Source organism: Anarhichas minor, unplaced genomic scaffold, assembly GCF_050575085.1.
Source record: "Anarhichas minor isolate MPS153535 unplaced genomic scaffold, ASM5057508v1 ptg000051l, whole genome shotgun sequence".
Lineage (NCBI taxonomy): Eukaryota > Metazoa > Chordata > Actinopteri > Perciformes > Anarhichadidae > Anarhichas > Anarhichas minor.
In genome coordinates, this window is record NW_027466497.1 from 2,509,274 (window position 1) to 2,581,362 (window position 72,089).

Genomic DNA, 72,089 nt, shown 5'->3' on the forward strand with positions numbered 1-72,089 from the left:
TAATGATAACCGTGTACACATAAATTCATACATCATACTTTCTTCAGCAGTGAGTGTTTTGGGCCACAATCCAGCAACCAGCTACACTGTTACCATCAATTTCTGAGGATATGATTCCTTTAAATAGCACTATTAAGTGTCCCAAATGAGCTCATCACTCATGCTCATTCAAGTGTATCCTCGGTAAAACAAGAATAAGGAAAGCGTACACAGGTGTTGCTCTCAGCTACATTCTGGCAACTACATCCAGGGGGTAATTTTGGAAGTTCCAAACCTGCTGCTCAGTTGTCCTTTGAGGCTCAATGTTTCTGTATGTGCATGCGTGTCTCCACATTGCTAACGAGGGATAATCTCAGGTGGTTTCCCGTTGTACTTTTTTTTTTTCACGTGCAACTTCAGCCTAGAGGCCCAGGTAACACACCAGCCTCTTGGTAAGTGACGATGCCCCTGATGATGACCCTGGGGACAGATTTTCTATGAGAACCCAACTCATCTCTCATTTATAAATTCACCATTCAGGTCTGTAACATGATTAAATCCATGAAGCACCAGTCGAGGCCTCCCCCACACAACAGAATCTGTTTTTAATAAGGCTTTTTATAGTGTCCCCAGGGACATTTTAAGCAGTGCTGTCTCTCCATATGGATGTTGTTTTGCAAGGATGCCTCTACCTTTACGACATTGGACTCCAAGCGGAGTGTGACAGATGTCCAATTGATTCTCAGTTTTTTGCCAGTTCTCAAAAGCTCAACACCATCACCCAAAAGAGAGGGCAGTGAAAGGTGTCAGGATGAAGATTTATTGATGTCAGCTTAAAATATGCTGCAGGATACAGCTTCGATGGCTTGTTATAGATCCATGACCACAAATACTTTCACAGGATTAGTTATATGTCAGAGCATTATTTATATTCTTATTATAATACATACAATTATTTATAATAAATCTAAGGAGACTGAAGATGGCAATACACATTGTTGCTTTGTTGAAGATAGTCACATCGCACTTATTCTATTATAATCCATGTTATTTTTCCAGTCACTTGATGCATAGTCTCCTCAGATTAAAACAAGCCTGCATATAGGTGATATGTTGTTCTACTGTGACAGGTATCGCCCAACACCTTGCAGTTTGTTCTCCAGAACAAAGTCTATTACTTTAATAACAGCCTTTAGTTAGAATGTTTGTTTTTTTTTCACCCAAAAAATTACAAAACCTATCCAAAACCACTTCTAATCTACATATTAATTCATTCCAGTGGGCTCAGAATCAACGCTGGCTCGTCTTCCTGTTAATATCACCTTTACAAGTTAGAAGAAGCAATTTGGTCCTTGACAGCTGTCTTTGTCTAATTTAGAAGGTTACAGGTCTCGCCGTTTTCCTCTCTGACATCGAGACAAATTAAACAAAATTCATAAAATTACAAGCTCATTTAGAATCTTAACTGTATCAGAGTAGAGTCAATTTTGTCTTTGGGCGAGGAAGATATAAACAACATATGGCCATAGGCTCACTATGAGACTGAAAGCAGAGTGATTGATGAGTCCGTATTGGAGAAGTTTAATGAGACTGCATGGAGTGACTGGATTTGCAGACTGCTGGGCGAGATGGAAACAGGAGATGTATGTTTCTTTTTCTTATAACCCTTTGCTTTTATTTTGTCTGGTTAATCGATTGATCACATCTCCAGGTCAGATACGAAGGAATTGAGTGATTCATTCAACTTCCAAACACAAGTATCCATCACAAGCAGCGTTTTTGCCACCACAACCTTCAGGTTCACGCTCATAAATGAGGTAGACTAGCAAAATCAATGGGTTCCCCAGAGAGTTGCCTATTGCACCACATGCACATGCATTTCATCTATCCAGTCAGCATCAGCAGCTGAACATGGAGGCCACAAGAAACCGAGACAAAAGATCACCATCAAAGGGCAATTACCAACTGTGCAACCACAAGCAGTTGGTTATGATCAACAAGTCCTACCTAAAGCCGACAAAATAGTCAGTTTGCTATTGCCTTCCAAAACAACCGACATGACTATTTCAGAAACGATTCACGTCTATTTCCCTCCTCTTTGCTTAACATTCTGTAACTAAAACCACTTGGGTGCAGATAGGGAATGATTGGTGCTAGTGTGGCTACCATGTTTTTGCATTATTGTGTTTATTTGCACCAAACAGCCCAAGTACAGACTGTTCAGATGTATTAAAATAAGCACCAACATTGTGTCCGTGAGTGACAGTGAACGTGTCAATGTGTCAACTCTCTATAGTTCTCTTTGTTACATTTTTCTAGTTGTAGATATTCTCAACTAAGTATAGACTTGAGTCTGTTGTCAGGAGCACTGATGCATTTACAGCATCAGTGACAACGAATCTTTGAACCGAAATCAACGAAATGTTCAAATGAGCAAAGTGATTTGTTATTCCTGCCTCTAATATGTACACTGCAGACCTTTTCACTGATACAGAATACATTTGGCTTTGTATGACATGCCCGGCATTTTTTCCTCTCATCATTTATCAAAGTGGTGCAAAAATGTGTCTCTTTAACCTTTGGAATTTTTGTTAGGCCATTTGCTGAGTGATGACAAACACATTCAGTATTCACTAAAGTGCATATTGTAACATATTACTCTTTTCACTGACACATACAGCCTAGCTTACACTATCCATCATGGCTTTCAAGACCGTTGGAAGTAACCTTTTGTTCTTCGGAGGCTCATAAAAATGAGTTTTTCATGCTCTTCGTCAGTAATTGCTTGTTAAATGTACCAAACACAGTTAAAATGTCGTTTAGGTTACCATCAATCAACTAAAAATTCAATTCAATACAGTAGCACCCCACGTCATGTGGGACACATGGAGAGAGGACAAAGTCTTGGGAATTTGCTGATCTTTGTGAAATGCACTTTGTGTATATCCATCATTCATCGGGTCAACAGGGGTCCGATTTAACCGGTTGATTGCACAAATCATTTTGCAGCCCATTAGGCTCACAGTATGACCACTGCTGCAAGCAAAGGGTCTTTCGAGAGGGTCAAGCGGTCACTTTATATGTTACCAGTTCATAAGTAGTATGTCGACTGAGCTAGAGCTGAGAAGCCAATGCAGAAGTGCCTTCAAACTGCATTCTTTCTAATGGCCAGCAGGGTGTGACTCCTCTGGTTGCAAATAACTCTGATTATATAGTAGTCTGAGAAAATGACCCTACTTCTCACCTAATGTATTACCTCAGTAAATATTACAAACATGAGTTTATGGTCTCAATCACTTGTTTCAAGTCTTCTTCAATACATCTTGATGTTGAATTAGTAAATGATGGTCCCGTTTAGGATAAAATCGACAGTAAAACAGTGTATGCTTTACGGTGTGGCCTCCTTGTGATTGACAGGCTGCTACCACTGCGTTGTCTGTTGTTGTCTTTGTTTTTGTCTTAAAACAGCTTGTTAGCTCCACTCTGTGACTTCTGGTGGCATAAAAACAAGATGGCGACAGCCAAAATACCGAACTCACGGCTTCAAAACCGTAGTCCACGAACCGATGGGTGTGACTCTGACTAAGTCCGCTACTTACATACAGTCGATGGTTAGGTGTGAATATTGATATTACATTTAGCCTAGAGTAGCATAATGGCTGTGTCTGAAATCAATTACTCATCCCTGCATGCACTACTCCCTATATAACACACTTTATCACTGCCGGGATGTCAGGCACAGCAGGGGTCTACAGGAAGTCGCATCTTTATATTATCCAGAAATGTTGAACCATTCATTTAATACTGGGAGTCTTTGTTGAGCAGGAGATGAGACATATTTTAATTGTGAGTCACAAACATTACGATGAAAGTGTTTCTGGTTTGAAGGTGAAACTAACTATTTAGTGGTGTTGTACAGTTCACAAGACCTTGGTTTATCATTGCTTGCTCACTTTATACCCGCATCATGGATTTGTGAATCATAAAATGACAAACATTATGCCCTCGCACAAACTTAAGGGCTTCCTGGCTGCCAACAATTCATCATCATCATCCCTGTTAAAAAACGACATCCAGGGCACTTTAGGACAAGAATGATGGCAGCTAAGGAATGACTTAGGTTATTGTATTATCTCATCCTCTCATCCTCCTCAGAAGAAAGTCTCGACTCTGCATGGCCAAATTAGTTTTTCCATCTTTAGAAAAACTATTTAGAGAGAAGAATGTTAAAGATTCAAGTCTGCCTTCACTGGTCAGAGATGCGTGATAGGAAAGGAAACTAATAACCAAACCAATTTGTGTAGCAGTTTCTTATACCACGAAAATGAGGGTTGTCTCATTAGTTGGGAGTGTATGAGCGACTGTCGACCCAAAAGTTGCTGTGCTCCGGCCCGAAGGGCTGTACAATCAAAGATAGTCGTACTCTCATTACAGGGAGGTCTCACAGACTGTAAGACTCCCTAAAGCCTTGCAAGCACAACTGGGAAATTGAGCAGTCACCATGAGGCTCACAAAAACCAATGAAACCTGGTGCAAGTACTCAATATCAAAATATTAAGTTTGCCCTGAGGGGAAACGTTAAGATGACATATGACTGTAAAGTATGCACAGACAGCAGTATCTGCAGACTGCATGCATTCAATATTCAAAGACAATCAAATTTTAAAAGCAACCTCAATTTGATTAGTGTTAGGACTAATGGAAAAATGTAATAATAATGCTGTGAATATTGCAGGAGACAAGCCATAACACAAGTTTATGAGCACAAGTAGGAGTAAGGGCAAAGAGTCAAAGCAAAGAGAGCTAAAGGAACAACTTTCTTCTCATTTACAGATCATCTAGAGCCATGCTAGCGCCTCTGTGAGGCTGTTTTCAGGCCGTTCAGATGGACTTTTGCTCTGCGTGAAAAAACACGTTATTCATTTGATAGAATAAAGGGTCGAAGGACAGAGGCTGTCATATGCTCTAAGGATTGTAAAGCCCCTTGAGGCAAATTTGTGACATTGGGTGATAGCAATAAAATTTACTTTAGATAATAATCAAAGAAATCCAGTTGTCCGACATTCAGATCATTGATTGTTCGGGCAGTTTATCAGGCATATCGATCCCCCTCCAAATTAACTTTAAATTACATTCTTTCTGAGATGAACGACAGGTTGTGCAAGTCAAAACAGACTTTTATTTAAAATTCAGCGAAGAAGCTTTATCGAAGGGGGACTTGAGAGTTAATAAATGAGTATTACTAAACCAACAGAAGCCCCTTGTGTATAATCCCTTCAGACTGTTCAGATAAGGTGTAAATTGAGGAAAAAGTATGGACCATGACAATTATGGAAAATGTTTTCATTTGAGCGTGATGAACTTTAATTATGTCTTTGATTCATTTGTGTTGTTAAGGGCCTGGGTGGGAATCAGGAGACCAATTACGTTGTCTTCACCAGATCCAGACAGTTTAATTATAAAATAAAGTCTGACAAGAGAATGCAGTGAAATAAGTCGTTCTCTTTCCCTACAGAGTTGTGCTCGTATTGCAGATGAAATACTTCAATAATCTCACAGGCATTACGCTGCATTACAAGTTTTTATCAGTCCATCACAGAGTGTTTCATCAGTAAAAGTGAGGGGAGCCTGCTGACAAAGTTTTTGAATGTGGTGCAGCAGTCTTTGATTCATATACTTTGGTGAATAATAGATTATGAAACTGCCTTTGGCTTCTAACCCTTGTTCAGCTTCTTTTCCCCTTCAGAGAGGCTCTGGATCGGGCAGCCAAGAGGCAAACAATGGTCGAGACAGATTCCAGCCAGACAGGCAAGATTTGCCTTAGGTTATCGCTGCCACCTGCAGCGCTTGAAGTATGTTCCAAGAAGGTCTACATTTCTTCTGCTGTCCCACATGCGGGGGCTGAAACAGATTGCATCCAGGCATGCCAAGTAAGTGGCCAGAGGGCTGGACCCACTGCCAAAGCTTAGAAAACGCTCTGTCCACTCACATTTAAACATGGTAGCTCCAGTAAGGAATGGAGCAGAAATTTACATTTTGGGATGAACTAAAATTAAGAAAGAAGAGAAGGAAAAGAAAACTCTCATATAGCCAGCGTTTGCAAGCAAAGCCAAGTATTTTTCCATCTAGCCTCATTGTCTGGTCAAAATGTTTATTTGCCCATTACTTTGGTTCATGACCAAATACCTACAGGACTAAAGATATTCCCATCAGGAGTTTTTGTCCCTGTTGTCGTCTTACAACTTATGAGAATTAAAAATCTTTTGTTCGGTTGTACCTACCTCGACCCTGTCGTGTCACTTTTGGTTATAAAAAGCCAAGATGGCAGTCCACAAACCAATGGGTGACGTCACAAACCAATGGGTGATGTCAGGGTGACTGCGTCCACTTGTTACTGTCTATCGCTGTACTTTGTGTTTAGTGCTAACAAGCAGAGGTCAGCACACCTGCGAACACTAAACTAAGATGGTCAACAGAGTTTAATTGTTAAACGTCAGCAAGTTAGCATTGTCATAATAAGCATGTTGCTATGAAGATAAAAGCATTACGTTCAAATGCACTGCTGTGCCTTAGCACGGCCTCACAGAGATGCTAGAGGTGAATTCAAGGGTTATGGCATAGCTGGTGTAGAGACAGCAAGAAAAGGCTGCTTGTGTTACTCTTACAAATTAGGAGATTTACAATATTGATGTTGAGGACGAGACAGCTCTCTGTCATATTGAATTATTTAACGTAACCACAGCAATTGCACAGCAGTAATCTCCTAATCAGTAATGTGAAAAGGTGAGCTAGAAGTTACGTGGATATGAATCAAACTATGAATCAAAAGCTACACCACAGGTGGCTGTTTGCTGTTTACCCCTTGAATCAAGTATAAAGCAAGTCCTGGGCTCAGTCTAGTTATTTAAAAGCAAAAGGAACAGCTGGTTTCCAGAGGCTGGAAGATGGTGCTTTTGGGACAATTTTAAAATGCACATTTCCCCATCTAGCATCTGTGTTTTCAATCAGATTTCCTCCAGGGTTAAAGCACTGAGTAGATGACTATTGATGCGACCACAGTGGTCTTCTTTTTCTTCCTCTCAATCGCCTCTCCCTCTTTCTTTCCCCCCTCCCTCAGTTAAGTCTCTAAAACAAGGCAAATGCAGAACCAAACATAATTTACAGAAGATAATTGCTCTTGAGCACTTTGAAAGAACTTTTTAAGAAAAGCGATTAGGGTTGATAGTGTTCGATCTCATAGTCCAAACCAAGCAAGACATCTGCATAATTGTCTCTATTAGTGATTAAAGAGCAACCTGCTTATCAATGATGTTTATTTGGCCAAATCAATCTCACCCACACACAGCCTTCTCTCTCTGGGCTTTTGTATTCCTCCCTACCACCAACTGGCTAAGTAATATAATGCCACACATCAATCGAAGCTTGATGTTGCCTTCAGGTGTACCAGCAATAGAAATGTGATCTTTTGTTTTTCTCTTGTATTCGAAACAGCAAACACACCATCAAAGCACTCCCGTTACCTACAATCGCTATCAGGAGTACAAATACTGAAGTGTTGCTGCTGACTGATGATTGTATTTGTAAGTCGACACTCTGCAATACAACAGAATGGAATCATCAAATCACGCTGTTTCGAACCAAAGATCACTCTCTCTTTGAAACGGTTCCCAACTTCCCAATCCTTCAACGCATCTTCTTTACCTCATGATGAGAAGTGTACTCAGCTAAAAACTGTTTATTGGAATGGAATGACAGAGAGATAGAAAAGAGTTAAAGTGTTTCTATGCAGCGGCACTGGAGCTGTGAATACATAGCATGTCTGTGTATATTGCAGCCACTCTAGACCGGCCACACCATCAATCACGCCTAGTATTGCAGTCAAAAGGTTGGTAGAAAGAAAACATAAACAGGGGCACGACATGTACTCCAGTGTTTCTTATTTATATTCCATTTCGTCTGCCATAGCCTCCCACTTATTTCTTTTACAGATAGTTGCAAACTTCAGCAGTGGATTTGCTGCGTGAAAAAGAACAATATCGTTGTTTTTCTCTCCAGCTTCGCCTCAATTCTGTTTGCAACCTGCTCCATCATCTCCCTTTTTCTGCGTAGACACACAAGCATACGTACTACACAGTAAGGTTGTATTGCTAAGCTACTATCCGTTTGTGTCTACGTCACACAACGAATCTGTCGTCATATCTGTATTTGGACGTACCAGAAGTGGGCGGGGCATTTACCAGAAGTAAAAAAAAAAAAACATGTAGATTGCTTAATTTCGTTTTATTGTTTTTACTGCCTGTATACTTCTTATATGTAAATACTAAAGAATAAAATAAAGTAAGTCCAAGCTGTGTGACTGTCAATGGTGTGGGAACTAATTTCAACTGTGGAAAAATATAATGCATTGAGCTATATTACATGATTTTTCTTTAATCTTACAATAACTACAAACATATTAACACCTTTTAAGATGCAGGCAAACATAGAAAACAGTTGTCGAAACACATCCAGCAGAGATGGAGCAGCATTCATTTGCTGAATGTCCACCATTACTCTCCTTTTAACCCTGTTTTGGTCTCCACCAACTCCCCTCTTTCACTGCTGATTGCTCCATTATGTTCACTAGGTAGTTGCTAACTTTGTCTTTTTGGTGTTTGACACGCACCGGGTAGTGTACATCGGGTTTATCAGAACTTTTTCACTAAAATCAGCCGCCTGTTGTTCCTAAAAACAATGCTAATGAGACCGGTAAGACTGGACCAAAACAGTAAATTTGCTGGGTGGAAAATCACCCGTACACACAAATCTGGTGAAGAATAGTGAAAATGTATACAGCATGACATCAGCGAGTATCAGAATATCCATCTACCAAACTGCATATAGCCCAGTGGTTCACATTTTGATTAATCTGCATAATGGAAAGTCCTGCTGCGGTGGCTAGAAGTTCACACTGTACAGATAACAACCACTTATATTAATATATAACTAATCCGAGATCTGAAAATTATAAGAAGCACCGTTTCCATAAACGACAGGCAAAGGCGGCCCACTTCACCACTCCTGTGACCGTTATTTAAAGCGATGGTCACTGCGGCGCACAATCTGAAAATAAGTCCCCATTTAATGGTTTTCCTGCATCATTTTCTATGCCAAAGAATTTTGAGAGCAGATGTGGGCTTGGCAGGGCAATCATCAATAAAGTGGCGATGCCAAAAGGCTGTGTGCCGGTCTAACCAAGAGGGCAAAACCAGAGCAATGCTTTGACATTAGAACTGGGAACAGCAGGGCAGGCTTTGTGTGTCAGCTGCATCCCACTGGTAAATGCTGCTTAATGATCTTGCAAAGAGAAGGTTATGATTTCCTCTGCCACTCATAACACTCTCTGTGGTAAGCTAATGGACATCAATTCTTTGATTAGCCATTTTACATTAAGTAAGACGTGAAAGAGTGACAGAGAAATATTACAGAGCAACAAATTGAGGGAAATGTGGTTGCCAAAGAAGACACTGCTGCAAAAATGTCTCTGAGCCCAGATCGAAGCCAAGCAACAACAAAAAAAAAACATTTAGACGTATTGAACCCTGCAGCAGAACATGTCCAACGCTTCACAGGGACTTCTAGCCTGACAGCTTGATGTCATGTCATACTTGAAATTATTTAGCATTAATTCTGCAAATTTGCAGAAAAACCCAGATAAAATGGTTGCTAAGTTGTAATATGACTTACATTGCAGGATTAGTTTAGGCACAATTTCTCAACTGGGAAGTCCTGGCGTCAATTGCAGCTATGACCATATGTCACGGTAAACACCTAGCCCCATAACAGATCCAGCTCCGCTAATGTTGAGTGTGAAGGGAAACAAGGCTGCAGTTAATGTGTCTGGACATATCCCTCCTCACCCCTCCATCTGCTTCAGAAAGCTTACAATTTTCGGTTAAAAGGCCTTGGAGAGGACACGAAAAACTACATCCCCTTTTTCAACATCGGCCCGAGTCAAATGGGAGGAATGGGATCAAAGTTCATCGTTTATTTCATACATCATAAATGTAGAAATAACACAAATCCACCCAGAGAAGATGTATTCAGAAACATAGACACAATATCGCATAAAGAACCTCCTCCCTATCGAACACATGCAGTACACCCAGGATGTATTTAAAAAAGATTGAATACAGTCAGAGGCTCCAGAAAGTTAATTGCCTGTGCTCCAAATCTCCCGTCCTGTGGATGGTGGAGCTGCCTGCTCTTTGTTCCCCGCACTCTAAATCAACATGATCTATACAGTAAATACACATCAGCAATTACAGAAAACCCCTCAACCTTATTGCAGCGAAACTGAAATATGACAACAATGTAAACAACATCACAAAACACTGAAATAAAAGCTTTTCATCAAGTAAATGATGCCTGACTGTGAGTTTTTAATGCGTTCCTGTTGTCTAAACAGCTGACCTAAACCCTGAAGTTGAAACTGCATTAGAGGCACTTTTGAACTTTGGGGGATTGGTGGAAACGTGGTAAAAATGCCAACACCACTCGGCTATATGACAAGAGAACCCGGACTGAAGACAGCACATTAGTATCAAGGTATAAAATCACACAACTAAATTGAGAATTACAAATTCCAACCTGAACAGAAAAAGACCTCACACACTCCATGAATTAATATTGGCCTGGCAGTGGCACGAGATGAAAGGTTGTAGGGTCACTAAAATCATTAGAATCAGAATGATTGAGCAAATCTCACAGCATTCTGTATGAGATATGATCTGACAGTCAGATAGACTAACGGACCATCTAACTGATATTACCTTGTGCAAGGTGCTAATATCTTTTTTTTCTTTTTACTTGCAGCATTGACCAACCATCTTTGGTTTGCTCTGGATGGAGTACTCCCTGGGAGTACTCCATCCATTACTTCATGCATTACTTCATGGGAGTTTGCTTTTTTATGCACGTTGTGTTTTACTGCCAATGACCAAATCTGACACAGTGGAATTAAATTACATCTTAAAAAAACAGGGATCAGATGCATTTGTTTTTCTTTTGCAGCCAACCTTGTGCATCTTCAAACTTGACACTTTTAGTACTTGTAGGAATACTGACTTAGGTTTATTTACAACATGGTTTAGAAGTTAAATGACTTATTTATGAGCCTCAGGTTTGCAGGCATATATCACTCTGACAAATTCATGACCTTTTGACCACTTTTCAGTTGCTTCAACGATTTGGGATTCAACTAAACAGGCCAAGGATTCGTGGCTGAGGAATAACTGAATGCCACAAGGGACATTAACTGCCATGACTTACATGTGTGGAAATATATTGTATACTGCCTGTTGCTGTAGGGCACATGGCCCTGTGAAACAGAGGGGGCAACAGAGAAACTGGTACACTGAACTCTAACATTAGGTGTAATGGGAGTGCATTCATTTTTAATATTTGATTTATTTATGCTTCATGCTGCATATATTGATGCAGAAATTCCCAAGTAGCCCAGTGAAACACAGCCTCCTGATCTAAGCCAGGTACAAGTTGAACATTTTATTGTTGCTACAAGCTTTCCATTCTTGCACATGAGCTGTGCAACGTTAGACTAAACTCCGATATCCTGCAGGAACGACTTCCACACATTAAATAAACACTCTGGACCAGCACAGAGAATAAAGCAAATAAAAAGTGTACAACAGAGAGAAAAACTCAACACTGGTTAAATGTCGCAGAGGCTTGCTGGAGAAACAGCTAGTTCAATTACGCTGTGATGGCAGGAAAGGAGTCGGGAGAGGAGTAAGTGATGCACATTACAGAACACAGGCACATGCGCTGGAGAAGCAGTGAAGGTGTGTTGTGGTCAAGAGGGAGGTCGAATGGGAGGATGACCAAAAGGGACGGTGTGGGGGCAGACACTTGATGGGTTGAAGTGAGCGATGGATCTTGAAGCGCCTAATGACCAATCTGAATTCCAGCACAGGTAGTATCCGCTAAGTATATCATTTCCCAGGGGGCCCATCAGAGCCATTACATAAGCACTGATGAGCAAGTGAAAAGGGTCAAGGATCGACCTGCCTTTAATTAACTCCCATGAGAAAACCCTGCCATTGCTGTTTGCCTGAACTTCTGATTCACCTTGATCAATCCCACACACAGACAGGGTAAAGTATAGGATGAGTTAAGACACTCTGGATGTCATGATGTACAGTAATGCACAGATAGGCCTGCAAAGGCTCTTTTCATTGGCGGAGAGAAGAGAAGAAGAGAGTAAAATGTGTAAATATAAGTTGAACACGCCATGACCATGCCAAATAGGAAACAGGAAGTGGATACCATTATGAACGATTGGCTTTGTTATAGAGTATCTTTGGTGATATCGATGTTTTGCTCACAAAAACAAAAGCTGTATGTGTTTGGTCAGAAATGTGTCCTCTTGCTCTTGTAAACCCAGAAGTGATCTCACCGTATCCTGGAGTAACCTGAGCTACACCTGTAAGTCACTGCATCATTTTGAGAAGTTAAACCACTGGAGGTCAACAAAAATAACATTTTAAGTTGGTGTTTATTTATTATTTAACATCCTCAGAAATCAATGAAAGTCTATAATTCAATGGAACATCTGCCGATTAGGTTCATACGAAAGAAAGCTAGAGTTAGATTGTTTTCTCATTTGTAATAACATAATTCATCATCGTCTAATTTATTTGCAGTGACATTGTTAAAGTAAATACTTTTTCAGATTGGTTTTGTACAGTATAAGGAGGGACTACTGATTTTGACTTTCCTCTCCTGGAAGTAAGAACATTGTAAAACCTTTTTATTTTCTTCTGTCAGGTACATTCTTAAACTACTTCAGTGGGAGCATTATTGATTTTGGACTTACTTGTTTGTTGGCAGCTGGGTTGATTATTTTCACAGCTTGTAAGCAGACAAAGCAATTTAATGCACAGTCCTTGCATCTGGTATCAGCTGCCTTAACATGTTCACTACTTGGTTTCATAAACCTGGAGAGCAAATGATTTACAAAATATTCAGTGTGAGGCATTACTGTTTTTTCCTTCCACAAGATTGGGTATTTGTTCCAAAGGTGAGGTTATTTATTTTTACTTAGCGCTCAGTTGTAGAGCCCACCAGATCAATTCAAGACTGGGTATGGCACCCATCACGTTCCCGTTTTACGCCCATGATCATATAATGCGCAGCCTTGACGTCGACACACGAGTGTATAAGAGAGCGCGCGGGCTGTGAGGTGGGGATCTCGGAGAGTATAAGAGGTGTGAGCACACAGACACAGCTGACCGCTGCTGAGGGGCCACTTTGTCCTCGTCTTTTTGGATAGAAAACAGAAGACCAGCCTAAATTCTTTCACGCAGAGCCTCTCTGCTGCTATACTTTTTTTTTTGGGGGGGGGGGACGGGGGACGGGGGGGGACTTCCACTCTTTCTCTCCACTTCTTGCCTTCAGTCGGACAAGATTTCCCCTTCCAGATAACAGTACGAGCAAGTTTTCAGCACCTCGGGTCGAGTGCACAGCGCAGCAGCGGCAGCAGCATGGAGCCGTACACGGTCTCAGGAGCGCAGCTCTCCCTGTCCGACCTCTACTCCGTCATCCCATACAATGTCACCTTCCCGGACGGGGAGATGGGTGACAGGCTGCAGAACTACACCGAGCAGCAGGGTCCGGTGAGGAGCACCGGGGGTATGATCATAGCTATATGCATCACGGCTCTCTACTCCGTCATTTGCGTGGTGGGACTTCTGGGCAACGTCCTCGTCATGTACGGGGTGGTCAGGTAAATACTTGTTTTTCATTACAGTCATTTTACTGGTGAGTGTCTCAACTGTTTTAAAGCACTTGATAAGAGCAATAAAGCCCAAATTGGATGTGAAATTCACCCACAAGCACTCATTATAGTGTCCTTCTCATGAGACCTTTTAATGCCCCCGAATTTGCGATATTTGACATCGACTATTGAGTGAGTTCTAGTAATGGTATCACACAATTGAATACATTAATTCTAAATCTTAATTTTGTTTTAAGCTTGCTTTTGGTTTATACTCTGCCCGCCCTCCCCCTCCCTTTCATGAAAATGCTAAATCCACACTCACAACGATGATTTCCATTGAATGGAAATGTTTGATGCCATGAAAAAAAAATAAGATTTTCTGCATCCCTTGACTAAAAAATGCATGCATTCCTCATTGCATTTGTGTGTGAACTACATGCGTCCCAAACAGGTGGTCCCCTGCATAAAGCATGAGGTTGTTCTTTCATTATTTCTACATGGAGAAACAACATGCGAAAGTTAAGAGGGTTGGTTGCAATCCACTCTCTCATCTCAGTCGCATTCTCTTAATTCAGTCAGACTCAGCTGTGCCTCGGTTGTTCAAACAGAGTCTCCATTAGTTTACACAGATCTGTGGACCATCAGCTGCACACCAGGATTGTTAGAGAGGGGAAATCGTGCAGTTAGAGGCAAGGTTTTTATGTGGTGTCTGAATGAAAATGTGTGTTCTGTGTTTGCCTCTTGACATGCAAAGAAGAGTGCTAAACCCATTATATATTTAAGCTTTTTAAGTGATGGAAACTAAGGTATTTTCAGGCTTAACGACTTTGTAGAGAGGAACCAGATTTTGTTCATTAGTGAATGTTTGCAGTATAATCATCAGTCGGAGGTCACAGTTTCCCCCTCAGCTCTAAAAGTAATTATAATAAAGCCTACTTTGTCACTAGACACGCAACCTGTCATTTCCTGAGAAGCCACCCAGCGCTAACCTGTATGCTTGTCAGGAATAAACAGCTTTTGCAGCAGCGCTGCGTGTCCTCACTCATTATGCTAATTATAGTAATCTCAAACATTCGCTGTACGTGTTCCCCCAATATCACCCAAAGCATTAATTACTGCTAGTAAAGGTAATTAATTACTGCCGGTGAATTTAACAAGCAGGTAGAATTAATTTAAGTTGCCTCAGCAGAGAAGAATAATACAGCCGAGTGGAAGCGAAGCAGTCAAGGCCAGTGGTTGTTATCTGCCCACAAGCATGACATTTAGATATGAACATGGTCTAAATGGTTGTTGGTATTACTTTAATGTATACAATGAAAGAGAGAAGCAGAGGAAGTGCTTAAAACAGATAGAGTAGAATATAGAAAAAGTCACAAGCTAGGCATTTTCTGCAATTGGCAATCTTTGGATATTGAACCATAAAAAACTCATACATATTTACAACTCTGCCCATTATTTCCATCCAGGGGTTGGTGTGAAAATAATGGAAAAAAACAAGGCACAAGACGGGAAAAAAAAGAGTGAGCAAGGGAGATAAGAAGGAGACAAAAAGGAGATGGATGAGACCTCAGAAAAGGCAGTAATTCGTCTGGCATTCGTGTTCCTGTGAGCGAGAGGATTCATCACTGATGCAAAAACCCCATAGAGGCAAAAAGAAACTGAGCGCATGAACCATCCCAGCAGAATATTCTCTCCTGTGGAAGATCTGTAAACTCTAAAGGGAGCAAACGTTTACTATTTTCTGACATTCCAAAGACAAAATCTAGTTTCATATAATGAAAATCATAAAGAATACAATTAGAAATGCAACTATGTTTGCAATCAATCATCTCCAAAATATCAGAAATAATGGAAAAGGTCCCTCAAAATCCAAAGATATTAAACAGAGTAAAGTAGCAAATCTTCCCATTTGAGAAGCTGGAACCAGCAAATGTTTGATATTTAGTGGGTTGCCAACATTTTTGTTTTATTAATCTTCTGTAATTTCACCAATCTTTTCAGCAGTAATCATAACAAAAGCCCAATTGAAAGCCTCCTTGTTTTGCCTGCTACTTCAGGCAGCTTATAAATAAAGCAAAACCCATGAATTTGAGACATTTCCATCCACTCAGATTCATGGCTAGAAGCACTCAAATGCAGACAAACTCCATTTAGAGTAGATACTGCATGAATGCTCAGGTCTGTGTGAATTAGGCTGCAGTGGCGTTGAAAGCCTTCCCGTCTGATTGCTGATGGAGAGGCCGGCACCTCTGGAGATGGTCCACGCAGGGTAGGAAAGCAGCACATGGCTTCTGTTATCTTCCAGCTATCCTCCCCTCTATCTGGACCCTTATCCTGCTGCCACACCTGTTAGATAAGACCTGGCTCAGTGGTCAAGCAATTTATCATCAAGTGGCCTCAATTTGAAATCGGTTCGGTGTGCAAATAGTGGCAGGCTGGATTAGTTTGTGTGTAAGTGGAACTGAGCTGCTTGAGGATTATTGTTCCATTTCTGCCAACAAAGCAGATAATGGACGGCATTCTCACACCCGAGGTTTTCTGGTATGGTAATATTTTGGTAAAGATAAAAGAACTACAGTATGAGTCAACATGGTCAAAAACAGTTCCTTGGGGACTGGGAGTGGAGATTTGTCTGAAAATATCATGACCGCATTACTCTGTTGTCTCAAACCAGGAAATAAACAGACTGATACTCACTCACACACACACTAACACACACACTGTCTCATTGCTTGTCCTCCATGTCACCCAGTAGCATATCAGTGTGTGTGTGTGTGTGTGGTGTGAGTATTGGCCTTCAGCCCTGGAAACACAGGCGAGGAAGAATTGATGTAGTCACAACAGGCAGTGTTAATCCAACTCGCGCAGAGATAAAGGATCAACACTGATTTCAATCTAAATGCTGATTCTCTATACCTGAATGTGGATTTGGATGGAGCTCCAAAACAGCCGTGACAGCGTGTGACTGGTATTGCTTTCACCTTGTTAGTCTGTGTGTAATCTTGTCCTGGAGAGACCTTCTGTAGTGGGAACCAGCCTGCCATAGAAGTGTCTTTGAGTTCTTTGAGTTGTTTGCCAGGTCTCTCGTTCTGTTCGTCTATTGACTGATATGGTCAACTCAATACGTCACAACCATGCAAGATGCAGTCATGGAACTTTACGGGTGGGAATAGGTGAGATCAAAATGAAGGACAAGAAGACAGGTGTGGTCAGAGGAAGGGCACCAGAAGTAGGGTGCTAGGAAGTGGGCAAGGGGCCATTGTCATTAATGTATTTTTTCATGTGTTTCTATCAGAAGCCATTCATTCTGTTTGCTAGGCGTAAGGGCTCAGGGTTTGCTATTACAACAATCATTACCATCCCATAAGATTCTGATGCAATGGAAACGTTTTTCACTTCTCCACTAAATAGGACAGACTTTAGATACAACTTGGCAACAGGAGATATTTTTAGTCCACTCAGCTCTTTGAGCTCTTTGGTTACATCAATGCAATCATTGGGTTTTGTGTTTACTGGTGTTATCATACAGTTTTCAAACAGAATTGGTGAAGCATAGATTGCTTTTCAAACCTTGGCAGATTAGATAGAATTTACATAGTGCATAGTTGGCGGCATTTGATTAATGGCAGGCTGAATAATAAACCAGTGATCGATGGCACTCTATCTTGGCAGAGATCGTTCACATGCCTACAGACCCCAGAGGTCAGGATGGTCAATAATTGCTACTGAACTCCTACAACCCTGATGGTTTCAGTGTGCTGCTTTTGAGACATGTTTCATTCTTCTGGCAGCAGAACACATGTGTGAAGAGGAAGGCATTGGTCAGCCATGACAGCCGCATACATATAACACAGAGTCAATGCTGTAAGGAAAGAAAAACAAAAGGAGGAAGCGGGCGATTAAACCATCACAGAGTGTGACAAACGTGCTTCACTGTAACATGAAAAAGGGCGTTACAATGAGATTTCTTAAAACTTAATTGCCTCTCCAAGCCTAGAAAAAGGAAGATACAAGCATTCCCCTCGATCTGAATTATACACTGAGCAATTAACCATAACATAACCTCAGGACAAGCTATTCCATTGCAATGGCACAACTTGGAAATGGGAAAGTTTCTCGTCACAATTCCTGTGTTTTATACATAACCTCTTGTCACTGCTTGGTGTGAAATTAAAGTCTTGTCATGTGTTTGTCACCTGCTGGGAGGAGGCACATTATAAAGCATAAAAGAGCATCCCGCTGCAGCCACTTCTGTCTATTTTAAATGCCACAACGGCTCTTTGGTATCCTCATAATCCAACCAAGATCCTGAGTGCCACCATGGATGTAACATACTATCTCGGGGCGAAAGAACGACACACTCCTTTTTAAATTACTTTTACCTCTGATATACAGTACCTGTGTGTACAGACACTACAGTCTACCTTTTTAATTTCTAATCTCCACATGGTCATAACATTGGGTGGTGTAACATCTAGGTCCAGTCATCCCAGTGTTCGTTTACTGAAGCACTGACGAACAGGATACAGTGTGTGTGTCAGTTTGGATTAGGGAGTAGGGAAAGAGATTTCTTTGCAATCACAGTTCAATTATCAAAGTGACACATAATCCTCTCCACATGTCAAAAGCCAGGCTTTAGGTGCTTAATCAAAGGCTTCAGACAGATTGAGATGCAAAAGTAAACAGAGAGCAGGTAACTGTTTGTTAACTATATGTCACTATGACAGAGTTTTAATTGTGTTGTTAGACTGATGCTATTTTACATAAATGCACTCATTTGTACGAGCAAGACATAAGCTGAGAGTCTGTTTTCCAGAAAGACAACAACATGGTACAGGTTTACAACGTCACACCAGCAAGTGGCAGAGACCGCTTGTTACATGTATAGGCTACTCTTAGTCCTGCCTCTTTACTTCACTTTGTATTTGTTGGATCAGTTATTTGTAATTTAAAACTTGGTACAAATTACACAGAACAAATCCTATCAAAACAGGTGACATTTATTGTGTGCATTTAATCAGTTCCACCAATGAGATGCATGAGAGTCGGTCCCTCATAAGATGGCTAAGCCCAATAAAAAGGGTTAGGTTTAATATCTATGCTTGTGTGTTGAGTTTGGCTACACCTTGCTTCAAATATGCAGACCCCTGCCATCACTTCCACCACCAATACCCCTATTATTGTCTGTAGAGGCTGCGTGAAAAATAACAACAAAAGAAAGCCAAAAACATATCCATTTAGAATTAATTTCAATGGAACAGCACAACGATTTTTCTCTTTTTATTCTCTATATTTTCCATTAAAATGTATTGTGTAATCAACCTATTCATTCAGACAATCCTAAAATAAAAAAGAACTGAACAAAATGTTCAATAGTATCAGAAAAATATATTCATAAAGCATTGTAATATGTAGTAAACAGTATTTCTTAAAGAAATGTTGTCATTCTTGGGTCTCTAATGCTTGTCTGTTGTGCCTTTGGGCAGTCTGCTTTGCATGTTAATTGGATTGTATTTGGAAACAATAATTTTAAAAAACTGCAATCTCTTCGAAAACTAAATCAGCTAAGCTTTATATTCAGTATCTTTTAAGGTTTTTGATGAGAGAAGCCTTTATGAAAATAAGCCTTTATACTCCTGAGGACAATTTCTGACCTCAATAAGCCGATACTGTACCAAATAAAATGAGTGCCAATGACTGTTATTTTTTCTTCTAATACCTATTTTCATCTCACACACTCAAAGAAGAATGCACAGTCCATTGCTAAAAGCAGGATCCAACACATACAATATACATGAACCTCAATTAGACAGCAGTAGTATTTTCTTTTCACATTTCCCTGGTGCTTTTCTTGCAAGTAGGCTGCTTGATCAGAGGCCCATAAGCCAATTGTAACGATTATCTCAAATCTCTCATTTAGAAAAAGATATGTTGTTGATCAAAGCTTTACACTGCACATCCATAGCATGAGGGAATTCACTTTTACTCAAGGCATAAAAAAAAACATATCCCATAACAGAGCATTCCACACCCAGCTGCTCTTATTACGACTGCTGCTTATTGCAAACCCATTTTCTCTGCATTGTGATCACAATCAGATACACCAAGATGAAGACGGCCACAAACATCTACATCTTCAACTTGGCTCTTGCCGACGCCCTCGCCACCAGCACGCTGCCCTTCCAGAGTGCCAAATACCTCATGAACACCTGGCCGTTTGGGGAAGTCCTGTGCAAGCTCATTATTGCCATTGACTACTACAACATGTTCACGAGCATCTTCACCCTGACCATGATGAGCGTGGACCGCTACATCGCTGTGTGCCACCCAGTCAGAGCGCTGGAGTTTCGGACGCCGGTCAAGGCGAAAATGATCAACGTGCTCATCTGGGTCCTGTCCTCTGCGATTGGGGTGCCCATTATGGTCATGGCTGTGACCAAAGTGAAGGATAATGGTGAGATAGTGTTCTCTTCCACTGTGTTGTCTTTCATTTTTAAGTAAAGTCTTTATGGTATTAACCGTCTTCCAGAATTGGGTAAGCCATGAAGAGTTGAATTTGTATGGCTCCCCCAACTAAATCTTTGCAAAAGTGCTCAAGAAAAGACGTGCTCTGATCTGCGTAATTAGCATTTATAATGCCAAGCTGCTGTTCCTCAGAACTTCATCAGAGCTTTCATGTCACACAAAGGAAAAAGCCTCTGAAACATTTAAACCAAACATCTCCCCATCTAAACCAAAACAGAGGATACTATTTGATTTCCATGAGTAGCCCTGAATAGTCCCTGAACCGTACTACCTTTACTACTCACCCAGGGCCACAACATCTATGTTGTGTGTCTGCATTAAGTTTTAAGGCTGAAAGATGAGCCTAGACTAGTTCAATTCATCAATGTCTTTGGGATACCGTCACATCTCCTTCCCAAGTAGACCTTGAAGAATAAAAATATCTTTGTAATGAATCTTTAAAAGGAGAAAACCAATGTGCATAACAGATGAAAGACTCAGGAAAAACAGACCAGTATTCCTAGAAATCATGTTCCTATCGGGAAAATCTGCAAAGGACAATTTACGTCAATGAGTACAAATGTTCAGTGCCAAGAAAAGTAAACCTAATGCAAAAATATCATGAACTTGTTATCTTTCTAAAGTCTGTAAGGATATGACCCTACTTTTCACTTGATTTATTACCTTAGTAAACATTTAAACATGAGTTTATGCTCTCAATCGCTAGTTTCAAGTCGTCTTTAATACAGCATGATGTTCATTTCATAAACCTCGAGAAGTTGAAATAGACACCAGACGTGAAGGATGACAACCTGGACATCAACCCATAGCACCTACAAGACAAATAACTGTCCGCTAAGAGTAAATGCTCAATGCTTACCATGCTCGCAAACTTCAGGCTTGTGACAGAGAATAGAGAGTCCGTATATGAAGACAAACTCCTAATATAAGTATAACAGGGCATAAAGGTGAGGAAGCCAGGGTGGTGGAAGGGCCAGTAGCACATGCGGGTGAAAGACCGGGGATGTTTCTCTGTAGCTTTAGCCAGCATCTGTCTAAACCTGCTTGTTACCATAACCGTACACTAACAAAATCTTTTGAATTCTACCTGCCCTATTTCCAGGTAAAACCATGTGCATGCTGAAGTTCCCTGACCCTGACTGGTACTGGGACACTGTGACAAAGATCTGTGTCTTCATCTTTGCTTTCGTGGTTCCTGTGATGGTCATCACCATATGTTACGGCCTGATGATCCTGCGCCTGAAGAGCGTTCGTCTGCTCTCAGGCTCCAAGGAGAAAGACCGCAACATGCGCCGTATCACCCGCATGGTACTGGTAATAGTGGCAGCCTTCATCATCTGCTGGACACCCATTCACATCTTCATCATCGTGAAGACCATGGTGGAGATCGACACAAGGAACCCCTTCGTGATAGCCAGCTGGCACCTGTGCATCGCCCTGGGCTACACCAACAGCAGCCTTAACCCTGTCCTCTACGCATTTTTAGATGAAAATTTTAAGCGGTGCTTCAGGGATTTTTGCCTTCCCTGTCAAACCCACGTGGAGCAGCACAGTCTGACAAGAGGCCGTAACAACACAAGCGAGCCAGTGTCCGTCTGCGCTCCAACAGAAGCGGGAAAGAAGCCGGCATGACTAGGCATGGAAAGGGTCCCACACAGCTCTCGCTCGAGGAGGATCCAGCAAGAACTGCAATCAGAGATCACCCAGATCTCCACAACAGAGTTTTAAAGATCATAAAGAGAAAAAGCTAGTCTCAAAGAACAGAGTCGTGCCGATTATTCTCTCCAATTTGGCTGACTGAACATTCAAAAGGAATAGCTAAAGAGAACGGAAAATAAGTTTCACTCTGATCTTACTTTTCTGTTAAAGTTCTGATAACAAAATGGAATCAAATGTGACGCCTTACAAAGGCTGAGACACTAGATTGGGGTGATAGCCCAAAGAATATATTCAAATGTAAGCAAGATTACGAAGCAGAGCATCCCCAGCTCACAATTAGTCTGCCCAAATGGAACAGAAGACAAGTGTACAGACCTTTTTGATGATACAAAAAGGACAAAGAATCATCTGCAGATTTCTATCTTGTCAAGCAAAGAAGGTATTGTTCAAACATCGTTAACCAGAGAGCATTGTGATAAAACAGACTGACTCACAGGGTACAGGATTGTAGCAAAAGATGGGATTCTGAAACAATGTGATTTTCATTTCAATCGTTTCATTTCTTCTAAGGAACACTTGCCTTTGCATTCAAAGAAACAAAAGAGATTGTGGCGATAAAGGAGAATTTTGACTTTTTCATCTGTATCTTTACCATCAACACAAAAAAGTAGCCTTACAGAGCGCGACTGATACCCACCGACAGCTGGATGAATTATAGTAAGGTCTGTCACACAGGACATGGAATCTCATTCAAGCCCAGTTCGTAAGGTTTTGTGCTCAGATGGAAAAATCCAGAATGGCATTGAACCATATGACGCTTGGATTTCTATGGACGTCTCTTTTCTGCACGCCTACTTGACTTTCGTGAGTGGGGTCAAGCCTGCAGACAGCCTCTGAGCAGAATGAGCAGAATGAGCAGAATGGCAAACATGCTACTGAAGAATAATATTGGCACTTCACTTACTTCGTTGGTTTATTGTTTGAAAGAAATGTGTTGTCAATTAACACACCAAAACTCGGTCTGGAAGCATCTTCATCACAGAGATGCCGGTCCTTGAAGTCAACAATCTAACTGCTTCAAGGCGATTACTGATCTGCATTTAAATGATCTTAAAGCCTGTCAACTGGAATATATGTGGCCCATTTTAGGACATATTGACTGGTAATTTACTCCGGGTAATTTATTTACTCCAAGAGATGATGACATCAATCAAATTGGAGACATTCATCGATGGATGCCGTTCAATTAATGATCATTTCAACTCTGCATACCAGATGATGTATGTCAGAGGTGATTATGCAGAGCTTAACTAAATTTGCTCTCATGTTTAAATATTTTGAAGGCAAAATATGAAGGCAAACATGTCAAAATGCGCCATAGTTTTGAATAAAGTTGAAATGCTAATTTAAAGTGGTAAATGTGGAATAAATAAAACCTATCCAAACTCAATGTAAATCAAAGAAGATGAGAGTAAAGCCTCCTTTAGCTATTTGTGATGGTCTCTATTTAGAATTGACTTGACAAATGAAAAGAAACATGTCAATAAATGTGAATTTGTAGATAACATAAAGCTTTTGCATTTGAACAAATTTGGCTTCAGCCACAGTTAAAATGACTCTGACGAGTACCTGTAGTTCTGTATGCTTTCTGTACACTTTTTTAGATCATACTATTTCCACACAATGCTTTTGACTCATGAGGCTTCAATAAAAAAATAAATAGAAATAGAACAAAAGGGGAAAACAACAAGCTGATGCTTGGAAATGGCTGCTCTGTTTACAGATTCAGCAATGTAGAGTTCCTCACAGAGACAAGGAGAGAGACTATACATATTGACTATTGTGATACATTCCTGCATATTTTCTTACAATGACAGTGGGGATTTAAATTGTACTGTATATACATGCTTCGCTTTGACAAAGTGCTGCATCTGTCGGGTGTGCAGGATATCTCTCAGCCAACATTATTTTTGCAAACTCAAATTAAGGGCACAATGACAAAAATGTATAGAATCATTTTTCCCCAAAAAAGGATGAAAAGGGTGGTCAACTTATTATATTTTGACAAAATAAACAAAAGCGAGTTACTTCCAATAAATGGGTATATTCAAAATATCTGTATTGTGCATTCAGGGTATGATCAAAGTTAAAGTGCATGATTTTCACTTGATTATCACATTAGGATAGCTCATTAAAAAATGTTTCCTTGTGTCATTTTTCCTGTGACTGCAGAATTCTTCTTCTTTTTCATTCTTTTAGATGTGAATTGATTCAGTTGTTGGATACAGTTTGTTAAATTCAATATCATTGTAATTTTCTCTGCGTGGCCGTGTCCACAAGGCACAAATCAGTAATATTTTACCACCTCGTATTACAAAGTGACAATAACAAAGAAACAGAGGTATTCAAATGTTACTGATCAATGCTGGTCAATCAATGTTGCCCTATTGGCAATGGAGATTTCAAGCTTTACAATCAAGCAGTTTGGTCCACACCCTGTATGTCAATACTCTGCCTCCCAAATCATCCCCGAATGTTGTTCCTCGATGCTCTTCACTGGTGTAATCAGCTTCATTTTTTTTGCACGTATACAGCAAAATCGCCTCAGTCACAGGAACCTTCAGAGCTTTTTTATTTGTAGGATATTACTGGTCCTTTAATTGGCAAAGCAATATAAAAAAAAATGTAACATTTCCTAGGAGAAAAAAAACTGAAACTAATCTTAACAACTAATATTACATTTACACATAGTCAACCTGAACAGCCTAACATTCCAGGGGGAGTAAACAGAACAGTACTGAGCAAATAAAGAGAAGCTACGGGGGCTAATGTGACTGAATGAGCTACAATGTTAGTGACTCACTAGTCAGCTACAGCAGTTCACCCACTGTCCCCGTTTGTATGATCACTGCATCATCAAGACTATAGAACCAAATATTTTGCAGATGAGCAGATCAATTTCAATGCACCACCTTCTGGTGATTTCTGTCTGTAGTAAACTACAGTTTGTTACTAACTCCTTTGCATTTACAATCATATAAAAAAGGAAGTTAGAGAAATCTTTGGACAAATAATCACAAACTCACCACACGGAGGTCTCATTTAAAGTAAAAAAAAAAAGAAAGGAAATAAATAGAATACATTTAGTGTTCCTCACTTTTTGCCTGATGGTCGCTTATTTTGTTGCTTTAAAGAAATAAAAGTCACTAAGAGGGTCTGAATGGTCGTTAAACATCACTGCGTATGGCAGGTTTGTTGTGTGTTATATTAATGAACTGTAGCTAATTTGGTTAAATGTGTGAAACAGTTTATGAATCTGGGACTCTAGGAGGTGAGGCAGCAGAGCTGAGTCTGCTGTCACTTGTGCTGAACAGAGTTCCTATTGATTGTCAATCGATGTTCATATAACTGATTGCTTCTTCAATCTTCGTCCTCCGTTCAGCCTTTGCAATTTGTAATTTGCCTTGCTGTCATTATCAATTTTGTCATTTTTATATTTGATATGAAACAGCTTTACACTGTAAACGGAATACTGAAAAGCCTTTGTGAATGTAAATAATGTGTGTAAGATGCCATTGTGTTGTTTAACCCCTGACTGCAGTGCAGTGTGTAAGGCAATTGTGCTGATCATACTTTTTAAGCTTCTTCTGTTGAATCTGTTGTATAAAAAAAAATGCAGCATCTGTGCTTCAAGCCTAACTTTAATTGTTGGCAAAAATAAACAAAATTAAATGAAGCCCAGAGAAAACAGCTTGAGCTCCTTTTCTGAAAAATCCTCTATTCTCTGGAAACAAGAGGGATAGCATAATATTTGCTTTAAAATTGTTGGGCTCCTAATGGAATAATCCATTCTTGCATGACCATGATTCAATTGAAATAGCAGAGAGTGCTTCAAAATAGTCCTTCATGACATTGGGCTGCAAAGTGCATTTCCACTGGCGCTCAGATAAACACACAAGAAGATGGCCCAAGGCTGCTCAGAGTCCCAGCGTGTGCCGTTCACCACTATCAGAAAATTAAAACATCCAACTCTGCATCTCCTCTGCAAATTCAGACCAGCATCCTGCAGTCACCATGGAGACCAGCATCACCAGTGCACAGTGTGCTTCATGTGAAAGAGCTTGACGGGTTTCAATTTAATTAAGGAGGTTTCCTTCACCAGCAGCCACTGATCAATTACTGTTGTTGCTCGATCCACAACAACAGAGAAGCCTCCCTGCAGATTAAACACGGACTGGCCACTTTATGAGCGATGGGGAAGGCTGATGTCCCTGATGTGTTATTCAACAGCAGCTCATATGTATTCTAATATGCAGATACTGCTGCTGTCATAACTCCCAAGATGCAATCTGGTCTTCTAGAAATTGTGGCAATTTTAGTAAGTAAGTAAGTAACACAAGAGTACCTACTTACACATTTTCAACAGCAAATATGATATCAAAAACAACTATATATTTGTGTGTATATTATACAGCTGGTGGTGCAAGATAACCAGCCCCTTTAATCCACAGACCTCAACAAGGTCTGTGGATTAAACGGGTAAAGATTTCTGAAAATTGTACCATATAGCCCCAATGTATTGGAGAAAGCAGACATCGCTACAGCAGATATCTCCAAAACTAAGCAACTCACGCCAAAACAATCTAGATTGATAAATAGAGGGGGGGGGGGGGGGTGAACTGTTACTTTAACTTTATTAACATGTAATTAAAACCTCTATCTTTCCCTAATCTTAACTAAAGTACTTTTGTTGCTTAAACCTAATCATGTACTGGACAGTGTCAAAGTCCTGTGCTTTGTACTCCTGCCATCCTAACCGCCTCCTTATACGATGATACAAAAACACAGCACTTATTCCACTTGGGAAAATTTTCCCACTGAACGTAATTCAAGCAGCAGTTTTCCTTAAACACATATTTGGCAAAACAAGTAGGAAGTGTTATTTCCATAAGAGAGTGTGTTTGTGGCGATATAGCATTTGTCTTTAAATGTGTACCATCTTGATTTTGTTCACTTTCTTTCACTCTCGGGTTAATTGTACGACTCTTCTGTCAGACTCTACTAAAGACCAAAATACACAAATCCGTCTTTCAGTCTGTTTAATTGAATGTTGACAAAAATCCCCAATTTTCAAAGTAATGATTGGGCTTGAGTGCTTTTTCTCTCGTAAAAGTAGCTCGAGCTGAGCCCAACAACTGACAGCACAAATAGACCAGCAGGCAAATGGAAAATGGATGGAGAGAGGGTGCTTGAGTCTAAATGTCTTTCAGAGACATTCATTAGCTACAGGTATGCACCTGCGATCTTTAGTGACAATACTGTAGACCGGAACTCGTAAACAAGCAGTCAATAACATGCAGTATGGACGACATTGTGCTCTTTCCACTGTGTAGAGATTGTAAATGGCGACAGGGAGACGAAAGAGAGCAGTAATGGAAAAAAGGAGAATAGTGTTAGAGGATCGGAAAATGGCAAAAGGTAATGAATAATGTATGTGTGGAGCACAGAAACAAAGTCCAGTTCTCTTCTCTCAGCTACATATATTACAACCTTCTACATATAAATATTAATATGATTCAGATGTACATAGCAGCAAATACAACATAACAAATAATACAAATATTAAGGAAATCTGGGAATAAAAGTATCAGAGATGCTGGAGTTGGTGGATATACACCAAGGTTGATTCTGGTGTTATCCTCCTACTGCTAAGTAAACATTAAGCCAGTTTTTCTGTCCAAAGACTTTTTCTTTTATTGCTTGGATAAAACTTTATTTCAAAATAAAGTTGTATCCAAGTACTTTGACACACAGGATACATAATCAGCAGCAATGTCCAGTGTTCACCATTAGACACCATTATGGCTTATTTAATAATGAATTCAGAATCAGAACACAAATAATTACAGACGCAAATAATTAATAATAATTGTGATTAACTCTGCAAGTAGCCATGGTTCCTGTGCCACTAAGCAGGACACACAGTACAGAATGCAGATTGTTATTTATGTGAAGGTGAAATTGCTACAGAGGGAAAGTGCTGCTGCTATGGCAGGCTTCATTAGTATTAGCACAGTGCACACGGTGTCTTCTCTCCTTGCAAGGTTTCCTCTCCACGCATCCCCGGTGGGAGGGACTAAGACGCAAGGACACAACACAAGTGAGGGACATGCGAATGCAATTTAAGAGACTCGAGATGCACCCACAGTATTATTCCAACATAGGACGAATATTAGTTCTAGGGAAATACGGAAGGTGCCATGTACACTTAAATTCAGGGTAAAATACATTTTTGCCTTGGGGCCCCCGAGTTAATCAGACCATTTATGGTTTTATCACTATTTCTATTCTGTCACATTTCACAAAGAGGTACAAAGTGAGGGAAGAAATTGTCTTTGCGTGATACTCTGCTCTCTGTAGATACTGTAGTCTGGAGTTATCGTAAAAAGAAAATGGAAAAAAAATATAGCACCTCTTGTCTGTGAAAGATAAAATAAATGCTCGACATTGTATTCCACACACCCTTTGGTGCCTTTAATCTCTGGACAGCCATCCACAGTGAAAATAGCGCCGCACTATCGGATAAAACGAGTTGTTATTTATACACTTGTAACTGACAACCATTAAAGGAGTGTTTAAAGATAAATCCATTGAGCGTGTCTGCAGCTCAGAGAGCATGAAGGAAACCTCTCTGAACCCGGGGACCCTGACTCACCTCATCTCCTAGTTCAAATATTCAGCCTATTGATCAGGACAATCCTACTAATGAGTTTGAGTAGCTGGCACCGACTAAACATTCATATCACAAGTGAAATAATGAAAAAAAAAAGAGCTACATTTGCTTTCTGTCCATTTGTGCCGCTGCAGATGAGTGGGTGGGATTCAGTGAGGGGAGGGAGGGTCGCCACAGCTGCATTTATAGCAAAAGGTGGAAATAGAATCTGTATCAATGGCATCTTCTATTCCTTACTAATGGCCATATGCTCCATTAAAACAAGCCTCCATTAACCTTCCTGTTCATTAAATCATGGTGTGTCTGAAAGATCCCTTCCTAATGCTCCTTCAATGTAAGTGACAGGGGATCAAGTCCACAGGCCTCCACATGTTTATCTGAAGCCAACGAGAGGCTTCAGCAGTGTGCGTTAGACAAATTAAGTTTATATCTTCCAAATGTAATAACGCATTTTTGCGACTGGATGTTGTCCCCAATCTCTTTGACTTGGAGAACGTCAGGGATGGATTGTGTAATGTCCAGTGTGAGCAGGAGGAATGATTACAACCAGCAGAAGAATTGTTGTTTTGAAACAGATACTAAATTAGCGACCAAATCAATTCAACTCAGGTATTCCAGTGATCAACAGGTTGTGGTAACATGCCAAGGAAGACACTAATGCACCAACAAAGCCATTGAAGAAGAAGACTGTAGGAAGTAAACATGGATGTATGTAATGCAGAACTCAAATGACTGTGAAAAATCCGCCTTGCAAATATTTTACTTGGAAGGAAATGACTCCTCCATGTCCGCTAGACCTTAACCTTGTTTGTTTACAAGAAATCTCTACGGGGCAATTAGAGAGAGTTACAGTGTGAATGTTGGAAACCCAACTACTGTATTGAGAGTTGTCGATTTGTACTCAAAACATCCTAAGTCAACTTTTGGGGAGTCATTATATTAGAAAATCAGGGATTGTAGTTTTAAGGGTGCAAGATCGGGAGCATTTACATTTCCTGACGGCAAGCCGGTGGCTGATACTCTTCCACGATGACACTGTTGGTCCGGACAGCGTTATCAGCTGTAACCAGTGGTGCACGCTCACGAGCACTAACATGCACTAAAAGCAATCGGCCGGCCCGGCTATGTAAACAAAGCAAGAAGAAGCTCTGATAACAACACACAGAGGGAGAGCGACTTCATTCTCTGCTCAGGTAAACATTACTCCACTGTATCTTTATACAGCAAATAGTTGTTTGCTACTATATTTATTTTTCATCTCTACAGTACATTTGAAGTTTACCATCTATGCTTGCCGTGCACTTTTATGATATATCATTATCAGCACCGAATTTAGGTTAAATGCATAATCTCCGTTGTTGGACAGATCATTGATTTCCTGACTGATTGAAAGAAGCATTGACCTGATTAGTAATTACTTTCTCCTGTCAGTTATGTGTTAAGGTGCACTGGGAGACTGCTTCTCCATTTCACATCTATTCAAGAGGGCTTTACCCTTTGCTGCTGATAATCCTCCCAGTTGTCATTAGTGACGCCTCCTCAGAAGCTTTCTTTTTTAATTCACGACAAAGAAGAGAGCGTCAGACTTCATCTCCCCTCCTGCCCAAGACCCATAATTCATCAATTTTAATCTTTTAAACCTTGACAAAATAAACAATTTTATCTAAAGTCATAAAAGGTGATACTTAGATACTCCCACCACATCTGTCTAGTATCTCTGTCCTTGACAAGATTTCATCAATTATACTTAACTCTGACAGTTCTAACCTTTACAGCTTTAGATCCTCAAGTACTCTTAATCGATCTCTAAATTGCTGTAATGAAAAAGGATTACAAAGAGATATTGGCTCAATGTTTGTCTCTGTCGTCTCACGGTAAGACAGCCGTAATAGTGGACCTGACTGAGGCTTTTCTGTGTGCAGTTTTCAAGATATCCCTTGTATCTTTCTGGGTTTTCTAATTTCATACTGTATATCACCCAATTTTACCTGAACCCCTCACTCACAGTGCTGAATACAAAAATGGGATATGGTCAAAAGCTTGGAAAAAAGGTAGCAAGAGAACCATGAGTCACAGAAAGAACAACAAAGACCAGCTGAAAGGTACAAAGACTGGACAAACACACACAGACATAGTTTCCACCAACTTCATTCAGGAAGGAGCACAAGCCTCCCGACTAGTAAATACAGACAAGACACAAAACCACTGGTCAATGACCACTTTAGTTCTGACGGTAGACAACCCTGCAAATCCAGCAAGAACACCAATTTCTGCATGTTCTTGTACCAAAATAAACCTTTGACAGCAGCCAGCAGCTTGTACCGTTTATATAATGTGACATCTCTGCTGAAAAGGTCAAAAAAAAGGAGGAAAACTGCTCATAGTTTAGTGGGATCCCCAATGGAGAGGCATGTGGAACTACATGGACGACAGAGGGAACTCAAGGCGAGTGAACTTTGTAAAACACCAGGATTGGTTAAGTTCTCCTTTCAAAATGCAAATATACAAAGAAGAATGAAACTCGCCGGATGTATTTGGGAATTGGTAATCCAGCCTTGGGTTGATTTTCACTCGATAGTTATGGTCCTCAAACCACATCATTCTGACTTCCGATGGACAACTTACAAATGACAAAAATCGTTTTTCTCTTTTCGTTTTTGCTTTGGCACATGCAGACGGCTCCTGTACATTTGTGTTTTATGTGATATAAAACTGATGATACACTCGCTTATAATCATATTTATTTATAGAGTTTTTAAAGACAACATAAGAGAAAAAAAGAGAAAACTATAGTGTGTTATAAAAGTGTAAAACTGAATTGTAGGTCACGTACAAAAGCTAAGGAGCTTGTTAAGATAAAAGGTGCTGGAACATTGTGTTCCTGCTAGACTGCGATGTTACTTTTGCATCTCTTTGAAAGGACCGCTGATGAGAAGCTGAACTGTGTGCATAAATAAAGCTAATAAACAAAGAGAATCAATTCACTGACTCTTTTCTCTGTTGTGGTCCTCCTTATTTGTGTTCAATTAACACGTGATATAATACATACACTCAATTAATAGATGCTAGTTTATTTCTACCTGAAAGCGCTTCATTTGCTGACATCAATTACGCCTCTGGGTCAGCTACCCTGATTATTCTGTTATATTCCTAAAAATACGTCTTAATGGATCACTTCAAAGAGACTCGGGAATCACAAAAAAGAGGCCAAGTTAATGAAATGCATGTTCTAATTTGCATTATTATGTTCCTCTTTTGTAATTGTTCCTTTTTCAGCTACTTCTTTTCCCTCAGCGATCAATGAGGCTCTATTGAGCCATTCAAGTGGATTTCATTCCTGAGAAAGATAGACTTTCAATATAGCAACAGAACATCTAAGCAAATCATTCAATAAGCTATTTAAATCCATTGGAATGAAAACAGCCACACTATAAAGGAACAGTCAGAATAGTATGAAAAAGATCTAAATACAAAAAAAAGAAGAAGTTTAAAGCAATAGTTTGAACTTCATAGGAAGTAGAGTAGAGAACTGCCACCATCACCTCTAACAAGCTCTTTCCTCGCCCTGTTTTTCAGTTTTAGCGATCCAATGATTTCAATCTTTTCATCTAATTCTCAACAAGAAAGCAAATAAACATATTTCCCAAGATGTCCAAGTATTCCTTTAATTTATATGCCAATAAAGATGTTTAGGCAAAAAATAAAAATAACACAGCCTGTCACTGTTCCCATGACTCTGAGCTACCATGAATTATCATTGTGACAGCTCGAGGATTTGCCCGTTGACGGAATTGTCAAGAGAAAGAGCGGCTGACCGGCTTCTTGACTTATTCATGACCAAACATCCACACGGAGCAGTGCTGACAGTGAGGAGAATAGAATTTCATGGGAGGAATTTTATAAAACTATGATGGCCAACGGTCTAATATTAATTTGTTGTAATAATTTTGTCATCAGACCTCCCCTTGTTTCCTCTGAGGTATTACCCCGAGATATATTTTTGCACTCTTATTAAACGCATCTGTTCATAAAGGAATGTTTGGTATTGATTTGAGATGTAGATTTTGAGCAGCTGCTGGATGCATATGACATATTGACAGGCTCTTTAGCCGAATCAATGCATGGCCATGAGCCAAGGTTACAACATTTTAACTAATCATACAGAGGAGCGCTGATGGATAATCCTGTGCCTGGAGGCATATCAGAGTTTGGTTCACTCATGTGGTTACTAACTAATAATGTGGTTTTGACGGTTGGTATTTTCTTCATATTCCCACTAAGTCTGAGTAGCTCATAGTTTCATGTGCTGTTGTTTTTTGAACTTCAGATTTGACATTTTGGGAAATGTGCTTATTGAAGCAGGAAAAGAAAAAGTATGAATAAATAATATAATAAATGTTTCCAATATCTTTTCTTTCTTCCCAATACATATTCCGATACCTGAACGTGTTACCCCGGTATATTAAGGCAGATATTTTTTGCATGACAAGATTTCTGAAATGTTATGTGTCAAAATGGAAATGAGTCGTTGTATTATTAAATATGTGATAACTTGCATACATTTCCAATGACATTTCCAACAGAAATCTGAATGTTGGATGAAGCCAGATTCAAAATTCAATATTAGAGTCAAAGGTTTTTACAAAGGGAATGTCATATATCTCTTTTTATCGTTCCATAGATCCTACTATATACTTTCAACAGCTTTCAACAACCATTAAACAAATTAATGTCACCATGTTTTTAGGAATACATTTTATACAAATCAGACTATGAATGGTGAATAAACTAAAAACGATCTGAGATTGAGGAAATGAGGAATAAACAAAGTAAATTAAACACCTAAATGTGTATTTTGCATGTTTTCTTTCCACTAGTCTAAAGAAACGTCACGTCACGGAAGCATAAAAAGCTCAAAATCTCAAATTTCAACTTTATGCTTCTTCCCTACGATACCAAAATAGATTAAAATCTTCCTCCTAACGAAATCTACATAAACCACATTGTTGAATTTCCCATGTTTAAAGCACTTTTTAAGGGAAGTATCTGTTAAATCCACTAAGGATGGCCCCCTATAGTGGGTTATATTCCCTCACTCGCTGTGCATTGTATATGCACCCAGTCCCCTTGAGATGGCTGTGATCTACAGCACAAACTGGACTCTACACGGCAGCTTCATTATACACTATTTTACCTTGAGCTCCAGAAACCAACCAGTAGCCCACTCCTTTGCTGAAACATCCAGCCAACGCCCACTGTTTCTGCTGAAACCTGCTCCAGCTCACTTACATCCAGATCTTCAGCTATAGCTGCATGGTCCTCAGATTCCTCCGTGACTTTATCAGGGATATTCCTCAGTGGCTCGTGCCATGACTACCCCCCTTAAAAATCATAATTTCATGAGGAGGTCCAATCACTAAAGGCTCTTTATATCTGTTCAGCTTCTCCTATATTGCACAGCCTTTATATCACATTTATTCATTCTATAAATAGCTCTCTAAGCCCCATATTCAATTAGTCTCTCCTGGTTGAAATATTAACTGACTACTCTGATTGCAACTTTAAGGCAAGTACAAAAACGTGAAGAGCTCTTGCACAAAGTCTGCACTGCACATCAAAGTTGTTTGGAGGTGCAGACAGCATGCTGGAGTATTCTTCTTCTCTGAAACATATATTTCCACATAATGTTAATACTGCTGCAACTACTACAAGCAGAGAGAGCCCTCACATGAAAAACTACAGCATTGATTGTGGCGGGTGGGAGGGGTAAAAACAAAACACAGGACTTTCAACCAGGAGACCGCTGTCAGTGTCCCGTGTGAAACAAAGTCAACAATTTACCTTAGTTTTGTCAGGTAAAATCTGTAATTAACTCATGTTACATAATAAACGTAGGCTACTTATTTTACGTAACACACGTACTTAGTTTTACCCAAACTACGATGTTTTCCTAAACCTAACCAAGTTGTTTTGTTGGTTAAGCAAACCAAAAACTAAGTAAACCTATGTTGGAAGTTTATTTTAAAAAGAGAACGTATGCATGTAATGAGGGAAAACTGTACGTTTTCAGTGAACACAGAAGTTTATTTTGAAAATAGTATACACTATACGTACAACAAGCAGAAACTGACACGCTGTCCCTGACAAGTCCAAGACTGATGCGAGAGGGTTATCTAGAACATCATGGTTTGAAGCTTACGCGCTGACACTGACCAAGTGTCGGCAGTTGACAAGTTGTAATGTGCCGATTAATATGTAAACCACTGTGTAGTGTTTGGCTCATCTAATAAGAATTCAAATTCAGAGATCTTTTACTTGGCCTGCCTGCCGGCCAAAATAATCAACAGTAGCAGCTGCAGTACTTGCTTCACAGACCTCATGGAGGCAATTTAGGTTCCTCAAATTAAGCGATTGTTGTCACCTCAAGCATCACACCCTGAAAATACAAGAACTAAACCAAAACATGATGAACGGTGCCTGCAGTTTGGTTTCGAGTCGATAGAATGCGAGCCTGCAAAACTTTGCAGTGTAGCTGATCAATGTTGCAATAATCTATACTATCAATATGGTGCCACACAGCTTTAAAGTCCAATTTTGGGGAGTAGCATTGATGAAAGCATGAAGCAAGCTGATAACAGAGCACCAGGGGGACTTCAGCAGCTCTTTTGTAGGACTGTGAGAGAAGAGGCGGGCTCGGCGTTGCAGTGATTGATCATCAGCCTTGATGGCACTCAGCTGAGAGGAGACAACAAGTAACACCAATCTTGTCTCTGGCTATAGTCTCCTGCCTCTCCATTCCCACTAATGCCTCGCTCCTTCATAACAGTCCGCTTCTGTTCTGGATTCTCCAGCTGCACCGGCAGCACACTTCAGAGACGAGGACGAATCCCCAGTGGAAATTAAGGCTTCATTAATGAGTAATTGAAGAGGAGTTATTTGCTTCTCAGGATCGCATTTGGGATGGAGCGTATTTTCCTGGCATCTGTTTTCTTAAATTGTATTTCTTTAAGAGCAAATAAGAAGAAGATGATAGTGAATAGATCGAATATCTTTCGGAGAGGGCAGCCTGACACAAGTCATGAACACAGCTTTTATAGGCTCACTTTAGATTTAGTAATTCAGGTTGAAGTCCCTGCTTTCTTCTTCTATGAGGTGACTGTGCTAACCATTGAGACACAATGCTGCCCACCAGTCAGCTGCATTGTCTTTGTGTTTTGAGTGCTTCTGTTTTCTCCCACAGTCAAAATGTAGCTTAAAGAGGCACTCCACCAATTCAGTGTTGCACTTCCATTGAGTTGGGGGACTTGTGGGAGGCAGATTAGAAAAGTAAATGTTCAAAATCTAAGAAGCAAAAGCCTGATTTGTAGGCCCTTTTATGTGTCAAGCTCTAAAGAATGCTGCACCCTACATTTCCCATAATGCCACTGGTAAATACCAATGTTTTTCAACCTCAATTCGTATTCTAGGTATTGTGTATTTTTAAATAACAAGCCAAAAGAGCATTCGGTCCAACAGTGATGTCAGGTGATGAGGTTTAGCTCATTTGGTGTTCGTTTTTTCCTTATCTGATGCAAGGGTCTAAAGATGTTAACTCTATAGCTATTCAATAACTATTACGGTGTGATGCTGAAAATAGGGCCTTTTTAATAGGCTACATTTAGTTTTTTTTGTGCAATATTTCAAAAATAATAGTGTTAAAACTAAAAAATATTTAAGGTTTATCTACTTCTTGGTGTGTAATTTACTTAACTTAAAGCCATTTTCTACAATAAGTAGATTTAAAACGCAGTGCAGTAAACTGTCGGTAATAACAACAATGTAAGACCCACTCCTTCAATCAACCGAATACAGTAATCTTATTTGAGCACACATACTTAGAAACTCTGACAGTGAATTTATCTAAATTCCCATTGTGTAAAATAAAAGAAAATAGACTAGAACTAAAAGCATTACAGAAGCAGCTTCTAATCTTATGCACAGAGTTGCACAAAATGCCATAAATGTGGTGCTTTGAGGGCGTTTATATGTAGGAGTTGAGCAGAATTATATTAATCACTTTGGGGCAAGGCGAGGACATTTTTCTTGGAAGCTAATTTTCTAAAAGGTAATTGGTAAATCTGCAAGCCTCTTTCTCTTACTGCCTGAGTGCTTCTAAATGGTGATTTTTTTTTTTCTTACTTGCCACAATTTTACAAAAAACACTCAGTGCTCACACTTTAGCTGGGAAAGAGAGAGCAGCGCACACACTGATGAGGACAAGAGTGGCTGCTGTGAGTTCAATTATAGTTAAATGTAGTGTAACAAATATTACAGGTTCACTTTTAATACTTGATTGAGTATGTTATGTTTATGATCAAGCTGCTGGATTTCATGCATTGAGGTGAGAATGTGTTGCAAAGAAATGATAACGTACTACATGAAAGTTATGTGATAATAAGCAAAATACATAATCTGCTCTATTAAGACTATTTCACAGTTCTGATTCAATATGAAATACTATGTATTTATTTCTGTGATTCTTTTCCCGGGACTTCCGTACCTTCAGTTAAAAAAATTAAATTGAGAATGCCGGCAAATAACTATTCGGTAATTTATGTTGAATTTCCAGCCTTTATTCTTTTACATGCAGCAGTTTATTATGTGTAAGTAGGCAGATCTGTGGGCTACTTCCTATATATATATATAAAAAATTAAAAAAAGTGTGAGTGCGAAAAATAAATGGATATATTTTTCATTCCTTTGGTTCACTTACACCATGAAATACAGCATGCAATTGAAAAGATAGTCATTTCTATTTTTCCAGAAACCAATACTGTAATTTTTGGATAAAATCTCTCACTTGTACATTTGGTGTTGAGAATAACTGAAATTCCACTTTGCACTTTGCAAATTGCACTTTGTAGATTACTTCCTTGACAAGTTGACGCTGTATTAAAGATGTGGGTGACATGCAGGGTGAAAGTAATATAAAAGCTAATGCGTTTTTATAATATGAGATACAATGTGGAAAAACAAGCCGCAGGCATTTTATGTGCATAGACTGGATCGGAGAGGGAGGCAACCATCCGCTTTAAGCTTCGACCCCGTTTGATCTATTGAACAGAGAGTGGGTCACAACCTTTCTTTTTTCCTCAACACTTTGCGTTGACCTAATTGAAAAATGCCAAATGGTGAAAAGCAGATGCGCTGCAGCATTTATAAGCCGAAAACAAGACGAAGGGGCTGTTCTTGAGCTACATGCTTTGAGCTGATGGGAATGTCATTAGCTTTGTGGATACTTCTGACCTCATGGTGGCACGAGATGAAAAGTCTGAGGATCACCACAGTAATCAGGATACATCCTCAGGGAACCGTGAATGTCTGTACAAGCTATTTTGATAAAGGATTTTGAGATGTTTTACTGAATCAGTGAAAATGTTGAAACTCATTTCAAAGTAATTCATTAGGGTTTACCCAGTTGTAGAATTTCTTAAAGAAAAGTTCAAATTTGAAGTGGATGCAATGTCCCACCTGACCCGCTCTACTTCTGAGCCACAGCTGCTATCTACAGTTTGGAAACTGGTAATTATGACAACTCTTATATCACACGAATGCTCAACCTGTTCTAACTCCTAATAACTCCGTCAAATTCTCCCTCAGAGCAACTGATGTAATATAAATTGCTTGGGGCGGACGGTAGGGGAGGTGGATGATTCGTTTGTGTCGTTAGTCACGTGACTCACTTGAGTCGCTATGTGACTCGTTTGTCACTCTCTGGTCACGTGAGTCATTAGTCGCTCACTAGTCATGTAAGTTGTTAGTCACTCGCTAGTCACCTGAATCATCAGCCACGCTCTTTTCCTAAACCACCATATCACATTACATTGTTGCATTGCACTGCTGTGGTACTTTGTTTATGCCACATAATCTTGCAGTGTGTGTTGGTGGATGCTAAAATCAACCCCTCCTTTGGTGTTCAATGCAGTGTTATTTCAGCTTCCCCCCTCCAGAGGAAAGCCAAGTCACAGATAGCGACTCCAAAATATTTATACATGTGTTTATTCCTCAGTGAGTTTAGCATATTTTTGTTTGCTTCATGTGGGCTCCTTGCGGATCGAAAAACTCAGCAAAGCTTTGCTAATTAGTCTAGGTTGCCAGGCATGTGGTGGCATTCCTCTAATTACACCACAGATAGCATCACGCTTGTTGGAGCAGAGCTCAGCTCCTTCCTGCAGCTCCCCGGGCGTTTTAAAGTGGGGACAGGAGGGCCCCGTCAACAGCACTAAAATGCAGGCAGTTAGCACACACAGGGGCTCGTGGGTAAAGGTTTTCGTTAAGAAAGGTAATCAACTAAATATGAGCATAAGATTGGAGGCTGCGTTGTGAAAAGCTTGGCTGGAATGAAGCAGATGGAAAGAATTGTTGTTGTTTTTTTGCACTTCTGTGAAATGTATTCAATCTGTGCTGCGGGGCCGCAACGAGTTCCTCGTCTAATAAGAGAGCTGATAGGTTGTCATTGGAGATCAATTTTATTTGGAAGCAGCACAGCCCTTATGGAGAGAAGGTCTGTATTAACACTCGAGCTTTCAGTTCTCGAGCCCACTTTCACTCCTTCATCTCTGGCTTTCCCATGCTACACTCTCTCTGACCGCCATTGCTTTTCTCTCTCAATGTGCAGCTCTCATTCCTTTTGTAATAGTCGTTTTTTCCACAAGGGCTATCAGTGCAAAGTGTCTGATCCTGATGCCTGAGGTCGGCAATTTTCCAGCAGCCAGATACAAGCTGAGGCAAATGAAAGCCTCACAATGGAGACGCCACGCATGATAGAAGATATGGGTTCATACGGGCTGCATAGAAAATAAAAAAGCTGCCGTTGACAGGTCTGATTTTGAGCCTTGGGTGATTTTATTAAATATTAAAGGCAATATTGTTAGTGATTGGTTTACTCTCCGCATTTATTTCAGTTTAATGTGGCATGCAACTGTGAGCAGGATTACAAAGAGCATGACCCAGAGTCAATGACTGAGATTGAAGTTTGTTACAAGAGGGACATCACTGTTAACCGATTCCAAGGTTATAACTCATTTTACATAAAGTATCCAAAGCTTGCTATGTATTTGTAGGATCTAGAAGACCTTAGGTCTTAGCCATACTAACAGTGGCACATGAGGGAGGGCAGTTTCAGTCGGTATATATATATATATATCACTTCTATTATCTATCTATAAAACTAGGTAACTCACACCAAAGCAATCTTGATTGCTAAATAACACTACAGGTAAGTGTTTCTTTAAGTGGTGAGAAAGCTGGTCTCGTCAGCATTAACTGCCACCCCTACCCGTGATTCAGAGGAGGACAATTAGGACAAAGAAGTGTGCACTTTGCTGGTATTGTGTTTCCTGATTTCTGGGTAATTAAGCCATTTGACCTTTCAAGAACAGAAAATAACAACATCAGCTATCGCATTACTGTTCCCGCTCTTGTCTCCTTGCTTTACAGCAAACATCTCAGCAGCTAATTGAACTACCCGTTTTTGGGTCAAATGTTACCAGTGAAAATGGAAAGCACTCCACCTCCTGTGGAGTTCGATCACAGAGGAAGTTGTACTGGTGCCATGAAGGATCCAATGCAGCCCCGAGCACAACTCGCAAATAACAAGAGAACCGCGCCGCCTGCCTGGGAAGCACTGGGCCCCTGCGGGGGAGGGACATGTTTTAAATTGCTGTGTTGTTTAATGTTTGCTCTCAATTTTCCATTCTGTGTCTTCCTCCGTCTACCTTCACCACAAAAGCACCTCATCATCCTGCAGATCACATTCTCCTCATCTAAGGCCGCGCTGCATCCACATCCATGAGCATCACAGAGCAGCCAGGCATCCTGACAGCCTGCTTTGTTATATTCACAAAATGTAATTACAGTCTTGCATCAGCAACCCCCCCCCCCCCCCCCCCCCCCAGCAGTCCCCTGGGGAGCTGCTGCTGTTTGGAGACTTCCAGAGTTTTCTAATGATTCAGTGATGACACCCCCAGCCTCTTTTACCATCTCATGCTCCTTAACAGCATTCCTCTCGGCTACTGTCTTTACAGCAATGTCGTCATGTGTGCTTTGTCAGGAGCAGCAGAAGTTGGTCAGGGCGAAGCTCTTGGTGTTGATGTAATAACCTGAGTTTTAATTATTATAACCCTACAGCTGGTATGTTACACACATTAAAGATAATTAATCTCTTCCCCGTTTAAAATCGCAAAATCTTTCTTTGCATCATGGCTACTTGATTGGGATGTGCTTTTAGATTATAAATTGCCCCAGATGGAGTTTTGTTGCCGCCTACCAACAGAACTCAATGCATCGATTAGTCACAGGAAGACAAATTGCCCCCAATGCAGTCATAAATATTCAATGCTCATATCAGAGACGAAGTCGAGTTCAGCTCACGATTTGTTCTCTTTTCTGCAAGAGCAAAATAACTCACCATTAACACAGTCACCGTCAACATTTGAAATTCACAGCTTATTGTTTAGCTTTCTGAGAACACAAGCAGACTACTTTCTCATTTTGATTTTCTTACTGAGGAGGTTTACTGATGCAGATAGAAATTAATTATTCAGCTTTTATTTTGTGTCACATTGTGTCCTGATATTTCCCAAATAATATTTATAAAGTAGTGAGGTTACCTTGCCTTCCTAATGTAAAATTAAGGATATATATCATAGTCAGTGTCAAAAGGGATTTATTTATTACTTATGTATGAATGCATGAGACTTAATACGAATTTCTGTGTATTTGCAGGAGGGAAAAGCAAACAGCAATCGACAATGCTAAGTATACCTTTAATGTTAAAGTTAGCATGCTAACGTGCTGACAGCACATGGGAGAAGTTTGCCTTCCCAGAATTAGGCAACAAAACTACTTGGTTAGGTTTAGGAAAGTATCATGATTTGGGTTCAAATAAACCCTTTCTGGCAGAAATCCCAGAGGGCAAACTTCTCCCATGTGCACAATGAGATGACATTAATATGCTGATGTTTAGCAGGTATAATGTTTACCTTGTTCACCATCTTAGTTTACCGTGTTAGCATGCTAACATTAGCTCATTACTTAACACACAAGTACATCTGATACTGATGGGAATGTCATTAGTTTTAGGTATTTGGTCATAAACCAAAGTACATCATCCCCCAGGGGGAGGGGGGGGGGGGGGGGGGGGGGCATGAACATGTGAAGCAAATTTCATAGCAATCCATCCAATAGCTTTTGAGATGTTTTACTTAAAACAACAAATGTCAACCTCATGGTGGAGAAAACCTGAAAGTCATCAGGGCATGTTGAGATATTCATCAGGCGCCACCTTGCCCAGCTGGTTGCGCTCGATAAAACGTCAGGTGGGGTCACAAAAGTCATTCAGTGATCTCAGCGCCATGAATGTACTTCGGTTCAAAGCAATCCATTTAAGAGTGGTCAAGACATGTCAGCAAAAACAATAATGCTCAACCTGCTGATAATAAATGGCCAGGGGATCAACAAAGTCATTAGGATTCATCCTCTGGGGACCAAGACTGTCTGCACTGACCAACTAATGTAATGCTGCCAGCGTGGCTAATTTAGGCAACTGGCCAAGATATCAGCAGCTCTCGTTCGACGCAGACGGTTCGACAGTGTGATAACAGGCAAACCAATGTAGAGATGGAATCGTGGCACATGCTCAGAGTTAATGTGATTATAGGATTCATTTAAGCCTGGCTGTGAAGGGACCGGAGAGACACCTTATCAGACCAACAGTTTGGCACGGCACACAGAGACACCACTCATTTTAAAGCACTGATGAATCCGTCTTGTCCGAGATTACGTCCATCATTTAAGATGTATCCTTCACAATGAAGCGGGATGATTCATGTTGACGATGTGTCGTGAATGGGAAAAGACAGCAGACGAGAAGGAAGAAAATGACTCAGATGGGGCCTCATGGATCTGCATTCAATCACTGTTGGTTTGACATTATTACTAACGATTACTGACAGTGAGGTTCAATATGAGCTCTGAGACGACGTGGTCACTGAGGTAGGACTTTGTTTGAGTCAAGGAGTAGTAGAGTATGATCTATATAGACATTTTTGTTCTAATACTACATTAAAATACTGCTGACACATGACGTTACAGATTGAAATGATGAATAAAGCTGATGAAGATCACGTCATATGACCAAAAGCTCCACAACTGCTACTTAATGGACACTGAGGTGAAACGGTTTCATCAACAGTTGGCTCTATAAATAAGCTTTTAGCCAGAGAGGTCTTTAAAGTGTTAAAAAAAACAGTTGTCAATCTCAAACATTAGATATTTGTGCTCAATCAGATAGTTTAGAAGCAGCAGGAGTATGACAGTGACCACTGTGTACAGCCTTGTTGCAATGACCACAAGACCATGAATGGTTTTTTTTGATTCCTGTGCGGACTAATATGTCAATTTGTAATTAGTGTACAGCTGTGCATGTGTGAGAGATACATAATTAGTAGGTGGTCCAGGAGCATAATTTAAGTGATGTTAAGATGCAAATGAAGCCTTTTGGAGCATTCGTCAGATTTGAATACAAAAAAAAAAGAAAACCTCTTGCTTGCTTATTAACAAATGAGTTTAATTAATGTATTCGTTGCTTTAATGTTGCTGGAACTCATTTAAATGAATTTATATATATTTTATATATTAGTTTACATGCTGTTGGATACCTTGAGAACATATCTATTTAATATCGCTTATTAAAAACGGATTAATAATGTACTTTTTGTACCTGAACATCTGCTGTTGCGCAGCAGGATTTACTGGTCTTCTTGTTCTAAAACAGAGGATACTAAAACAGTTAATCAGATTAAAGGTGAACGCCTCTAATCGTTTTGATAATCATTTGACATTCAGTTAAGTGTCTGAAGACTAAGTGGAGGATAGCTTTGTTCCTGTTGACTGACTTCATGTCTATTTGGTGCAAATTAGCATCCCAGGGGAGCTAAAAGGGACAAACAACTGTATGCCAGTTGCACTCATCACACAGGTCCACCTTTCTATGAAGGAAGAACAGAGTGTTATAAAGGGTTTCTTTGTCTTGGAGCATATTATTGAGACGGTGGAGATTGGTCAGTGAATTAATCTGCACATTTTATAAAACACTGCCCTCATCTGGTCATTTTAAGAGGCCATGTACTTCTCATTCATTTAGGCCCGATGTCCCCCCTAAAGCCTTAAACCCTGAACCCTCAGGGACTTAACCGACGTCACCTGTTAATGGTGGAGTGTGAGAGGCTGCAAGGGCTTGAAATAGTGTAACAACACTTTGCTGGAACACATCACATCTCCATGACGTCAACAAATATTATGTACAATTGTGAGTATTTATTTCATACTTTTTACTTCGTGATTCAAACGTCTTCTAGGCTTTTGCCTCACCAGATGAAAGGGAATTTCAAACGATCTTTCCCCGGCAGATCTAAGATGGTGAAGAGTGGGCAGAATGGAAGAATCACACAAACATTGAAATGAAAATCACAGGTTATTTTAATTTCCGTAGTGGATTGTTCATTTATCCAGTGTGCTTTGCAAAAAACGTCTTAAAGATCTCTGTATCAAAAAAAAGAAAAAAGAAAAGAAACATTTTGTACCATTACTACTTTGAAATACATTTGAGAAATACTTTACAATTAAAACATGTCAGCCTTACTGCGGATGTACAATATAAAGTCAATCACATCTACATAATTGATCTATACAATTGCAGCCAACTATGGACTCGCATATATAAAGTACCATAAAACAGCCAGGAAAATAAAAATATGTACATTTTCCTGCTTGAATAATTCAATTATAAACAGAATTAGAGGCTCGGAACTTTTTAATTCTCTACACACCCAATCAAGGAACATAAAGTGCCTTATTTCAAAAATATTCTAGTGATACGTGCTCCATGAGAACCATTTAAATGATCAACAAAATACAGTAAAATGCACACTTTCAGATATTAGGTCAGAATCAGCGCTATGGGGGTTTAAACACAAGGCTCAAACTTTCGATTCAAATAGAGTTAAAACTGAGTTTTAAAGAGAAAGCATACTACTCTACTGAAGTCTTTCACATTTTTTATGAACCTTTAAATCACATGTGTGTGAGATTATGTAAGGCTGGTTGCGGGGTAGACATTTTGTAGTACCTAAAGTGTACATATGAACATATAGGTGGTACCATCGACGGCGTTAACAGTGAACTACAGTAATGTCTGTTATGGGCATAGTCTTCCTGTTTTGCAAGAAAGAGAGAAAGTAGAAGATGAAGGCAGGTAAAGGCACGGGGAGGGCGGGTTCCCCTGAGGGACACGGTGTGATAACCCTCGTGACAGTTTTCCTTTCAGTTCAATCTAACTCCAGCAGAGGATGCGAGGTTCTCGCTCTTTTAGTGTTGGCACATGGTACCTCCATCACGGACGCACCAACTAACTCCTCCAGTCTCAGAACTGGAGTCTGTCTGAGAACCGACCACGGGTTGAACGGTTTTTGTGGCTTCTTTCGCTTTGGTGCCAGGTTTCAGCGACAGTAGTTGTCTTCGGCTGAAGCAGATTAGCAGGCAGTCAGTAAAAACGGACCAAATGGGCCACATGCTCGGTTCCCAGTGAGGAGAGAGAGAGACTCGTGACTCCTCACTAGTCCCAGTCTAAGTGCTTTACTGCTCAGCGTGGACAAGCTAAGGCCGATGGAATCTGGTAGAAAAAGAGAGAAACGGTAGAGAGGTTATTCTAGACAATTCTTAGCTTCAAAACTCTTCAGAGAATCTTCAAAAGAGAGAACAGAACTAATAAAGTGTCGATGACTCCGCTGAATAAACTTGGGAAAACAGTTGAAGTGAATTAATTGATGGGCGCTGTATACAAGCCTGACCTGGTATAGATCCTGCTTTCTTCGTGAACCTCCATCTCTGAGCTCTTGAATTCATTGAGCTCCTTGCGGATGGCAGCCTGAGAAGAGACATGAAAGAGACACTTCAGTGGGGGAAAAGCTTTTATCCATTTATAGCGAGGCACAAAGCCGTGATCAAAGCTACGTATATTTCAATTATTTCTGTCTGTTAACGGTCCAGACAAACTTAAAAATAAAGTTTTTTTTACTTTAAGTACAAATAAAACATGCATGTAAAATAATGTCCCTTCTAACGTACGTATAATTCCTGTTCCTACATATTCCCTGAGCTTCACTGGACCAGGTATTCAGCCCAGCCATTAAGCAGCATCTGTATTGCATTCCCGGGATTCCTCCTTGATACTGAATCTGCTTGGAATGCAAATCCTCTGCCGCTATAACACGCACAGGGCTTAGGCTCGCTCTTGCTAAGAAGCTGTAAGCCACAGGAGCGCTGTTAGCATGACGAGAAGGGTTGCGTTTCACCTTGTCAGCAGGAGTGAGCTTGGTCCACGGTTTATCTGCTCGCCGGTCGTACTCGTGGGCGTGCGTGCTCTCGACGCACTCGTGGAAACGCAGGATCTTCCTCTCCTGGAGTTCAGCCACTGTGGGTCTCTGGGACAGCTGAGGGAAAAGGAGCAGGAATAGTTAGATCTGTTTTAGGTGCCATGGTTCATAATAACAACAACCGGCAAAATGTAGAACGAAGTTACTTCGTTGCATCCTGACCTTTCTCGTTAGCCTCCGTTTGATCTCGGACCTCTCCATCCGTCGATCGTCTTCATTCTTGGCTGCAGGAAGAAAAGACATTCCATGAGAGGGGGGGTAACAAAATCTTTAATCATCGCCGTGCTGCGCACAAGGCGCTGCTTTGTTTTAGCGCGGGTGCGAAGCGTCTTGGCCGAGTCATTTGAGGACAGGGGTCCCGGATCAAAACGTGTTGACAGATTCTGAGAAGTACGATGTTAATACTCGATTCTGGGATCCAACTTGGGATCGCGGTGATGCTGCAATGATGTTTCAGTGTAGACTGGAACTCACAACACTCATAATGTTCATGTGTTTTAAAAATACAGCAGGAGAAGGAACGCCAGTCCAAAAATTATGGATTTGTACATTCTAATGCCTTCTAACCCTAATGCCGAATGTCTAGATCTACTGTAGGCCAAACCCAACTGTGAATGTGACAGACGGTAGCTTTGCACATCGTTAGCTCACAACCGAGATGAACGGAGCCGAAAATAATAAAACTGCTCTAAATGTGAATCTGTCACACGGCCGTTACCCAAACCGCCTCATTGGATCAGTAAATGTGCTAATGAAGCGGTTCAGTTACACCTCTAACGTACGGCCATCCTACTGTATCTCAATCATCATCATCGTCATTACAGTAACTATTTAGTTTATAGCATTAATATCAAAACAGATGTTACCAAGAACTTCAAATGAAAAGATCAACATAATGAGGGAAACGCATAATGCATATCAAGTGAACAAGAGTCGTCACAATCTGTGTAGACTGCAATTCATTTTTCATAATCACCATCTCACATTGAGAGGAAACACCCCAGGAGAATGGGTTAAAAAAATATTTAATTGTCTGAAATCGTATGTTTAAATGTGCAAATGTGGCATTATTTTATTAAATATGTATACATCAGGCTACAGTATGAAAAACACAACAACCCCTCTGTAAAAACCTTCAGAATATAGATATGAAACTGGAAAGTTTGGTGTGTAAAAGTGCTACTGAAGTAAAGATTTCAGGCTCAGAGTCTAAGAAATCTATATATTGTAAAATTCCATATGTTTTGCAAGACACTGCAGGGGGAGTAGGGTAAAAAAAAACTACTAGATATCACCACGAAACTTCCAGTTAATTACTTACATTAACTATAATATTTTTTAGTAGTTTTCTGAAATGGTTCATTTCCATATTTAAATGAGCCATTATCTAATGCTAACCTTTGGTGAGTAGTTAAATAAACACCCTAATATGTAATTTGGTTTTCTTTCTACGAGTCTGAAAGATGACATGAGACAGTTTGTGTGTGTGTGTGTGTGTGTGTGTTGGGGGGAGGGGGGGGGGGGGGTGTTAGTGCGTATGCATGGTTTGTATATCTGGCCCCTCGAGCACTATTATTCAAATGAGATACATCATCTCAATAAAGTGAAAACACTACCAATATTGTGCAAAGTGCTGTGTGTTTAGTGACTATCAATATGCCGGAGGCAGGAAGGAGAAAGAAAAGAAAAACACATTAGCCATTAATGCAGACTATTGATTTCAGCACGGATGAAAGAAAAGTGAAGAGGCTGCTTTCAGACCTCGTGGTGCAGAGAATGCAAATAAAGCATCTGGATGAAGGAATGAAGGGATGAAGGGAGAGCCTCACCTTGAAGGATGTTCCTCTGCTCCAACTCATCTGCTGATGGTCTCTGACTCAGCCGCCTGAAGACACAAAACACTGTTGACTACTCATTTTTAAAGGTTATATATATATATATATATATATATATATATACGTAAAGGGACATATTTTGTCTCGAGAAGGGAGTTCCACGGCATGAGACGGGCTAGCCTCAAACAATATTAACTACACTATAAATAATGTATGAAATCTGTCAAACTGCATCAGCCATTATATCAGAAGGATGACAGCGACTTGCCAAAATCCAATTTCACGACGAGGATATAAATCATCCATACGTGCGTCAGTGAGCTGATGCGGGTCCTTTACCTGGTCAGCGTTGTACTGATCTTGCTCCTCACTGCCGTCCACTGCTCCTCGTTCTGCCAACTCATGCTGTCCTGCTCCTCCTGAGACTCCCGTTCCTCTCTCTCTTGTCTCTCCTGCCTCAAGGCCAACGAGTCCTTCCTCTTCACACGACTCGCCAGCCCACCTGCTACACACATGTATACATGCATATTTAAAAAGATGTAAACACAAATCAAGCATCACTTCAACATAGAACGTCAGTGTTGACTTGAGGAAAAATGAGAAATAAAAACTCCTTCTTAGGAAGCGCTTTGCCACCTACAAGGTTTTAAGAGCCCTCGTCATTTCCATGAGTGTCTTCAGCTGCCTTTTGGGAAACTCCTCTAAAGTTTACGACGGGTGGGAAGGTGGATTTTATGATCCTCTTCGCCTTCAGATACTTGAGGGAAATGGTCTTCTAAAGTCAGAGTCTAATCCTCAAATAGCTTGCTGTGTCTGACCAGCGGTCCAAAACCCAAATATACTTCATTAGCTGTCAAAATGACGAAGAAAAGCATTGAGGATACGATGAATAACCGATTACCAAAACAGTTGCAATCACACTTTGTTTAAGGTTAAAACTGTCAACATGCATGTGTAAAAAAATAAAAATAAAAAAAGGTATTCAGGGAAAGGAAGAGATGTGAGACAAAGTACATTTAAAGACTCACTACTTGCATTACAGGCACGTGTATCTACAGTCTCCCACACGATTTAAATGCAGCAGTATGAGAAACACCATCTTACTTGGAGGGCCTTCCTCATCCTCATCATCGTCGTCGTCGTCGTCTCTGTACAGGATGGGGCCGTCGGAGTCGGACTCCTCGCTGTCCTCGGAGCCTCCGCCCTCATGGATGACGCTCACTCTGAGGTCCCCGACCAAACCCCTCCTGCTGCGGGGCTCCAGCTCCGGCTGGCGAGGAGGCCTGTGAGGATGAAGCTTCCGCATCTCCTCCTCGATGTCAAAGTCATCGTCTTCTTGCCTGTAAACAAGGGCGGCGGTGAGGGAGCTGAAGACACTCAGATTCTGTCTTTTCTCTGTCATGTCCAAGTGTGAGAATAAACTTCTTGTAACCACAATGTTCAATTGGTATGCAGACGAGCACAGTCGTCTGCATACATTCAATGTCAAAGAATAGCTCAGAGAGTTCTGCTGTGTCTCGCAAATTAACTTTATAATTAAATAGCATATTGAACATATCAAATAAATTAATTAATTTCTGAAGAGAGCAATCCAAATGCAGCCGTCACTGGGTCGAGCTTCATATAATTACCCAAAAGCCTAAGAGTTGATTTTGAATGGCGTATAATCTTTGCATGACAAATTTGCTCAAACTGCTCAAAAGTAAGAGTAAATCATTAAAAAAATATGAATATGAAGCATATTCAATAGCTCGGTAAATTTGTTTCTTGATTTAGTAATTTCTATAAAATCTCAGAAATGGTGATAAATGGAAGCAATAAGGCAATTTTTTTAGAACTAAGAGACTTCGACAAATGCCTTCTTTTGTCAAATCCCAATAATATTTAATTAACTATTATAGAAGGCAAAGAAAAACAGCTCATGTTTTTTGAAATCATGTCTTGAAGAAGGACTGAGACGACTTTTTAATGAGCTAAACGATGGGCTAAACTTAAGTAAACTCATCCTCAGCTTTGACAGCAATCGTATGTTCTTATACAAGAATGTAATGGACACTACGTGGGACACTTACAGCCGGAGAGGTTCAATGGTGACAGGGAGAGAGTTCCGTGAGCCCCCCCCCATCTCGGTGAGGAACTCTGGAGGAGACTCAAACAGTAGTGAGTGGGCCCTCTGGGAGCCGTCGGGGTTGGGCTGAGCTGGGCAGGGGCTGGCCAGAGCTCTCTGGATGAGGATGTGCAGGGGGATGGCTGGAAGCTGGCTGGGAGGCTCGGTGGTCGGGCTGGGGGGATCGGTTGTCACAGTGGGCACGGGACCAGAGGACGAGGCGCTGGGTGGCTGGAGTGACTGAACCCTGGGAGGAGATGGAGGTATGTGGGCCGGTGGTGAAGGCAGAGACTCGGCGAAGGTTTGAGGCGCTGCTGCGTTTGCTTTGTCCTCATTGTTATCTCCTTTAAGGACAGCAGGGGGCCCCGGTACAGGGGCCGAAGCTGGGGCAGTGGCGGGAGGCTCCGGGTCCTGACTGGGAGGCGAAGGGTCCCTAGAATGGCGCTTGGTGACCGGGGTCATCCTCTTTGGTGGCGTCGGTGGCGAGCGCTTAGCGTGCGCCGGCACTATGATGATACCACTGCCAGGCTGTGGGAGCTCAGCTGTTAAAGAAAAAAAAAAAAAAGAGAACAGCAGGAATCAATACATGTTGTACAGAATGATGCTCACGAACATAACCGGCCGTCAGAACGCGAAGATGCACATTCAGTCCGTAGCAGTGAAGTTATGTTGTATTAACAAAACCAAGCAAATATGTCAATAACAAGCTTTAGTTGTGGAGAAAAGATGTTACTGCCGAGCTGGTTCTGAGTCAGTGGAGGGTGACGCGCACATTAACACACACCTGAATCAACAGTCTGTGAGTAACATCCATTGGGATCAACAAACACATCCAATGCACTCCAGCAGGCTAAATGTCCATCCTGTCTCCATGCAATGTTTCCTTGCAAGTTAAATTAGAAGTGCAATACACATGCTTGATGTTAGAACTGAGGTGATGTACTCCATTATGCTATGAGGGGGGTGAGAATTGATGCAACCAATCGGCAGGCTCGGTTAGGATGGATCGAGGTGTGGCGCCCCGCTGGGTACCTGAGCGGGCCTGGACGGCTCTGTACCGCAGGTACACGGGTAGAGAGCGGTAGAGGCCGAGCTCACTCTGGCTTCTCCAGCTGGTCCAGTAGCAGGGCTGCCTGACCTGAGAGCCCCTGTTCAATGAGGAAGCTGGCAAAAATGAGTGGAGATGTCAGGGACAGGGCTGGGTTTACATTCCGAGACGGGAGAGAAATTCAAGAGGGCGGTTTCGGGATTAACGCTCATCTTGGTTTGACACGGTCCAGGAGCAGAGTACACGTCCCTCCCTAGATATTAAAACAGCCTCTGTGGAGAAAGAATTCTGAGCACGCGATACATTATCCTGGTTACATAAAGTACCATAAAGTCTGATATTTCCCATTGACACATAATTACGGTTTTCTGAAATTTCTGCTCATTCATTATGGTTAAAAAAAGGGAATGAATCACAGGGAAACACAATTTTCATCCCTGTTAGAGAGAGAGAGAGAGAGCGATAAATCAGCTGGTATCAGCATTTTGTAGAAATTCGTATCAGTGTACATGTCAGTACACAGAACAGAAAAGCCCTCCCCCCTGCTCGACGGTCAACCGGCATAATCATTTATATCTATCCAACCAATGTGTTTATGATTAAATTGTTTACAAGAGCACAATCATAGATCTTGACTGAGGGGTCACCGATGGATGATTCCACTCATCAACTGTCAGTCGGCAGCCCTAGTAATCTCAGAGAGACAATAACTTACTCTGTGCAGACTGCCAATGAAAGCGGTAGGATGTACAGAAACCTCGCCGAACAAATGGTGGTGGAATGTGTCACTGCCACAGATACGGTTTCAAAGAGACAGTGCTGGGATGGGCTGTAAACAAGAGCAGCCGTGGCATTCTGGGACAAAGAATAGGACCAAATACTAAAAGACAATTAGTGTCAACCTGAGCTCCAGGGAAGTTCTGCTGGCATTGCATACAAACGATGCAAAGACAAGCCGCTGCACAAGACAGAAACTGGTGGCTGTACACACACACAAACTGGAGACTGGCAACACACGGGAAAACACCAACGAAGCAACTGTGAGGCTCAAGATAGATTTACTGTCAATACTTAAAGAGCCTTAAACATTCACTGCCTGGACGTTGTTAACAGCAGCAACAAAATATAGCTGTCAATAACTTTCTCTGACTCAAAGAGGAATAACTATTTCCTGCATCTGCTTCTTGACTTACTAAACTTTGAGAGTCTCTTGCTCCACCTGCAGTGTCTTCCTCACTTCACACACCAACTAAAGATGATTAAGTTTAAAATCACAACAGCCATAATACTGAAATAGGTGTGGGCACAAACCTTACACAACCAACATACCACGTAAATCCCAACGTTTAATTCCTTGACTCATCACAACTGATTTTTCTGTTTGAATGAAGGAGCCAATGAATGAATGAAGAATATTTAAGGCCGAGAAATGACTTCCCTAATCAGAAGCGAGTTCTGAAATAATAGTAAATAGTTCTAAAATAAACCTGTTTTAGGGACCCGTTATACTAAGCTCAACTCCTCCACTACGTTCAAACTACTCCAGCATGTTTGAACTGTTGGTTCAACAGGCTGATAACTGTCCCACAGGTACATGAACCTCTCCACCAATACATTACTAGACTAGTGGCAAACACTGCAACAGTATTCTGGGATGATGCTTGAATGGCCAAGTGGTACATGGCCCTCTGTGGTGGTCCAGCATATGACATGTAATCATAATCCCATAACGCTCATTTTGGAAGTTATTTGATTAAAATGTTAAAGAAAGATACACAAAGACCAGCTGTTTATAGATGGAAGCTAATATTTTATGCCCAAAAAGCTGCAGACACCAACAAACTCACCAAATAGTGCAGGGTTGCTGTTGCGGTTGCTGGGTTTGGGTGGAGGGACCGGAGGCTGCTTGGCATGGGGGGGGACAGGTGGCGGCGTGTCAGAGTCAGCTGAGGAAGGAGCAGCGAGGGGGGGTCGAGGTAGGTCCTCAGCTATGAGGGAGACCGTCCTTGGGGGCTTGACCACAGCTACAGCAACAGAGGAGGAGGAGGAGGAGGAAGAAGAGGATGAAGATGAAGAGGAGGGGGCTGGACTCTTGCCAGACTCGGTGGAAGGTGCGGAAAGAAATTTAGGGGGCAGCAGAGCTTGTTTGGGTGATGGGAGTTCATGCTGAGGGTCTTTTGGTGGACGAGGGTTAGGGGTAAAGCGGACGCCGGCGGACTCTACAGAAGACACACACACACACACACACAAATGCAGCATTAGAGGAAACATCACGACAACAAAGTTCCTACTGTTTCTCTACCTTAAACACAAAAGGGGAACCGCAGCCGGTAAAATATTTAGGAAAGAGATGCGTTGTTAGTGAACCTTGTAAAGAAGATGTTAATAGAGGATGAGAGGTAACATGAATCAGACGATCTAAAGTTCACAAACAGCAGACATGGAGAACGATGATGATCTAAATCCATGCAGTATCAAAGCTTGATAGGTAGTGTTTCAGTTTGTTGAGCAGAGCTGGTTGGCTTCATACACCACGTCAGAAATACAGTTGCACACATGTTGGTATTTCATCATAGCAAAACATTCACGGACTACTTCCTGGGAAATAGTAAGTCAGTATTTTCGCTTACGCGTCAACCTGACACAATAAAAACAAGTACAAACAAGACAGAACTGCTTCGTCTACTGACATATGAACAATGTGGAGTACAATAAAGAGTTTGGGCTATTTTAACATAAGAGTTGAACGTCACAGGCTGGAACAAGGTTAGCTAGTGTAATTAAAACAAGAGAGAGATCTTACCCGAGCGTTCTCTGAACTCTGTCGCCTGGTTGTATCTGGGCAGGGTCGTACTCCTGTCAGCCTCCGAGGCTGGACGAGTCCTCTTGTTGTCCTCGGAGGACGTCTTCAGTAGAGAAGGCCGCAAGTCCATCTCAGAGACGGGCCTGACGATAGCCCGCAGGTCATCCACGGGCCGCTGAGGCTCTGGCTTTTCTCTCCGCTCCTTCTCATCTCGTCGCTCCCTTTCATTCCTCTTGGCCCAGTCCTTATCTCTGTCTTCTCGCCTGTCTCGGTCATCTCTCCTCTCCCTGTCGTCTCTTTCGCCTCGCACGTCTTTCCTCTCCCTGTCTTCTTGTTCTCTGTCATCTTTTCTGTCATCTTTCCTGTCGTCTCTGTTCTCTCTCCTTTCCCTCTCAAGCCGCCGATCCTTATCTTTGTCCCTGTCGTCCCTCCTTTCTCTATCATCACGCTCCCTGCGTTCCTTCTCGTCCCGATCTCTCCGTTCCTTCTCGTCCCGATCTCTCCGTTCCTTCTCGTCCCGATCTCTCCGTTCCTTCTCGTCGCGATCTCTCCGTTCCTTCTCGTCGCGATCTCTCCGTTCCTTCTCGTCGCGATCCTTCCTTTCCCTCTCGTCGCGATCCTTCCTTTCCCTCTCGTCGCGATCCTTCCTTTCCCTCTCGTCGCGATCCTTCCTTTCCCTATTGTCTCTCTCTGTTCTTTCATCTTTCCTCTCTCGATCATCTTTCCAGTCTCGCCTCTCTCTGCGGTCAACTCCCCCCTCCCTTCTTTCCACGTCTTCCCTGTTTTTCCTTCCTCTGTCCTCCCGGTCGTCCTTGCTGTCTCGCCTCTCTTCTCTGCGGTACCTATCGTCCTGTGGCGGTCCTCGGGGTAACGATGCTCCTCTCTTGTCGACATCCGATGGAAGGCGGCTTCGTTTGTCCACGTCCACAGTGAGCCGCGTGTGAGAGTCCACGTCCAGAGGTGCCCGGTTACTCCGGGAGGCGTCGGACGGCGCTCTGCTTCGACGTTCATCTACTTGGGGCGGCCTGAGGGTGCTCCCCTTCATGTCAGATTCACCTCGAGACACTCGCACCCCTGGTTCAGACATCCTGTCCATGTCCATTGGCACAGGGTGCCCATTTTTCACTGGTGGGGCTTTGGAGTGGTTAACATCATTGCTCTCTGTCCCATGAAGACAAGCAGGGAAATACAGTTGGTGTCATCAAAAATGGAGCCAATTCATCTGCAGAATATTGCTAAACAAGAACAAGTAAAGCTTGACCTACCATTTTCTGGGATGTCCTTTAAAACCCCTCTGGCAATCAACTCCTGGCGACTTTTTCTAACAGAAATTCTTCTTTCCAAGACTGAAAAAAGAAATAAAATACACAAAGAAATCAGAATAATGTAACGCACACACCAGAGGGAAATAAGAAGCCCTTGCATCCAGCATACCTATCGATGTTTCAGCGAACTTTTCACTTGGCTTTTTCTTTCTCCATTTCCAGGGCTTGAAGATATTCCCCATTTTGGAGAACTTGCCTTTACGTTTGGTTGGAGGTGATCCCCCAACAGAGTTTCCTTCCTCACCCCCTGTTGTGCTGTGTTGCAGGTCGACCTCATCGTCTGCATGAACACGACAGGATTATTTTAAAGAGGCAAAACAATGTAACACATGAAGAGATCAATACGCACTCTAACAGTCACACATCAGCTACAGGTTCAAAAAGCTGTGACTGAACAACATTGCAATAATAATAATGATAAGAATACACCAGCATTTACTGCTCATTACAAATGTAGCATAGTCATGTTTTCGTCAACAGAACAGTTCATTGTGTTCATGTGAATGTAACTGATAAGTCCCAGCTATGTTGACAAACCAAGATATTATTTAGGCTTACCACAGAATTCTTTGCAAGCGTCTATTACAAATTGGGCACAGTAGAACTTAATCTGCAGTCTCACTAAATGCCCACATCCGGATGACAAGTAATTGCCGGTGGCCTGTGAGTATAGCAAACACGACAGTTCTAGTTTATATTAGTTTAGAAACAACTATCATATTTTCCAACACATCAGTCAGATATGATGCTATGATGACTGGCTGATGTACAGGCCAAACCTGATTTAGTAGAAACCCTAATTTTTAGCTTCCAGAGACAATCATCCAACATAAAAACGAAGCAGTCCCTCTCTCGTGGCTGTAACGGACACATTTTAGATTCCTGACCAGGCATGCATGTCCAGACATAGGCAAGGGCTCAGCTCGAAGCTGCCACTTCAATCCTCTGTCATGATAAAAAGGACCAAACATCAAAACAAGGCTGGTCCAAATTCCACTCACTGACTTGGCTGCCTCAGCTGTCATGACGGTGAAATATGGGCACTGCTTCTTCTGGTATCATTCACAGGGGAGTGTGAATTAATGGGATTTCTGCCACAGTAGTGCTGGGTTTAGAAAGGACCATGGAACATCTTCTGCATTTGTCTAGTGATGCTGTTGTAAGGTGGAATTAAATGACTTCTTTTGGAATACAAACTGTAAAATTAAATTATTAAATATCAGCTATTGGCACTTGAACCAACATAATTAAAGTATCAAAACAGTCATCAGTCAATTCCTTACTCTAACATTACAACACTGATCACAGTCAGACGTGTAAGTCGTGGTTAATGGAATGAATGGGGACAACCGACACGCACCACAGGGGCGACAAATTGGGTTGGTAGAGGCAAGATATGAGGAATGATGAAAAACAAGGTGAAAACTGGGATCCAGTTTCTTTCCAGCAACAACATAACTGACTGATTTCAGCTGAACAAACAGAGGACGGTCTAACCTGTCTCACCACACACTGACTGGTATTAAATGCTAGGGGGTTGTCACACACATGTTTCACTAGAGGGATTAAACATGAATTATTAGCTTTTACAAATCACTATAAAATCCTGCAGATGAGTTTTTCAAGGCCGGAGATAAATGTATCACGAGTCAGGGAGGAGAGTTAAAGGGACAGCAGGAGGCGTTAATGATTAACACGGGATTTATTAATCACCTACTAGAATTTGATCAATCAGGAATAAGTGTCAGTGCACATGTCCAGAATTTTTTATTTTCTGTAGCTGGCAGTTTCCATACAGTTTAGATAAACTAATAACTAATAATGTTTTCCACATGTCAGATAGAATAAGAAGAGTGTGATCTCATCCAGATTGCAGTAAACTCCTTTCCTGCAGCGCTTCATCTGACCAGCTCGTTGTAGCTAAGGCGTCTTTTACCATTCCTTCTATCTCTGACAAATCTGATCTGCTTGCAATATGTGGGCTACAGCCCTTTCAATAATAAACGTCTGGGTTAGGCTCTGTTTAGCTACAACTTTCATCTCATTCATGTCCCGTGTAATCAAGATATATTGGCAGATAGTAGGGTTTTGGGGCGATATGACATTATCTTGTAATTCTCGCAGGATCTCAGCTGCATTGCCAGGTAATGTGATTTGGGCAGAGATGGATGAGGAGAGTGAAGATGTAAATAGAGAGCAGGAGGAAGAATCCCAACCAACCCACGAAGAGGAAAAGCTCTGCTTACATGATTACCAGACATTTACACATTTTAGTTTATTGTGACAGCGGTTTGAAATGAATGAATACACTCTGAGAGAGCAGACCTCTGCCAAGGCCATACCCTCACAATTTTAACAGAAGTGAAAAATGATTTGTGTGCCTGCTCCCTGATTTAGATCCGCACCCAATTGTATGGGTTATTTCGTGACCTATGCTTCACCCAGTTTCATGAAAATCAGGCCAGTAGTTTTTCCATTATCCTGCTGACAAACAAACCAAACCAAAAACATGTCCTCCTTAGAGGAGGTCAGAACCTGATGTGTTCCAGTATCTCCCCGACAGATTATCAGTCTACTTCTCTGTGACAGATTATCAGTCTACTTCTCTGTGACACAACCAGTATTTAAAGTATAATGCTGCGACTAAATAACTTCCAGATTCACATATAGGATGCTTTTATCTGTCAGAAGGGGGCAACTGCTGACCATCCAAAACATCTGTACTCGCCGTCGGTGGAAACCTGTTCAGTTCAACTCTGCTACCACAGCAATGGCTGCACGGCTAGAGCACAACACAGTAACCAACAGGCCAGACTACAACTTGTAGTGCAAACATGACACGAGGCATTTCCAAACTATTGTGACGCTACACTGTATCTCGTATCACACGGCAGGACAGAAAGATGCGTACTCTTCAGCCTTGACCTTCTTTTTAATTGGCCCTTTGTCTTCCCACTACCGATAAAAACGGCAAAGCTTCAGAAAAAGCAGGTCGGATTAGGTTGTACGTCAAACTTGTTTGATATTCTTTACTCTAAGAACATCCCTGTTCATTACCTCTAATGTGTGAGCACTGCTTTTCTGTGTTGATGCATAAATGTTTGTTTGGCACACATGTATCTTAATGAGTTGAGACTGTTCAGACAGATTTTGCCATGATATACCCACAGTTCAGTCACATATCCAAGTGCTGGTTAACTGGCATTTAACCATATACCACTGTTGCAGCAATGCTAGTTTAGTTGCATCTAACCACTGTGTGAGGTGAAGCAGGCCCTTGCATGTATGTGTAATGCTGAAATGCGGGCATACGGGAGGTCAGTGAACTCTGTGCAGCGTTCTGGCCCTCGCAGCTATTTCTGACCCCGACACCAGCGGCTGTTAAACTGGGAGTGGTGGTGTGGCAGTGACAGAAGCAAAGTGTGATGTGGTGGCCCCGTACGGTAGAGCATGTCAATCTGAGACGGCTGCTTTCCACAGAACCACCAGAGAATTAAAAAAAGGCAACGACCCCGAACAGAGGAGGTGAAAGCCAAGCGGAGAGAAACATCGTACAATGCTCGGACCAAACACTGATAGGTATGCGTCTATGAAGTGATTCTAAACGGGGAAGCTTGTTTCATCAAAACCTAAGACTAGTGACAACATGTAGGCTTCTGTGAATGTTCAGCCATTCAAACTTAAAAGGTCTACGAACAAAAAGCTCCGATTCAATACTTTCAAGTCCTCTGGTCAAGCTGTCCATTATGACTCATGCCAGTCACATGGCATTTATAATTCACCCGAGGCAAAAATACACTCTGCATGGAGAGCAAATACTCAGCAAACAGGATGTTCTCATGTTACTCGTTTCATTTAGGCAAGAGTGTCGAGAAGTGTTTGACCAGAAGCCCTGCAGTAAAATATAAAGCAAATATTACTCCGACGAATTACAAGTCAACAGCTCCTCTTAACTAACAGCAGGCCGTGATCAACAGCTCAGTGTCAGCACATTACAGGCTGTGATGTTATGCAGAATAGAGGCGACGGACAGGAGGGGGCATGTGTTACTCAGTTGCTCGATTCCAACAGCTGCAAACTGTATTATTAAGGAGAATTCGTAGGTGTGCAAATAGCACTTGAAAGAGGATCCGCATTTTGACAGCAAAAACAGGTTCTGAAAGTTTGAACCGTCATTAGCGTAACAAGAGAGACTTCAGGGTTCTCTTTACACCTGTGGACTACAATATGACTTGTAGTTTGAACAAGTCATTTGAATAGAAACGACAGCAGCAGCCAGATCCTCATGGGGGAGAGCAGGTGTGAGGTGGTGCCTTGTAGCCCAAAATCTTGTCTTTTTCAGAAAAAGGGTCCACAGTGAGGAGGAGCGCCGAGTACAGACAGAGAGATGTTTGTGTGGTTTGAACATTTCACAATCACCACATTCCATCTGCACACATTCTTCTATACCCGTCTGAGCCTGCCGCCTTCTAGTGTCTCTCTACCCTACAAAACACCTGAACGCAGTATCCTCTTGTTGGCGTTTCCACTGTGAACAAACGCAAACATGCCCGGCTGTTTACCCATCTAAAAAAAAAAAAAACAGTCGACATGTTCACGGCAAAACCATTCAGTGCCGAGCTTTCTGGTCCTTTGACTCACCCGCGTCGTGTTGGGCTGGTTGCTGGGCCACAGTCTCACTGCTAGCACTGTGTCCCATGCTACGGCTCCCGTCCCCGATGGCCTGCCGGGCCCTGCCTCTCCCGAGGCCAGAGGCAGGAGAGGAAAACCTAACGCCACCTCGCTCTCCTCCAACAAGACATAGAGCTCATGTAACTCAAGAACGCCTCGACTGCTCACTTGTGTTCGTTTAGTCTATCTCTTGTCTCTACAGTCTTGCTCTCCCCCACCCTTCAGCCTGATTTGGTCTCCCCCCCTGCTTCCTCCCTCCTTCTTTCCCTTTAAAACACAAACACACTCTAAGTTCCTAGGTCCCTCCCTTTCTTGGAGCTCTGACTTCATGAATAAGGTACGTCAATAAGGTAATCCGGCAGATGCCTTTCATTCCAGAGAGTAGATTTTTGAGCTTTAAGCTTTCGAGCCATCGAGCCTCGAGGGATTTGCAATGCGGTGGGCCCCCCTGCTAGCACCGGTTCACAGGCTGACAAACAAAACACGACTCCCTGAAGGGCGGACTCCGCAGGGTGAGGTAACTCGAGAAGTGCAAGGTGAGCCGATCCGAGGCAGAGCTCGAAGCCGGAGAAGAGGAAGTGACACGGCGGTGGTGTCTAATGACTCTCCAGGGTTTGTCCTTTCAAACTATGAAACGCATGTGCGAACCGATGACACTTCTAGTAGATAGTAGCAACTCAGTTTTACAACTACAGATATATTTCCCTATATGGGTATGAATATTTTTATTAAAACATCTGCTCCTTACTTTCACACACACTGTCTCTCAATCTTTCTGAAACACATCTAAGAGTATCTTAAAGTGCCAAACAAATACTAACAACCTGAGCAGACACAAGGCCTCAACTAGAGGCCTTAATATCACACACATCCACCATGCAGGACAGACACGAGGCAGCCAGGCAGTCTGTGTCTGAACATTCTATTAGAGCACTGTGTGATCAGGTTATATGTAATCAGTGTGTGGGAGGAAGAGGAGGTCCTCCCTGCATGTTCGAGATACAAATGAAAACAGGAATAAGGATGTTAGCCTTCTGCGAAACTGCTAATAAAACAGAACTACGTTTACTCAAAGGACAAGCCAGCGTAATAACATGTTGATGACGGGGGTATAAGATTAATACAATTCCTTAAAAAATATACTACGGGTAGTACATTAGGATGTAATAGATTGAAGTGTTTTAGTTTAAAAAGGTCAAAATAGGAAGAGGTTTAGTAAGGAGTGATAGAGTGAGCTATAACTAAATTAAATCCATCATGAAATGTTACATCACCGTTGCTCACTCAAAGCTACAGCATGCGAGCACAACTCCTGACACAAAAATGTGAGGAATGCAGGACAACAAGGCAGCCTTTTAGTAAAAGGACCGTAATCAGGACAACAATCCAGGAAACCATGAGTAAACAGAGAAGGATCACAAACTACGACATCTTCTAAATTATCACCCATCGTGACACTGAAATCGTTGTCACTCAGCAGCAGATGGAGACAAACACGTTTTCGGTGTTTTTCTTTTCCCAGGCTTGTAAACAATCCACTCTGAACATGAGAACATGACTCACAAATACTATCATAATGTGTCATCGTGACAACCCCAAAACATTCAAATACTGATATGACAACACAAGCCAACACGCTTAGATGACTCTGGCCTTTCAGATCAAATTACAAGGACATGTGAAGTGTTGCTGCCAAACAGCCATGTTATCACTTTAAGGAAAAAGGCCAAGGACGACGTACAGTTTATCTTTAATACTCAGACACAAGACCAGGCAGGGATGAGTAGATCAAGCTGTCTTTATCTGGCCCAGTAGCCTATAAAGGGAGCTGTGCCCTGTCCCGTGTTGGCATTTCAATGGACCGGAGCAATAACTGACCATTTGATTTCAATACTGTCACAATCATTTTATAACTAATATTTCAACAGACTAATTTGTCAGTGTAAAAAAAATAAAAATAAAAAAAATAAAAAAAAAGATCATCACAGTTTACATGACCTGAAATATAAATCCTCAGCATTTAACATCAGATAAAAAGGTTTACTCACGAATACATTCAGACTGAACAGCCATCTTTAGGTATATCCCCACTAGCAAATACACTGCAACTGTCCGGCCAATAGGAAAGAAGCTCCTCTGCGCTAAAGGAGTGTATACGATGGTATGTTGAGGTCCGTCAGTGATCGAGGACAGAGGTGAAATAGACACAAGGCCACGAGTGACAGCGAGAGAACCTGTCAGCTCTGCTAACCTACAGGTGTGTCCTCTGGGCGAGAGCCAATCAGATAGCTGCAGTGTCAACAGAACAATGCGTGACAGGGCCCGCCCCTTAACGGGCCGCTTCATAACCCAGTACTGGGTTTGTTGACTCACCACTTTCTGTCATCATGATACCACCGATGAGATAACACCAGTCTCACTACAGCCCACATGTTTTAAACTCAAATTATACTGAGGTCTGTTTTATATCTTTATGCAAACGTTACTCAGATTATTTGTACATGTTTTTAATCTGCAGACATATGTATGCTATAAAGCACAATTAAATACAAAAAAGTATGAGATGCTTACAGTGTTAAACCTACAAATTATACATTTTCTTACCAGGATTTTCCATCACAGTGTCCAAAACTCAGCAGTCAGCAGCTTCTGAAACAAATGAACAAAACGAGTTTTTTTAACAGATTATCAACAAGTGAAAACAATCTAAATCACAGCTCGTACAGCACAAGAACGCACTGGAATGAAAGAATCTCATCAAAAATAAAAGAGCAGCCGATATTAAAGTTAAACTTTATAGAAACTTAACTAAAGTTATTCCGATCATTGAAGACTTTAAAGATTTCAATTATTAGTCAGTAAGTCAGTGAAAGGCTCTCAGGGCACTTCAACAGATTGGATGTTCTCTGCAGTTAATGGGGAAGCTGAACAAAGCTCTGTTGTGTTAGCCAAAGACAAAATAGTGCTCTAATTAACTCACACACCGACTGGAAATCAATTGTGAAAACTGCGAGACTATTAAGCAAACTAATTACACAATCACATAAAAGAATCATCTAAAAAGACTGAAAATACACCAAAGTTCTGAGTAACTAAAATGAAACCTGTTTTTTATTGAAGTCCATAAACCACGATGCTTGTTGCAACTAAATAGTGCAAATTACCTTAACATGTCAAACCAATGAAGAGCAAAACGAGCTCAGTGTTTCACAGTGTGTGTGTGTGTGTGTGTGTGTGTGTGTGTAGCAGAGACAGGTAGAGATACCTGCTAATTAAGTGACGTTAACAAGCTGTTTGACATCACACCTGCCCAAAGCTTCCACTAGAACAGTGAAATATGTGGAGCTAACACGTCTCGATGCTCAGTTACAGTTCATTTGAAAAGCTCACCTGAAGGCTGTTAAGCCAGGATTACTTCGGTATTCAGTAAACCTTATTTTCAGGTAAGTCTGTTGCATAAAGGTTTAAATAGGTATTGTATGAGTTACTATGGAAAAATCTTTGTGCTTAATGTATGAACCCCTTTACAAATTTGTCTCGTCCCCAGATTATATCTAGATACGATTTAACCTATTTACATTTACACCTGGTATTAATATGCGTCTCCACAAACAGATACTTTCATGTGGTCAAGCACTATCCAATTGCATCCGATCACCCAAAACACATTTTAAGGCGAGGTGTAAAGGGGGTGTAAGTTTCAAACTTAAACCAGACTTGACTTAGTCTGACCTAATTAGCTTCAGCCGGGTTTCTACTGTCATGGCCCTTGCTTTCTTCAGCAGCGGTCAGCAAATCATTTAACTAGCTGATCAATGATCTGTCAATCACACATCAAAGAAGAGCAGTACTGTTCAAGCTCAAGTCTGGGACGAAACACTTCCCCACAGTTCAGAACCATCTGCCTTCAAACGGGAAATAAAGATGATTAACAGCAGGGAAGCAATTAAATGACTTTAAAAAAGGAACTGATGGCAACAACACGCAACACTATTTAGTTACAAAGTCACAATTTGAATGTCCTGTCGCTTTAAGAAAGAGGGGAACGATCATAGCGTCAAGATCAGGATTACACGCACAGATAGGAAACCGACATTGACAAAAAATGAAGACGATCTGTGTCGACTCTCCCAGCTACTTACACAGCAACTTTTCAAATGATGGCCCAGCCTGTGATTGGTCAAAATCAGTAGGTGCAGCTCGATCACGCACAAACAGGGGATGGTCCTAACGGCAGTATCAGGCTGCACTTTGGAATGTCAAAAGTCCCTTGAAAGCCTGTGTGACTGAACAGGCTGCACAATGTGTACACTGCAGCAGAAAAGAGAGCGTGTAGCCTGGCAGGCAAGTATTCCACCTTCTTATCAGCTGGACTAGGCCAACTTCTTAAGGATTGATAAAGTGCTGTTTCTCTGTGAATTCAGCTGTAGAAAAAGGTAGTTCTGATGAAATACAAGTGCAATAAGACAATATTAGTTTGGCTTCTTTATTCAGCTATAAAAGGCTGTCTTGTTACACCAACTTATTTCTACTGAAGATCATCGATCTTCGATAAAATCTTCCCCATTAACGCCATCTGTGAGATTTGGCTGTGATTTCTGGTTCCAGCAGGAAAACAGCAAAGTGATTACGGCACACCTGTAAAATATACAAGGAAGAACTATAACAGGAGGACAAATAGTCAACTTTCTTCCTCATTACCTCACATAGAAACTGAAAGAGGAAACTGGCACTTTTACAGCAGCTAGTTTCAGCTTTCTCAGGAGCAGACAACCCTCTGCCTGGTCAGCATTGGTTCAGTCCAACTGGTTTGACAAGTCTCGGTGTACAGTGTACACACAGCACATGCTCAACAGCTGCAAGCAAGACTACACGTCAGTACTGAACACCACTCAAAAAGATCCATTAAGAGGCTAGTATCCACTACTCCTGTGTGTATGTCACTGCTAAATATTAGCCTTAGGTTTTCCCTGAAACATCCACAGGAATAATCATCTACAGAGCAGATGATGAAGTCAAAAGAATACATACAAGTAGCCAACAGGTCACATGCAAGAAAAAAAACTGCTGGAACTGCAGTTGCATGATGAACAAATCTGGATTTATATGGCATAACTTACTCTAATACACTGTCTCAGCTATAATAATTTATTACCATTTAAAATGAAACTCCATTTATTATTGATTGCTAGCAACCTGCTCGTAAAGAGAGAGAAGCCGATACGTCCTTAAACTCACAAATAATTCACTAGATAAAGCTCAGCACCACTGCAACCCAATTCTGTTCTCGAATATCCTCCTGGAGCACCGGACCCAGACGACAACTAGCCGATGCAGCAAAGCAAACACAGAGGTGAGGTTAATGTGCACCACTTTGTGTCCATACAAAATCCAGTAAACTAGAGCGGCTGAGTACCGTGTGAACATGTACAAACCCACAGGTTCACATGCAGTCTCATCAGTATTTCACACAGCATCCAAAAGGTTGAGCAGGAGATGAGATGTTATCTTTTGTCCCGTTTCAAGCAATTGCTTCCCCGCCTTTTGTGAACCGCGCCCACATGGGATCTCTCAGAAGTAGACAACACGGGAGTACAATTTTAATAACAGTGGGCAAAATGGCTTCCAGATTTTCAGGTTTGGCAACAGGATCAGGAACAGCTGATATTTCAGTGTTTTAATTCAAGTGTCTGTCCTTTTCAAGGAGGAATAAAGAGAGCTGGATACGGCGTTGGAGGCCGGCTCCTGTCGTTTCTGTGAAACTTGTTCAGTGGCACATAAAACAAAAATGGTTTGACTTCTGAGTACAAATTATCCAGATGTTCCATTACAATGTGCCCGTAGAGCAAGAGCACTAGCGTTTGCTTTAAAATGTCAAGACAATGTCAAATAACAGAACAAAACACAAACTACAAAGTGATCCTGAACAAGATGCTGGCCATTATGTTGTGCATGTTTGCATCATAATGTTAGGCGGACCATGAGGTATTATATTGCGAAAGACTTTTGTATATTTAGTAACCGTGCAAGAACAAAGCTTCATTTCACTTTCTAAATGCATTTATCTTAAAACACCCTTATTTTTACTTTCCACAATAATGAATGATCTTTTATTAAGGAAATAATCTGATGATTGTGAGAAAAGAGTAAGATTTTCTTTTATTTTTCAAAGAAAAGTTCATATTTCTTCAAACAATGCTTTGAGAATAAAATCGTGGGTAAAAGAGGACATTGGTAAGCAGGGAGTAACTCAATCTAATAAATCAAAGCACACTGCACAGCCACAGTACAACCAATCATGTTGCCTGAGCAAAGCAATAATAACTTGAGATTGCTCAGTGATGCACTTTAGAGGTATTTCATACTCTAGCTGACACAATGCTTTTGAAAAGTCAGATGTGCTCCGTTTGCACTGCATTCATTCATTTTACACAATCATGTTTGTTCACTGTAAGCTCCCAATTAGCTCATTAAGATCTCCCAGTTCATTGGAGAAAAGAGAATGGAGCACTGCAGAGCAGAGTACAATCAGCCATCGCTCATTCTGCTGACTTGGCAATCACTACATGGAGAACCAAGCTGGAGTTTGCTTGGATGTCAATGACCCACTGTCGACAGCTAGCTGATAATGGCGTCTGATTACATAAGTCCCACACAGATCCACAAGATCGAAATGCTCAAACAAATGAACAACATCTGAGCACATCCATTCTCTATTGATTCCTACTGTACCCACCATAGCAGCTTGTTTTTACCAAATACAGACACTTTTATAGTTTGTTCCCCATCTCAAAATGTCCTAGAAACCAGGGCACACTTCCTCCGAGGCTGCACAGTACTGTTATGTATCGTCTAACGTGAAGAAGTTCCAGAAATATGTATTTTTTGCACAAATGATGAACGACTCTTATCCTATAATGTTAAGAAATCATTCCTGGGTATGCAATAGAAGCTTATATCTTGGCAAAAAGCCTACCTTTACAAAAAACGTTTTGCATTAAAAGTTTCTGAGATATCCTCACCAACAGATGAATTAAATAAAAGCATTTATCTATTCTGCCGAGGTAAAAACATGGCATCCAACAGGTTTGATAGCTGCCATACATACACGGTGTCATTGCGAACAAGACTACACGTATATCAGCCATGGTAGGTGTCTATTTCTCTGAAAAGCAATGCCAACATGCCCCATCAACTTCACAACCTCATTGCAAAAGTGTTACCCACCTTTCAGCATCTAGATTGAGACAAAGATTTACAAAACACCTCTTCGAGGTGTTGTCCCTCTCGGATGCAACATTCCACTATCCGTATACAAAGCACAATAACATGGCTGACCCGATAACAATGCCGCCTATCTAGAACAAATACAATAAAGCTGCAGCTCCTCTTTGTCAAAAAGAGTCCTGTGGTGTCCTATAGGGCGTATTACCAGTTTCAGTCGGTACTAACAGCACTTTGGTACTTGTTGGGACAAGTAGACGGGCCTGTGAATGGAATGCAGGGGAATGCTTTCACATGGAGACAAGTTGCTTCCCTTTGCAAGCCAAATAATTCACACCTGAAGCCATTGTAATGTAATATAAAAGCTACAGCAGCCATTCAAAAAAGGCCTGAGGACTCGGTGACATCTAGGATGCAAGTTTAGGAGAATTACAAAACACATAAATACATGAAATGGGGCTTAACATTCACACAGCAGTTAAGGGACTTCAAAAAAGTCCTCTATTATAAACCATTAAGGTATCCAGACTATCTAAAGTCACGTGTACATCCACGAGCTAACACCAGACAGGTAACGTTAAGGTTACAGGTAGCGATATGCTAAATTGGGAAAAGTTAAAGACTATAACTTCACTGTAACACAGTCTGAATACAGTTATTTACACTGCTTTTTTTCGGTGTCCCTGTGTATACTATGTCCCTTGTAATTTCCCGACCCACACTAGATTTGCGAGCTAAAGATAGAGACGCATTACAAAGGTCACTGCCATAATGCTAATCCTCTAGCTAAAGTAAGTCAGAGCCAGCAACAGGTACTCTAGTATTAGCCTTGTTAGCTAACGTGAATTAGCTCATACTTCATTAAAACAGACGGGTGTATTATGGCGCATAGAGGCTACTCACCTTTTCTTTGTAACCTGTCGATTTGTGTGGAAGTGTATCCAGAAAAAAAGGCAGGAGACGTAATTTGTTTTTCCTGTATCTCGTCCTTGATTACTTCTGACACTTGTCGCTGCTGTTGTCCATCACAGGAAGAAGAAAGCAAAGGCGGAACTAGCTTCACTAACTACCTTTTGACCCAAATAATGTCACAAAAAGTAACTTTCTGTAAGCGGGCGACAAGATAAAGCACACAAGCATCGACTGAATTCAACACAAAAATGTCTAGAGAGCCGCTTAAATGTTTGTTAATACTTTGCTGTCAAATGGTGTTGCATGTTAACTCTGTGGGGAGATTAAATAATGTTGCGCATGCGCACTTCTTAGCAGACTCGCCGTTGCTTCCCCCACCTGGAGAGTAAACCCAGAGCCGTTTAATGAGAGTCACGTAATCTCCGTTCACTCCATGGGACCTTTATTTATTTACAGCAATGGCGGCTCATGCTCATGGAGCCTCACGGTAGTTCCCGGAAGTTAGTCGCGTATAGAGTTGCAGCGGAACCGTTCGTGATGGACTTTTAGAAGTTAAGACGGTTTAAAGAAAGAGATTGTATATTATCAGCACAACTGATTAAAATGAACATGTGCATTAAAGCATGTTAGTCAGCTTACCTGCAGGTCAGGTAAGAAAAGACAGTCGTCATGATTATAGTCAGGCAGATCCACAACGTGAGACACAATCAAGTGAGAGGGGACAAGGTCACTTGATTATATCACTTGAAATGTTTAGTTTGAGGACAATTTGTGGTCTTGCATAGAGGTTTGCAACACTACATTGTCTTTAAAAAGTTAATTTGTAATACAAAGAAATCAAGATTTGAGTGAAGTCAAGTATTATTATTTTGGACATCAGTTAAAATGGGACAAATATGGTTTTACATATTGCGCTCTTTAAATAGTAGCAGCCAATCACCAAACGTGTTATTGCTACGAATGTACATGAACAATAGTTGTGATTGATCTGAGATAACTAGGATGGGCAAAATCTCTGGTCCCAGAACTTGTGTGGCATGTTAATATTTGTTTTTTGTTAAAAGGCGTAGACCATAAAGCTAAAACAACATGGGTATGACAGTAAAAATGGTTGTAGGAAGTGGCATTTTATTGACTTAAAACCAAAAATATTTTCAGAATACACCCTTTTAATGGGAAAGGGTTTTGAGTGACTGTCTCAGACAGTTAAAGTATTTTTGTCACCAAAAAAACACAATATATTCCATATAGTCATGATTGTTACAAGCAGACACATCACGCATAAACACACACACACAATGTCAGTGTCTGTGCATGTATACACACTTGCATGTCTCTCTCTTTTTAGTGTTAAGATTATGGAAATATAGTTTGAAAGGGACTGTCCCATTTTATTTTACCAGCTGTCCCAGTTTACCTGAACACGTTATTGGTGGAGATTTTGCTCTGCAGAAGGCTCAACAATCAAAAGTTTGAATACTGTGATATCTTCTGGCCATTTGTTGAACTACGTGGTGTGAGCACAGATCAGAGGCAGAGATTTGTCTGCCATCTACTGGGCTGGCAAAGACTCTGCCACTGAGTGTAGACAGTGTGTAGAGTGAATACAGTAAATGAACAAGTCTGGAAACAAACAATCCACGGATCATCTTAACAAAGCCATTTATCTAATCCCAGGACTAATTACAACCAGAGTTGTTTTTTTTCATTATTAGCTGTTAGATTGACATTCCTTAATCAAAGTCAAACAAAGAAGAAAAGGACATTCCTCTAATGTTTGCATTAATCCAAGAACAAGGCATTGATGCCGAGACTGATACTGAAGCAGTTCAATTCATGTAATTCCGCAAAAATGTATATGTGCCCTTTGTTTGCCTGGTATTATGAAGTACACACACACCACACAGCGCTGCCTGCTGTGAGAATAGCTGCCATAGCCATTCCCAGTCTGGAGTTGTTGTTTTTTCTGCTGAACACTCTGTTTAACAGCCCTCCATTATTAAGGGAACTGTTGTGTATGAGAGAAAAGTCACACAAAAGCAAACCAGTGACCTTTAGGTGGACCCAGTCTATAGTTTTACTGCCCCAGACAGGGTTCCCCACCCTCTTACTGTATTTAATTATAGTAACTCTTTTAATGATTCAAAGTGTTTTTGCTGGGTCACTGGCTGAGGCTGGAGGTTTACGACACTGGGACATATCTTTTATTGTTAAAACGCTGGGGTAATAGCATTCAAGTGAAAGAGGAGGTGATACAGTTCTGAACATGTATAGGTGTAATGAACTTATTTCGCCCCAGCAATGCCTTTTCTATAAAATATCACATCAGTTCTATCACAAGTTTCCAAAAGAGTTATTGAACTCCTTTTAAGATGCTACTCATCACTTACCATTACTATTCAATGTTCGGGGTGAACTGTTAAGCCTTTATATGCCAGAGTACACCCTCAAATCCTATCTTTCAAACTTTATAAATTCATTTTCTTTTCATGGCCATATCATTTTCTGAAAGCTTCATGATCTGATTGCTACTTTTCTCTGTTGACACTCTATAAAGCCCTTCCTAACAGGTTTTATAAATTGTTATTAAATCGTGCTCACACCATTATCCAATGACAAGTGTACTTCTGTTTTGGGTTGACTATATTTGTGTTTGCCTATTGTCGTTGTCCATGTTGACTCTGATGAAGACAGAGTGGTGTTAAAATGTTGGTCTGTTTGCACTATTAAAGGCTGCAACTCAATCAGTGTGCTCCAGTCATGTTTTCTTCCCCCTCCGACGTGTCTTATCAATCCTCAGCTAAATTTTTTTTTTTTTAGAAACACTATTAATTGACTAAAATTCAAGGAATTCATCCACGCACATTTAAAAAATGACGGATCAGGACCGAAGCTGTGAAAACATGATTTAAACAAAACAAGATTTATAGTATTAATTAACATTTCAATGATTTGGATCATAGCCCCAAACCTGCTACTGACTCACCATACAGTATAGTTCCCTCTGGATATGGTACTAGTCACAGAAACACTATGTTCTTGAACATGTTGTACATGTCCTCCTCGTTCTTGTGTTTTTCCACGACGCAGATTCATCACTCATATTAAACTTAGAAACAGTGAACAAACAGAGGAAACCTGTCTCTGAACCCTGGAAAGCCAAACTATAAATATGTTGGATAGTCTGACCATTTCATGTTGAATAGAGTCCGCACAATAGATGTGCTGTGTGTTAGCTACACCCACGTCTTCAAATCTATAATTAGTCAGCGGAATTATATTACAGCTTTTGTCCTGTCTCTTTTTTAGCTGCCCATTTCCTGTGTGAAAAATGTGGTCTGACTTAAATGGGTAATGACCAATGGATGAATAAGACGGAAAAGGTGCTGATTAATATCGGCTCAATTCACTCAACTACTTGATACAGATTAATAGATATCTGATATGGGTTTCATGCTGCTCTCCGCAAAAATAATGAATCAGATATAGCATTCCTAAATGTAACGTTTGCAATTAAGGTAAAGTCTGCCTTTTCTTCCCTAGTTACAAGCAGGTCTGGAAAACATATCTGCGCTGATAATCGCAAGTAGCCACAGAGCTGAAAATCTTATTTCCTTACTTTGCATTTTGAAGGGCCATTACACCTTCATGACTTTCAGACGTACTGGACTGCAGCATGTTGTGGAGAAGAAGAAAAAAGATCCAAACCTACATTTTAAATATTAACTTGTGATGACTTTCATTCACAATTGACGTACCTTATGGAAAGACAGTAGTGTAACTAGAATAACTTCCCTAAATAGCTGTGGCTGGCTATCAGCTATTTTGAAGGTCAGCTAAGAAGCTAACAGCTAACTCTCAATTAATAAAAAAAAGGAAGGACCCTTCCAGAATGTTATGAAATGGATATATATACACATTTTATTGATTTATGATATTGATCTAAAATCTCAATCTGCAAAGCAGGCAGATCAATGTAGTGTGGTAAAAAGTACAATATTTCCTATTAGATAAAGT

The 72,089-nt window shown here is 41.0% G+C and overlaps 2 protein-coding genes across 3 annotated transcripts; one reads left to right on the forward strand and one right to left on the reverse strand.

Moving 5' to 3' along the window:
- Nucleotides 1-13,306: 13,306 nt before the first annotated feature.
- Nucleotides 13,307-21,913, forward strand: oprd1a (opioid receptor, delta 1a). The gene is made up of 3 exons (XM_076112962.1): nucleotides 13,307-13,762; nucleotides 19,855-20,210; nucleotides 21,384-21,913. The coding sequence occupies exons 1-3, from the start codon at nucleotides 13,521-13,523 to the stop codon at nucleotides 21,911-21,913; spliced, it is 1,128 nt and encodes a 375-aa protein (XP_075969077.1). The 5' UTR covers nucleotides 13,307-13,520.
- A 22,261-nt stretch (nucleotides 21,914-44,174) lies between these two features.
- On the reverse strand, nucleotides 44,175-68,398 carry phactr4a (phosphatase and actin regulator 4a). Of its 2 annotated transcripts, XM_076112858.1 has the most exons (14): nucleotides 68,064-68,398; nucleotides 62,541-62,585; nucleotides 55,375-55,545; nucleotides 55,206-55,286; nucleotides 53,941-55,101; nucleotides 52,985-53,356; nucleotides 50,055-50,631; nucleotides 49,087-49,322; nucleotides 48,322-48,487; nucleotides 47,977-48,032; nucleotides 46,310-46,371; nucleotides 46,067-46,204; nucleotides 45,563-45,639; nucleotides 44,175-45,384 (listed from the first exon to the last, which is right to left on the reverse strand). In XM_076112858.1, the coding sequence occupies exons 2-14, from the start codon at nucleotides 62,551-62,553 to the stop codon at nucleotides 45,369-45,371; spliced, it is 3,126 nt and encodes a 1,041-aa protein (XP_075968973.1). In that variant the 5' UTR covers nucleotides 62,554-62,585; nucleotides 68,064-68,398; the 3' UTR covers nucleotides 44,175-45,368. The 2 variants fall into 2 exon arrangements, with proteins under 2 accessions (XP_075968973.1, XP_075968974.1); XM_076112859.1 differs by lacking the exon at nucleotides 52,985-53,356.
- Between the last annotated feature and the right edge of the window lie 3,691 nt (nucleotides 68,399-72,089).

Excerpts from the sequence above, each read along its gene's own strand:
- oprd1a (XM_076112962.1), top strand. The coding sequence starts at position 13,521 with ATGGAGCCGTACACGGTCTCAGGAGCGCAGCTCTCCCTGTCCGACCTC. Across the intron at positions 13,763-19,854 it reads GTCATGTACGGGGTGGTCAG|ATACACCAAGATGAAGACGG; the intron begins GTAAATACTTGT and ends GATCACAATCAG. Across the intron at positions 20,211-21,383 it reads GACCAAAGTGAAGGATAATG|GTAAAACCATGTGCATGCTG; the intron begins GTGAGATAGTGT and ends CCCTATTTCCAG.
- phactr4a (XM_076112858.1), bottom strand. Across the intron at positions 50,632-52,984 it reads CAGCAACCCTGCACTATTTG|CTGAGCTCCCACAGCCTGGC; the intron begins GTGAGTTTGTTG and ends TTTCTTTAACAG. Across the intron at positions 46,205-46,309 it reads AACGGAGGCTAACGAGAAAG|CTGTCCCAGAGACCCACAGT; the intron begins GTCAGGATGCAA and ends CTTTTCCCTCAG.